At 39.4% G+C, this 71,391-nt stretch overlaps 4 protein-coding genes across 5 annotated transcripts in view; 2 read left to right on the top strand and 2 right to left on the bottom strand.

Moving 5' to 3' along the window:
- The window catches only part of CPA2 (carboxypeptidase A2), a 34,360-nt gene extending 26,292 nt beyond the window's left edge, over positions 1 to 8,068 (bottom strand). Inside the window, exon 1 of one of the 2 annotated variants that reach the window (XR_003567124.1) lies at positions 5,004 to 5,153. Coding sequence is in view for 1 of the 2 variants with exons in the window: in XM_027840164.1 (XP_027695965.1) it covers positions 7,998 to 8,059 (62 nt within the window). In the remaining variant the exon portion in view is untranslated. Of the gene's footprint in view, positions 1 to 5,003; positions 5,154 to 7,997 lie in introns of those variants that run through there. The other variant, XM_027840164.1, reaches the window with a different exon arrangement.
- A 7,057-nt stretch (positions 8,069 to 15,125) lies between these two features.
- On the bottom strand, positions 15,126 to 19,678 carry SSMEM1 (serine rich single-pass membrane protein 1). Its single transcript, XM_027840177.1, has 4 exons — positions 19,499 to 19,678; positions 18,001 to 18,048; positions 16,339 to 16,402; positions 15,126 to 15,739 (listed from the first exon to the last, which is right to left on the bottom strand). Exons 1-4 carry the CDS (start codon positions 19,676 to 19,678, stop codon positions 15,249 to 15,251), a joined length of 783 nt encoding a protein of 260 aa, XP_027695978.1. The 3' UTR covers positions 15,126 to 15,248.
- Positions 19,679 to 21,660: 1,982 nt separating this feature from the next.
- TMEM209 (transmembrane protein 209) lies at positions 21,661 to 51,812 on the top strand. The gene is made up of 16 exons (XM_027840167.1): positions 21,661 to 21,715; positions 29,686 to 29,822; positions 29,926 to 29,984; positions 30,317 to 30,448; positions 31,991 to 32,223; positions 33,331 to 33,535; positions 34,309 to 34,484; positions 35,666 to 35,737; positions 37,457 to 37,553; positions 39,539 to 39,664; positions 41,101 to 41,198; positions 41,584 to 41,698; positions 41,794 to 41,891; positions 42,481 to 42,554; positions 47,799 to 47,894; positions 49,360 to 51,812. Exons 2-15 carry the CDS (start codon positions 29,686 to 29,688, stop codon positions 47,851 to 47,853), a joined length of 1,677 nt encoding a protein of 558 aa, XP_027695968.1. The 5' UTR covers positions 21,661 to 21,715; the 3' UTR covers positions 47,854 to 47,894; positions 49,360 to 51,812.
- Positions 51,813 to 53,724: 1,912 nt separating this feature from the next.
- On the top strand, positions 53,725 to 68,672 carry LOC114026453. The gene is made up of 8 exons (XM_027840152.1): positions 53,725 to 53,841; positions 60,245 to 60,372; positions 63,971 to 64,203; positions 65,194 to 65,255; positions 65,929 to 66,066; positions 66,473 to 66,646; positions 68,330 to 68,468; positions 68,641 to 68,672. Exons 1-7 carry the CDS (start codon positions 53,743 to 53,745, stop codon positions 68,399 to 68,401), a joined length of 906 nt encoding a protein of 301 aa, XP_027695953.1. The 5' UTR covers positions 53,725 to 53,742; the 3' UTR covers positions 68,402 to 68,468; positions 68,641 to 68,672.
- The last annotated feature ends 2,719 nt before the right edge of the window (positions 68,673 to 71,391 follow it).

Below are 71,391 nucleotides of genomic sequence, written 5' to 3'. Positions count from 1 at the left end.
CACATTGAGTGATGACTGACTTTGATAGACTTAACCCCTCTCAGCAATACAAGGATCTAAGACATCTCCAAAAGCCTCATGATGGAAAATGCTATCCACATCCAAAGAAAGAACTATGGAGTTTGAATGCAGATCAAAGCATACTATTCGCTATTTTCTTCTTCTGTTGTGTTTTGTTTCCTCTTTCTGGTGGTTCCTCCTATTAGTTCTAACTCACTCTTACAACATCACTAATGTGAAAATATGTTTAACAGGAATGTGTATGTATAGCCTATATTAAATTGCGTGCCTTCTTGAGGAGCGAGGTAGGGAGGGAGGGGGAGAAAAATTTAAAACTCAAAAGCTTATGGAAGTGATTATTGATAAATTAAAATAAATCAATAAAAAAAGAAAAAAAGAACTGTGAAACAAATAAACAAGCAAAGACAAAAGACTAATTAAAAGGGTCAAGGTACTTGGTATGATCCATGGTCTGAAATCAGAAGACAGATTGTAAAACAGATCGTGCTAGACTTGTCTCAACTGCACAATGTCTTGTTTTCACAATTTTATCTTTTTTGTAATTCAGTATTGACTTTGATTTTTTTTATATTAACAAATTGGTTGCCTGAGTGTACACAGTTGGCTATTGACAGATACTTTTTACATCAGAAATAAGTTGTTTCTTGCCTATTAAAATACAAATTCAAAAAAAAAGATGGTATTATCTTCAGGCAGGCTGCCCCCATGAAACAGCATCATGCCACTTGGGCAAGGAACGGGAAGCCTAAGGTAGAGCTGTAGCCACAGAGGTATGTGATTCGGAAGAATGCTGAGTTTATCCCTCTAGTTCAGAGTGGTGCAGTGTACCTTTTAGCTATGTGACTTGTAGGTAACTCACTCTTTCTCTCTTGAGCCTAATTTTCTCATCTATTAAATGATGGTAATAAAACATATATTATCTGCTGGCCGTTAGGAAGAAAAGCCCTTTGTAAACTTTAAAGGGTTAGATAAACGTTCACTTGTTAATAATTAATTCTTATTGACTTTGTTAGGGCCAGCAGCAAATATTACACTTGCAGCTTGTTTGTTCTCAATACCAGCCTACCTGCGTTCACTTTCCTACCTAGAATGTTGACTGACTAGAAAGTCTTTAAAATCCAGTGAAAAATGCACCTCCTCCAAAAAGCCTTTATTTTGACAGATGAAAAAACTGAGTTTCAGAAAGGTGGTATAGTGACTTGCCCAAGGTCACATAGATAGCTTAGTAGTGGAGTCAGGATTTAAACACAGTTCCTCCAGCTCCAAAAGAATTATATTGAGCTCTCTCCACTTCTTTATCTGATCCCTCTTGAGACCAAGCTAATAATGATTGATGATGACAACATTTATATGTTACTTGCTTTGTGCCAGGCACTATGCTAAACACTTTACAATTATTATTTCATTTGAGTTTCACAACAACCCTGGGAGATAGGTACTATAATTATCCCCATTTTACAGCTGGGGAAACTGAGGCAAACAGTGGTTAAGTGACTTGTCCAGGGTCACACAACTAGTAAATGTCTGAGGTCTGATTTGAACTCAGGGCTTCCTGTCTCCAGTCCCTGTGTTCTATCCACTGCACCATCTAGCTGCCACCTAGCACCTTAGGGTGATTTATCAGTAAAACCTCATGACTGTGAAATAGAGAAAACTAATCCAACCCATCTAGATAAGGATCATATCCAGCACCTGACATCATTAGCCCCCTATGTGCTAGTCAAATGAATTCATCAGCCAAAATCCCTGCATTGTTCATTCTCCCTAGCCCGTGTCTGGTGCCATCTTCCCCATCCCTTTACAATTCTCTGTTGGCTTTTATAGGGCTTCACAAATGTTAAGCTTTTTCATGTGTTGTGCGTATCCCCAACTCTAAGTCCTGGGAAGATGAGCAAAGTAACCCTCAGGCCTTTTTCTTTAAAAAAAAAATATATATATATATATATATTTATATTTTTAATGTTTTATTGATGACTTTTTAGGGAAAAAAAGTCATTTTCCAATTGAACCCTGCAACCATTGAGTCCTCTTTCATAGGAAAGAAAAACAGTTAAACAACACCAGCTGACACGGGATTGCATCTGACAGCGTCTGCCATGTTCTACACAGGTGATCCCTCATCTCTCGCCTGAGAGAAGCATTCTGGGCCTTTTCTACCCATCCCCGCACCAGCCACTGTAAATCTTAATATCCAGTGGGTTAGGATACTGTCATTCATATTATGTGATCATTGTTGTTGAGCCTGGAGGTAGTGAGGGGAATTTGTAACATTTGTTACATCCTTTCATTCTCCAAAGCACTTGCAGTTGTCTATCATTTCATTTTATTCTCAAGACATTTTTGTGAATTTTGTTGTTCAGTCATTTTTCGGTTGTGTCCAACTCTTTGTGACCCCATTTGGGGTTTTCTTGGTAAAGATACTGGAGCGTTCTGCCGTTTTCTTCTCCAGCTCATTTTACAGCAGAGGAAACTGAGGCAAACGGGGTGAAGTGACTTGCCCACAGTCACACAGATAGGAAGTGTCTGAGGTCAGATCTGAACCCAGTAAGACGAGTCTTCTTGACTCCAGGCCCAGTGCTCTATCCATTGTGCCACCTAGCTGCCCCTATCTCATGAGACAGGTATAGTTAATAAAGGAAGTGTGAGAACACTGTTTCCTGAAAGGAGGGAGGGAGGGTTTGAAAATAAAGAAAAAAGCATAGGAAGGGGAGGTGAGAGTGTAGTCATTAAATACGCTTCCTAATTTTACCTAGAGTGGGTTCCCGTTTTTATAGTCACAAGGAGGTAAGAATTTTTATTTTCACTAAATTCAATAATTTAATTCAACACACACATATTTGGAAACAACTATATTCAAGGTACTGGCTAGGTATTATAATAGGTATTGTTAGAGATACAAAGATACAGAGAGGTCCCAATTTGTGTGAATAATAAATACTGTGCAGGCAGTTAACTAGACTACCTGAAGTTCAAATCTAGCCTCAGAAACTCATTAGCTGTGCGACCCTAGGCAAATCACTTAACCTCTGTCTGCCTCAGTTTCCTGAACTGTAAAATGGGGATAATAATAACACCTACCTCCCAGGGTTGTTGTGAGGATCAAATAAGATGTTTGTAAAAGCACATAGCACAGTGCCTGGCATATAGTAAGTGCTTAATAAATGCTTGTCGCCTTCATCCTTCTTCCGCTCTTCAAATGATCTCATGGATTCTAATTCCCACCAAGTTAATAATTACGTAAAATACATAGCATGAGTTCCAATAATGCAACCACTTTATTGTTGTGGAAAGTTAGGTAAATCATTTCCCCTTTCTGAGGATCAGTTTCCTACAAGTAAAAGGATTAGGTTAAATAACTGGTTAGATAACCTTCACAGAGGAGGATTTGGGCTTTAAAGGATAGGTAGGATTTTAATAGTCAAGGATTATGGAGAGGAGGGACACTTCTAAGCACATAGGCACAGGAAAAGGTAGGAGGAGGGTGAGATATGATAAGAAATAATCTTAGATTTGAAAATAAACAAACAAACAACATCTCCTAAGTATAAATACAAGGTGAAGGAGATGTGGCTAAGAGCGGTTTTTCTGAAAAGAGCTGGGGTTTTCAGTGAACCACAAGCCCAATAGAAGTCATCAATGTGAGATAGTAGCCCAGAAAGTTGATGCAATCTTACTACACTACATTAAGCCTAGTGTCAAGGACTAGAAAGATGACTCCATCTTCCTTGAACCAAGTCTGGAATATTGGGTTTAATTCAAGGTGCCACATTTTAGAAAAGACAATGGTAGGCTGAAGAGTAAACCAAGGAGGTCAACCAGAATGGTCAGGGACTTCCAGGATAGCATAAAGGAACTAAGGATGCATAACTGGAAGATAGGGGGACATAAGAGCTGTCTTCAAGTATTTGAAAGACATTTATGGGGGCAGCTAGGAGGCGCAGTGGATAGAGCACCAGCCCTGAAGTCAGGAGGACCTGAGTTCAAATCTGCCCTCAGACCAAACACTTGACACTTACTAGCTGTGTGACCTTGGGCAAGTCACTTAACCCCAATTGCTTAAAAAAAAAAAAAGAAAGATATTTATGTTAAAGAAATATCAATATTTGTTCTGCTCTACCCCAGAAGGTACCAAAAGTTGGAAGTTTCAAAGAGGCAAATTTAGGATTGATTTGGGGAAAAACTTCCTAATAACGAGAATGACCCAGAAGTGGAAGGCTATCTTGTGAAGCAGTTTAGTCTCTGTCACTTGGACTCTTCAGACAAATGTTGTATGAAACTTGTAGGGTATGTTATAGAAGGAATTCTTACTCTGGTCATGATTTGTCTAGACCAAGGGTGGGGAGCCTCGAGGCCACAGGTTCCCCACCCTTGGTCTAAATGGCCTCTAATTCTATGATTCAGATTCTGATCCACTAGGAAAAGTTGTATGGGAGATGGGAGACAGAGGAGGTTGTAAGGAGAGAGGGGAAGCTTCATTATTTTATATGTTTAGTTTCCCTTTCTTATTTCTTTTATATTTTTGCCTCCTTTTTTCTACCACCCCACTCATTATTCTAATGTCTGGACCACCCCACTTTTATTTTCAGAGAAATACAGGTATTTGGTGATTTCAGATAGCACTTAACCTTTCCATGAAAGTAGGGATAGGGGCAAGATTTGTGATTCACTGGAATAAGGAACTCTAAGGTGAGAGAATTCCCCCTACCAATGCTGGTCTCTGTAACTTGGAATCTAGAGAGCTGCCTGGAACAGTTAAGTGACATGTGCTGGGTCCTACAGTCAGCATGTGCCAGAGACAGAAGTGGGACCAAGGTACTGCCAGAACCAAGGTCAGATCTATCTACTAAGCTGTGATGTCTCTCACTGATAATATAGTTTATAGAAAGGTGCTGATATTTACGGCCACACTACAAAAAGGCGGGCTGAGCCCCTGTGAATCTCAGGTAACAAAAGTATAAAAAATAATTGAAAATAGAACTTACCCAACGAATGTTTCCTGGCAGAATATATACCCAATTAGAACACCAAAGAACAGGATAGACTTCATGGTCAAAGATTTTTCCAAGGTCCAACAGCCAACACCCACCACCAGATCTTTATTTATAGGGACTGTGGCTAGAACTTTGGTCCTCTCAGGACATGAGTAAATTCCCACATGGCAGAATTCCCACCAGTTTCAAGAACTCTCAAGGGAACAGTTAGACACACCTGCCATATATTTTTTTTTAACCAATCAATATATTTTCCATTCAAAAGATAAGATAAAAATAGCTATTAAGATTTTTTTTTTTTTTTAGAGATTAGATCTTTTAAAAATCTCTTTGGGAAAGAAAATATAGTTGCCAGAGTCTATCAAGGATACAAAACCTATTTATAGTTGGTTTATAAAAGTAACAACTAGGCTTTGCCCAGTGATAGGGAATAGATTTAAAATCCTAGAAATTGAAGTCCTTTCTAGGCCCACAACAAAAAGACCAGTAGCTGTTCAAAGACATAATCTACTATACTCCATTCAGCTTATTTGTTTACTTTATTTTTTTAAATAAAGTGCATCCAGAAGCACCATAGGATCATCTTACAGATGAGGAAACTGAGGCCCAGAAGGGTAGATTAACATACCCAAGGTCACATAGATTGGAAGTTATTTAGTTCATATCTGGTGGGATTCCACATTGAGGTTTTCCATTCATTTCTCTTTTCTAAAGCAGTCTCAATAGAACACTCGTTAACATCCTTTTCAGTGGGTGTCTCTAAACTTTGGTGTCAAACTCAAACAGAAACAGAGGCCACCAACCCATACAGTAGGATCCCTGCCACCACATATTAACTTGGAAAACCCCATATTAACATTAGTTTTTATTTTATTGTATTTTTATTTTGTTCAGTATTTTCCAATTACATTTTAATCTGGCTCAGGACACACTGGGGAGTATTGTGGCTCGAATGCAGCCAATGGACATATATTTGACACCTCTGCTGTAAATAATACTTCCACCTGGCCCCCAGCTTAAAATTCCTGGCATACTAGAACTCTGTTTTTCATTAAACAGTGAAAGAATGCTCTTAGTGGTTTGGGAAATCATGTTTTATAGGACTTTATTTACACAAAAATGGGGGTGGGGGGAGAAACTGAATCTGTGATTTCATTGGCATAGGGAATTCTCAGTGAGGAAACTCCCTCCACCAATGAAGGGCAACACTTTCTCTAACTTATGTCTAATGGGGCATTGAGATGGTGAAAGGTTAATGTATAAGATTTTCCCTATCCACGCCCAAGCCAAAGGAAAAGGGAACTTCCCTAATGTATTGTTCTGGGATTTGTTTCAACCCAGACCCACCTTGGGGAATTATTCCTTAGGAACAGGTCTTGAGGTAAACATCCAGGGACTTGAACAGTTTTTGGGTATTGACCAGAGACATTTTTGACATAACAAAGATTGTTCTTGAGGTCGGAGAGTTTCGGCCAAAACTCTCAGGTCCTTAGGATCAATCACCTGCTCCTTGGCTCCCTGCCTTCTTTGTGTAAGGATAATAAAAAGGGTCTCTCTTGAGAAAGGGCTTTAGGAAGTCTCCCCTTGGAGAGGATGCTCTGCTGTAGGGACTTTCCCAACCAAGACCCTGGGGGCTGTGATACAGGACTCCCCCAGCCAGATGTTCAGGAGTTGGTGTTTGCATTTCTTCCTCTTTATCTCTCTATCCTTCCGTTAATAGTCTTTGCTTCTAACATTGCATAATCACATGTAATCACCTTTATGTGCATGTATGTTTATGATTATTATCATTACTAAATCATTTACAAGCTAGGAAAAGTGTGAACGTGTCTTTGTGGGTACAGATCCGAACCTGGGAAACAAATTATAAGTGCTGCACACCTCACTGTTACAGATGGTAAATTGCTTGGGTCCTCCAGGAAGTATGTATCAGGGGTGGGACTTGAGTTCAAATCCTCCTATGCCGAGGCTGACTCTATCCACTAGGCAACATTGCCTCTCATACAAATCTTTTATGTAACCAGTCCTAACAAACGTGCCTTTAAATGTGAAATTATAAGAATTGTGACTGGACTTATCATTTTATTAGTATGGGGAATTCCTAGATGAGGAAACTCTCTGTATCAATGCCAAGGTATACCTTTTCTGCAATTTATGGTCTTAAAAGAGTTGCCTAGAGTACTGAGATAAAGTGATTTGCCCAGGATCACACAGTCAAGTATACATCAGAAGTGGGTAATCTTGGTTTCTAGGCCAGCTCTCTTTCTACTACTCAGTGCTGCCTTTACAACAACTAATAGCAAGAAAAATATCACCTCTCTGTCTAGCTAATTCTTTGTCTGCAGACATGATCATTTTTCTTCTGTTTCTCAAGTACTTATTTGATGAAGAAAGAATGATATAATGGTTCCTATTTAAGAAATTGCCTATTTACATATATAACCTATATCAAATTGCTTACTGTCTTAGGAAGGAGGGACAGAGAAAATTTGGAACTCAAAGTCTATTTTAAAAAATGAATGTTAAAAATTGTCTTTACGTGTAAATGGAAAAAAAATACTATTTAAAAGAAAAAGTTCTTATTTACCTAGCTTTATCTTTTTTGAAGAGGGGGCAGTAAATGTGAGTAAATGAGCAGTAGCCTAGAAACTAGGAATGTTGGCCTTCACTGGATCAATCAATCAATTACAAGTTTTATTTAGAGCCCATTGGATGAACATCATATGAAGCACTGTGAAGGATTTTTAAGTGAGGGAAAGTCTCTTCGGGCTCCAGACCTCAGTTTCCAATTGCTGAGGGGACCTCTCCACTTGAATGTCTTACTAGCACCCAAAGCTCAACATTCCGGCTATTACTGTCTGTATGATCCCAGACTAGTCATTTTCCCCTCTCTACACCTTAGTTTTCCCATCTTTAAAATGAATTGAACTAGATAATCACTAAGGTCCTTTTCAGTTCTAAAGCCCATGTCCAAAACTGACTCACCCTGTTTTCCTCCAAACCTCTTCCTCCTCCGGCTTCCTTACTTCTGTTGCTGGTTTCATCATTCTCCCAGTTGTCCGTGCTCAGTTATCTTTGGCTCCTTCCTCCTCCTCCCCTCCTCCACAACCAGTCAGTTGCCAAGTATTATAATTTATGCCTCGGCAATGTCTCTCCCATTTTTCTGTAACTTTCCATTACCATTGCTACTACTCTAGCCTAGGCTCTCATTCCTTCTTGCCTCAACTACTGAAATAGGTCCCTAACTTGTCTTCCCACCTAGGGTCTTTTGCCCAATGAATTGGATAATATGTGTAAAGAAATTTGCAAACCTTAAAGCGCAATATGAATGCTAGCTGTCATAGTTATTACTATTGTTATTATACTAATACAGTCTACTTAAATATGCCAGATTCATCTTCCCAATATCAATCTCAGTTCATTTCATTCCTCTCCTCAGAAACTTTTCATTGATTGGCTTCCCATTGCTGTGGTAGTCTAGGAAAAAAACCCTCTAGTATCCCAATGAGCCTCCACTCCTCCTCTCTCTACTCACACAGCCTCTACCCTTTTCCTCTCCTTTTTCAAGGCCTCATCACCTCTCACCTAGTCTATTAAGATAAACCCGTAATTTCTCTTCCTGACTTCAGTATCTTCTCTTTCTAATCCACTCTTACACAACACAACTGCAAAACTTACATTCCTAAAATACAGGTCTAATTGTCTCTTCTCTACTCAATAATCTTCAGTGGATCCCTAGGATAAAATACCAAATCCTCAGTCATTTAAAGCTTTTCACCATCTGACTCCTACCTTTCTAGTCATTTCATATTATTTGTTTTTACTCAACTTTCTGCTCCAGTTAAACTGGCACATACAAAACATATTCTCAGGTAGGTGGTACATTGGATAGAGTGCCAGGCCTGGAGTCAGGAAGACTTGAGTTCAAATCCAGCGTTAGACAACTGTGTGAACCTGGGCAAGTCACGTAACATCTATTTGCCTCAGTTTCCTCATCTGTAAAATAAGGTTATTAATAGCACCTAACTCCTAGGGTTGCTGTGAGGATCAAATGAGATACTAATTGCAAAGTGCTTAGCACAGTACCTGGCATATAGTAAGCGCTATATAAACGTTAGGTATTATGGCTATTAATATTTATTTACATGAATAGAGCACTGGCCCTGGAGTCAGGAGGACCTGAGCTCAAATCCAGGCTCAGACACATAACACTTATTAGCTGTGTGACCCTGGGCAAGTCACTTAACCCCATTGCCTAACCAAAAATAAAAAAAATATTTATTCACCCTTTGGCCTTTGCACAAGTGACCCCATTTCTGCAATATGCTCCCTTGTCACCTCTGTCTTATAAAATCTCCAGCTTCCTTCACAGCACAGCTCAAATGCTACCTCCTAAATGCAGCCTTCCCTGATCCCCTGAATTGTTTGCTCTTTTTCCCACTTGTGATTTGAATTGAATTACTTGCATACAGGTTTTATACCTCTCAGTAGAGGGCAACTCTTTGAAGACAAGGCCTATTTGTCTCTGTCTTCACTGTCCCAGCACCCAGGATGGTGCCTTACATTAGTAACTGCTTAATAAATTGTTGAATTGAATCAAATGGACATTCTCCTTCCTCTTACCTGATAGCCCCACTCCTCCTTTTCTGGAATTCTTTCATATCCAGCTAGAAATTTCCATGTCTCTTTGCAACTGGGTAACTGACAGCTCCCTGCCTGTGACCGTAGAAGTGGTAGCCACAAAGATATGTGTGCCAGGCTAGACTCCAACTCTCCCTATAAAATGCCTACCTTCCCCTCTTACATATCCATGAGCAGCAGCATAGGTGTGCCCACATGCAACTACGTGGAGTGGTGAGAGTTTGGAATAGGCCATGTTCTGGGTTCAGTGAGAGCTGCTTGCTGAGTCTTCACTCTTCTTCCTCCACTTGCCATACCCTGGGTGAGAAGATCATGTCACCCAAAGCCGAAATGCTTCCCTCCCTCACTGGTTAGATCACCTTCTGGTGCCTAAGATTCAGTTGTACCCTTGCCCCATCTCACTCCTCATTCCTTACTCACCCCAGGACTCTCAGGTAAGCTCCTTTCTTTTAATTAAAATATCTCAAATAAAGGCCTGTTGATTGCTGAATGAATAAAACCTAAGACACATGTAGAAAAACCTCACTAGGACTTCATTAACTGAAAATGTGATCATTTTAGCTGGTGTACTTTTTTATGGGAAAAAAAAATCTCAAACTACTGTTAGAAATTAAGACAAAGATCTCCACACCACCCAATTCCTTTCAGTCTTACTAAATTAATCTCCCAGGTTGATTTACATAGAGCACATGGAACATGAAGTTGAAAGGCTTTGACTGAAATTCCCTCATCCTAAGTCAAAGGATTGACTGAATTCGTGAAATGGCAGCTCAGATTCATGGCAAAGGGTGAGTACATAGCAACAGGAATAGCCCAGAAGTAGACATGACCAATTAATAGTCCAGAGCTCAAGAACATTACCAGACCAGCAGATGGCATCAACAGCAGCTCTACTGGGCAAGTAAGTAGGAACAAAGGTGGCAAAGAGGTGTTCCAGTAGGATCTGGCTGTGTATATTCAATCCTGGACACATGCGTATCCTCTTCAAGTGAGTTACCTGACTACATGTGTTCCACATGTGTGTGTGTGTGTGTGTGTGTCTGTATGAGCAAAGCAAATGTTTTCTCTGGGCATGTGTGTTTCACTAAGTATGCTTCCTCTCCCATCATTATGTGGTAAAGTTATATGTATATGGAAAAAATATCCTTGTCATTTATTCTGCTATCCTATTTAATTAAATGACTTTTACTTTAAACTAATATGTCCTCTGATTAATCTGGTAAAATCTGGGTTCATGAGCTGGTTTTGAGTGGATAATGATCCAAAATATTCCTTGAACCTGGAGTAGTTTTCAAAAGGGACTCAGGCTACAAGTGTAAATGTAGGAGTAACATTTTCCTGTTTAAAAGAAATAATTGCTTTCAAGAAATTTAGAAAAATCCATTTACATACAAAATTGATTAATTAATTGGTTAATTAACTAACCAAGAGTAATTACTGGGCCTTCTTTTTTTCCTCCTAATTAGCAAAAAGTATCCTCTTGACTTCATGACCACAAGAGGCCCGACCGAGTTGGGCAGCTGTAATGGTGTTGAGACATGGAGGTTGTGACCCTGAAGAACTAGAGAACAGGGAAGGGCACCTTACCTTCTCCATAATAGGACTGGAAGAGTCATTGAACTGAGATCACTCTGAGTATGGTGCTATATTCTCACTTTTAATAGCAAGAAGGACTTTGGAGTCTTTAACAATAAAATCCAAAATAGCATTCCATTTTAAAACAATTATATTTGCCTTTGGAAAGCATGCATAGTAAATGATTTTTCATTGAAAATGAAAATTATATTTTGTTTGTGTTAATAAAATATTTTTTGTTCAGATCACCCAATTAATGTCAAGGTGAGGAGGTCCAGAATCATACTAAGGAGAAGAGTGGAAGAAAGCTTTCTATTTAAAGTTTGCTATAGCAAATTCTCTACATATGAATAATCAAGAGTTTACTAAGTAAAATATTTTAAAAACAAGGATTCCCAAAGATTAAAATATCAAATAAAAATGAATTTTCTTCCTTAAATGCCAGTTATAAAATATAAACATCTACAAAAGGGAGGTTTTGCATTAGATGATATCTAAAATCCTCATATCTGAGTCTATGATTCTATTCCAAGTAGCTGAATAATGTCATCAACAAACTATTTCAAAAAATCGCTATAACTACTGGCTATTTCCAATAGATAATATTCGGAACACCAGATTTGGACCTTAAAAACAATTCATTTTTATGATATTTGGAATGTTTGTGCACAGTTCAATTCTTTCTACCTAAATTCCGCAGGCACCCATATTTTACATTCATGAATCTATTCTACAAATATTTATTTTCATGAAGGATACTGCTGTCTCCCAATGCTTCCATAATAAACCACCCTAATTTTATTCTTTTATTCCAACACTACCCAATTTATCCCTACTAGTTTATGAGTATAAATCTATCTGTATAACCCCATTCTAGATCCTTGCTGCCATGATATACCAGCCTCCAAGATATTCTCTCTCCTTACTCAATGAGTACAGTACCAGGCTCACAGTTTTCCCATCTATCTTAACTCCTGCTCTTATATGTGGAGAATTCAATATGCGTGATGATATACCCTTGAAAACACTGGCCTCAAATCCCATGACCTACATTTTCACTCCACTTTAGCCACCCACAGTAGTAGTCAATACCAGAAATCTCACCATCCCCCATAACTATGGCATGTCTATGATAGCAAATTGTGAAATTCTTCCTGATTGAAACAATCTGAACAAACTAAATGACCTCTATGTGTAAGGCACTGTGCATAGCATAATTTGTTATTCATCTAATTCTCTCTCTATCTCATTCCTTCTATATCATCTTTATCCTTATCAAGAACTTCAGGATCTCCATTCCTTTCTGTTCTCCAAATCTTGCCCCAGTCTCACTTTCTTCTCTTCACAGACCTGGCCCTAAAGTTGTTTATACAGTATCCTTCCACCTTTTTGCCCTTTTCTTTTGCATTTCACGCTATGCTAATCTTCAACCCCGGTTTACCTGCACTATCTACTTTTTCCATTCCTCTCAAACTAGTGAACACCACTAGCTGAAGTTATATAATCTTACAAAGTTGTCCTACAAATTCATGTTTTCTACTCCAAATTCCACTGGGATCTCACTACTATTCAGTAATTCTTGTATTCTCTCCTCTTATTGAATCCCCATTGAACTCCTCAAAATAGCTGTTCCACATTTTTTCCTTTCTCCTGAAGTTCCTTATATCTCCCTAAGCAGGTGACTTTCTTTCCTACTTTACTGAGACATTCAATGCCATCTATTAAAAGCCCCCCATTTCTCCTATTCCATTTCACAGAACTCAAGACATCTTCATCTATAGCCTTTCGTCATTTCCTCCGGTTTCCTGCCTGTTTCTTTGTTAAAGTTCAACCCTTTCACCTGTGCCCTGATCTTATTCTCTCTCATAAGCTTCAGGATCTTGCCCCAGAAATTATTCAGCTTCAAATTCTTTTTCTCCTGCTTTTTACTTGCTGTCTAACAAGCATACTTAGGTCTCTTCCATTCCTAAACAACCTGGCCCTGCCAATTGCTCAAACTTTCATTCTATTAATATATCACTGCCACACTTCCAAAAAGATCAGTCTACACTAGTTATCTCCACTTTCACACCACCACTCACTTCTCAATCCCTTACAACAAGGTTTCTAATACCTCTCTACTGAAACTGCTCTCTCCAAGTTTATCATATCTTCAATGTTAAATCCACGGGCTTTTCCTCAGTACTTATCTCCTCCTTGCCCTCTCTAAATGTTTACACTGTGAACCACTCCCTCTTCCCAGATTCCTTCTCTTCCTTAGGCTTCCATGACACTACCTTCTTCTGGTTCTCTTTATATAATAACTTTCTTTGTCATCTTTCTCCTTTATCATCTGTCTTCTAACACTGAGCAGTCTGGAGTCAGGAAGACCTGAGTCCAAATCCAACTTTAGACACTAAGTAGCTGGATCACCTTGGGGCAAGTCACTTAACCTCTCTCTGCCTCAGTTTTCTCAACTGTAAAATGGAGATCATAATAGCACCTACCTCCCCTGTTGTGAGGATTAAACAAGATATTTGTAAAGTACTTAGCACAGTGCCAGGCACGTAGTAGGTGCTTAATAACTGCCCATTCCCTTGTTCTTTCCTAAGCAGATTTATCTTTTAAGGCTGTGTATGGGAACATATACTTTCTCCCTTGGCGAGCTCATGAGCAACCATGGGTTCAATTAGTATTTCTACACAGATTCCTCTCAGAACTAGATATCCAAGCCTTATCTTATTCTTGAATTCAATTCTATGATGCCAGCCACTTACTAGATAGCTCTGCCTTGATGTCCTGTTGGCACCTCAAGCTTCTTCCATTTCTGTAGAGAGAACTACTATCCTCCTTTTCATTCAGGTTCATAATCTTACTGTCACCCTTTACTCTTCCTTCTCTCCCTCCTTCTTCCTCCACCCCCACATTCAATCAGTTACCAAAACTTGTTGATTCTCCTTTAACAATCCCTAACACCCACTCTCAATCTCTATACCTTAGGGCACCAAGTTAAGTCAGGTCCTCCTCACTTTTCACCTAGACTATTTTAATAGCCTCCTAATTGGTTTCCCTGCACTTAATCCAGCCTTTATTTAGCAGCCAAAACAATCTTCCCAAAGGCCAATCTGACCAAGAACTCCCCTCAAAATAGAAAAAAAAACGAGGACAAAACATTTCTCAAACTGACATTAAAGGTTCTCCCCAGTGTGGCTCCAACTACCTTTCCAGCTTATCTCACATAGCTCCCTGCCTTTATGAGCTCTATATTCCAGCCAAACTAGACTACTAGCAGTTCCCAGAACCTGACATTTCATCTCTTAACTCCATGCATTTCCACAGGCAACAACCCCAGGAAAAGAATGCATTCCCTCCTCATCACTCTCAAAAACTTCTTCTTACTTCAAGGTTTAGCTAAACTATGGGACCTTCCCAAATCCTCCCAGTTGTTAATGCTCTCCCCATCCTCAAATTACTTTGTGTTTGTCTCTGTTTTCCCAATTCCTAGCACAATGAATGCCCTGCAGACACAAATTACTTAACACATGCTTGTTGAACTGATGGATAAATTATCTGTTTTAAAGGAGCCTTATTTATTTTAGAGGAATAAATAAATTTAGGACCACAATATTTATTTATGCTGATTTCAGTAAAAAGCATAGGATCACAGGTTTAGACCCGGAGAGGACATTATAGACCGTCCAGTCCAACCACATCATTTTAAGATAACTTGCCCAGAGTAACACAGCTAGTAAGCATCTGAGTCAAAGCTCGAGAATCAGTAAGATTCCAAATCCAGCACAGTATGCTACCCTTCATCACGATACACAGTAGATATAAATATTTAGTCATACTCTCATGATACTAAAATGAAATTTACTAGTATTTTTACATAAAAATAATTATCTAAAACATACCAAGTACACTTGTCATTAGCAGAGAGACTTTATTGTAAAGCCTCACTACCTTGACCCTCGGGTGATATTTCATACTTGTTTTAATCTCTTATTCATTTGGCTTCAATAATTAAGAAGTGGATAAAGCTCAAATTCTACTGAATTTTGTGTTAATTTCTATTAGAGAACTCTCCTCCAGAACATCTCCATCCACTGGGGGAGGTGCAGGAGGATGAAGGAAGTGGCGAGTCAGCCACTCGCTGGTTCTCATAGCTTTGCAGTGTAGGCAAGGCCTCTCCCTGATTTTGTAGCATCCAAGGTTCCTCTGCCTTTGAGCTATCTTTCTTCTTCTAAGGCTGGCTGGTGTTGGGTGGTGTTCAGTCTCACTCTCCTTCCAAGAGGAGGCTCCTGAATTAGAGTCCACACTGTCCTTGTCAGTGGTATCGCTATCCTGAAGGCCTTGATTCCTCTGGCTCAGCTGAGAATGAAGTCTGGCTCTTCTCCTTTCTAGGTAGGCATTAACAAGGGCCACTTCTGAGTCAGTTACAGGTGAAAGTTGCATATGCTTTGGTTTCTTCTTAAAGATCTTTCTAAAAGATTCCCAGATGCTGCTTTTGCCATGTCGCTTACAGTAGACATCTTTGATAAGAATAACCAGATAAAAACAACAAATTAGGTGCACTGCAGCTCAACACGACATTATTATGGCAATCTGGAGCAGGAATCCCAAAGATACTAAGTAGTGCTACATTTTTAACAACTTTCAGACCACACATCACTGCCATATACAACAAAGCCCCACTACCCCCCTTCACCCCATGTGGGTCAGACATGTCTCACTCTGGAACAGCAGAAGGAAACAGATGGGAATCTTGGAGACCCACTTTGGAAAGGCAATGCTGATCATGATTTAAGGTCCAAGGCAGAGGTCCCAGGACCTTTTCCAAAGAAGTATCAAGTATCAAGGTTTTATATTCTTGAAAATGAGTGATTGGGTAATGGGAGTGGGAGCTGGAGTGGGACAAACACTGACAAACAGCAAAAGCCTTGATAGGAGGAATAGGGAAGGGGTAAAGGAGGAGATGGGAGACACTATTTCCAGTTCCCTGCAAAACTCAACTTGGCTCAGCAGGGGAGATGAAGGGTAGGGATGGGGACAGGGAAGCTGGAAACCTTCAGCATAAATTTATATTGTCAAAATATTTTTTTTACCAGATGCTAAATATACACTGGCTCACCTTTACATCCTAAATTGTTTGTCCCACTGTCTGTTGATAGTGATGCATCCTTTCTCTCAGACATCTGTGTCAGGAAATATAGACTAGTCACAAAGATTCTCTAAATTAGAAGATCTTCATTATTATTCATTTGTTAAGAAACATTGTTGCCTTGGGGCATTAGGTGAGTCTAATTTAAAATTTTAATTTACCAAGTATTTATTGAGTTCTGCTCTGTGATCCCGCTTAATCACCATTAGTTTGAAGGACAGACTTTTAAGTAATACTATGTAAATATGAGTTGTTGTTTTAAATAGTACCATCTCTTAAATTGGCCCTGGACAGGGTAGAAAATTATTTTCAGGTATAATAATAGTTCAAAGTATAGTCATCAAATCAAATGACATGATATAGATATGTAGATATATATAAATGTATAATATAACTTCGCAAATCTTAAAGCTGTCTATAAATGCTAGCTATTAGTATTATTATTAATGAAAAATTCTTATTTATGTTAGAATAAGAAACATGGGACCAAAAATACTTACTCGTGTTCTCTTTAGTAAAAATCATAGGATCATAGGTTTAGAAGTGGAAGGGACATTAGAAACCAACTAGTCCAGATCCCTAATTTTACAGATGAAGAAATAGGTTCAGAGAGAGAGGTTAAGTGACTGCCCAGAATCACAAAGCTAGGAAGCATCTGTGGCACAACCTGAACCCAGATCTTACTGATTCCAAATACACTGACAGCATAGTACCCTAAGCGATTTTCTAACCAAGGGGGCAAAATGGACTGAACCTCTGCAGGAAACATTTTTTAATGGCTAGTCTAATTTGGGACATAAAAATAAATTTAAGACTTTTACCCTAAACCTCTAACTTCCTCAAATTCCCCCCAAAAACATTCAGAAGTAACATCTCTCTCCAACAATGTGGCCACATAATTTCATCTTTAGCTGTATTTGTGTTTGAGTTGTTTATTTGGTTGTTGTTACTCAGTTGTTTCAGACTCTTCATGACTTCTATCCTTGGGGTTTTCTTGGCACGATACTGGAGTGGTTTGCCATTTCCTGTTCCAGTGGCAAAAGAGGTTAGGTGACTTGCTTAGTCACACAGCTAGGAAGTTTTTGAGGCTGAATTGGAACTCAGGTCTTCTTGACTCCAGGCCCAGGACTCTATCTATCTACTATACTACCAAGCTGCCTCGTGTGTGTGTGTGTGTGTGTGTGTGTGTGTGTGTGTGTGTGTACACACACGAGTGTGTATATCACAAAATATTTAATTTTAATGACAAATGGATAACTATATTTAGAAAAGTAGAAAATGAAGAGAAAAAAATACATTTCATGATAAGGATAATTAATCACTACTGTTTTCCTAACATATTTATAACCATATTACCTATAAATAAGTTTCTTAACGTCAGAAAAAATGAGGAATTTTCATGATGTTGCAGAATGAGAAACGCAGCTCCTAAGATCATTAGGGTTTAGTACTTAAATAAGTAGAACTCCACATTTCAGAATTGTTTTGAAGCAAATATGACTAAAACAGGCAAAACTGGGTCTCCCAGGGTTGCCCTTGACATTAACTACCTGTATGACACCTCAGGAACACTGCTTAGTTAGTGTCAGAGCCTCAGCTTTTAATCTTCCTGAGAATGGAGAGAAAGCTTACCTGCCTAAAGAAAGGAAGGATAGACGATCTTTCGAAGTCCCTTTCCAGCTGTAGGATCTAAGATTCTACGTAGATGGTACAGACAAGAGATTATTGTTTTTTTTAAATCTCTAAAACTAAGGATGTTTAGCCTGAATCAGAGGATGATTGGGTAAAATGAGGTAGAGACACAAACAATAGCTTTTTTCAAATATTTGAAAAGTCATTGGAAGAGGGATTAAATTTGTCTTATTTGGTCACAGAGGCCAAGAAGAAAGAACTTACATGGAAGACTTAGGTATGAGGTTGGAAAAAAAAAGTTCCTAACAGCTATACAGAAGTGAAATGGGCTGCATTAGCAAGTAGTCCTGGAGGTCTTCAAGGAAAAGCTGAATGATCACATCACTTGTTGGATAACAATATAGTGGAGATTCTTAACCAGAAGGCCTCTGGGATCTCTTGCAACTCGAGATTCTGTGAAAATTTTTGGTGATATGCAAGAGAGTAGCACCTTTATTGTTAGGCTGGTCATACATTCAATGTTTAGTGTACGTAATGAAAGCTATCCCTACTCTAATTTTATTGACTGCTGTCAAAGAATCTGCCTTAAAGAAGACTCAGATAAATTTACTAGAGAGAGGCATCTCTGACTATAACCCGTTTTGGCCTCTAATACAGCACTCAGAATAAAGACTGCCAACCAGTCAATATTCTGATAATTACTAAATGATAGTAATAATAATTACTAAAAAAAGTAATGATAATAGTAATAATAATAACTGATATTTGTATTACTATTACTACTAAGTTAACATGTATTTCATATGCACCATCAGTACATACACCAGTGGTTTGATTAGCCATCTATTTTGCATTAAAAATCAGGACCTGCAGCTATATTTAGTTATAAAAGCACTGCCATCCATAGTAATGCTAGTAATAATAATAGGTGACACATACACATATATTATGTATCAGCTAAGTGGCATAGTAGAGTACTGAGCCAGAAGTCATGAAGACCTGAGTTCAAATCCTATTTTAGACACTAGCTATGTGGCCTTGGGCAAGTCACTTAACTTCTGTCTGTTCTCAAATTCCTAAATTGTAAAATGGAGAATATGATGGCACCTACCTCCCAGAGTGTTGTGAGGAACAAATGAGATATTTGTAAAGTGCTTAGCACACAGTTCCTGACACATAATAGGAACTACGTAAATGCTACTCATTAACATTGTTATTATTGCTTTAAAGTTTCACAAAGAGGAATACGCTATAATGGTAGTCCTGCATCTTAGTTTGGGCTCTTATTTTACTTAAAAAAAAAACAAACACCTTTCTATGGAGTTTAAATTCCATAGTACATATTCTGTTAATAACAAATATCTTACCTCCCACAACTAGAATTATGAGGATATTTGGGTCATTAGAAGTTGGGAAGATTTTAGCCAAAAAAAAAAAATAACTTCACAGAAATACATGGCTTAGTAAATGTATTAGTAAGAATGGAAGAATATCCTACCCAGAGAGCAGCCCTATAGAGGATCATCAGGAACAACATAATGATAAAGTACCAAAGCAGAAAGTTCCCTACTGCCCCACAAGAGTCATCCTTCCGGCATTCATATTCCGGTTTTGGAATGAAATTCAAAGGCTTGCTGGGAGGATCCATCTCCCGGAAAAGGGAATAAGGCAGTCCCATGAAGCTACCTTCTTAGAAAATATCAAAACATGTTTTATGTGATTGAGGATGACTGGGAGAATACTTCAGTCCATGATGTTTAACAACTTCCTTGGCAACCTATTATGACATGTTTCAGCTACTGTGACAAGAATTAAAAAGCTACTACAATGGATTCCTTAAAGTTTTTAAGAATATTTTAAGTACCTTACTTCAGCTAAAAGTAATGGGTAGTATTTTTTCTCATCTCAATTTTTGGGCATGTTTTAAAATGCACAAACACCATACCTACCAGTAAATATTTCTTGATTCTTTAAAAAACAATTCTTCCTTGAGGCATTAATTTTCTCTCCTTTTATTAAAATATGTGGTTAGACTACATGTAAGTTTAAGATTTTTGGTGGTTCCTATATAAATGTCCAATGATTAATAGAAAATGAGGCAGTCAGTTATGAATTGGATAAAATTTACTGGGGCCACTTTTTCTTCATAATTTAGGAAGGATAAAGAAAACTTGGTTTCTAGTATTAACTAGTATTGTCAGATGTTTGTATCTGACACTGTGCTCCCAAACTTTTTCAAGACATTTCTCCACTTCAATTCACATCTAAAACTACAGGAAAATTCACTTCAATCAAAGAAATCTGCAAAATGACAGAAGTGTCACTGTTTATAAAGCACTTTGGAGTTTTGAAACATACAACTATGTTTGTAAACTATCAATGTGTATTCCCTCTGTTTTTGTCACACAGGAAAAAAAATTTCATTTTCAAAATAAAATGATCTTGGAAGCAAAATTTGGGATTAATTTTGATCACAGAGACATATACTATGACAGTGGTATCTTTTGTAAATATATACCACCTGGTTATTCAGGGAAGCGATTATCTATGTTTTCCCATCTACTTAAGTCTTTCTCCTTTCTTTTTAACTTGGCTTTGAGCCACTTCTCCCTTCAATGTACAGTTCTTAGAAAGCAAAGAGGCCAACCCAATAATGTTTATATTTATGTGATAAATCACATAAATATGTAATGAATTTGCATAAGTTATCTATGCTACAATTTACACATGTTCCTCAAGAATAAACTTCCTGTTAGCCACATTTCAGAAAGAGGTCTTATTTAGGGGCAATGCACCGTTTACAAAGCGTTCTCACAGTTATGGTGAGGTAGGGCAGATAATATTCTCCTTTCATAGCAGACAGCTCTACTAACAGCGGGAAGACGTGGGTTCGAGCCCTACCAGGCTGTGTAACTTTGAACAAGTTACTTAGCCTCTTCGAGCCTTACATCCTAAATTGCATTAACTGTTGCCAATCTACATTGGAGGGTTTTCTCACAAGGAGTGAAAACTGGGGCACCCGCCCCACCCCAACCCCACCCCCCCCAAAATAAAAAACATTGGAACGGAGACTCTGACAGGTCGAGGGAGCTCTGGCGACTCTCTACAGTGGGAGGGCGACTTCTTGTCATTCGCTGGCGAAACCCTGACTATTTTTAACTAGGCAGGCCACAAGGCCTCCGATATTCAGCGAAAGCTGCGCAAACTGAGGAAGCATCAACGAGGCCCGAAGCTGGACCGGTCCAGAAGGTAACTGGAGCGGCCGGAGAAGGTCAACCAGGCCGCAAGGCCCCGGAGCCCCGGAGCCTGCGTATCTGTTTCTATTTGAATTTAACCCAGCTGGTTGTACTCATCATCTTGGGTTTGCTTTCAGCTTTTTAAGCAGGCCCAGTCACAAACACCGAACCGCGAGCCTCCCCTCTAACGAGCTCCGCCCGCTCCGCCCTTCCCGACCCCCCCCTTCAGTAACTTCCCGAGGCCACTATGCGCAGGCGCCAACCTACAGCACACAGGCGCGCGAGCGCTCCCATTTCCAAGGCAACGCTCCCTCCTCTCGCAAGAAGATATTTCCGCCCGGCCCTACCTTGCTCCCGCGATCCAGTTTTCACGTTTTGATTGGCCTCGAGCCCCGGGGCTGGGCATCCGCGAGCTCACGTGACTGTGCGCAGGCGCGGTGAGAGTGGTGCCGAACCGCGGCTGCGGCAAGTTGAGCACGGTGCGTTTTGTGTGTGTGTGTGTGTGTGTGTGTGTGTGTGTGTGTGTGTGTGTGTGTGGACGTACGTGTGGACGTACGTGTGGACGTGTGTGTCTGTGCACGTTTATTTTTCCTCTCGGGGGAGTGGCCGGAGCTTCCGCTGCCCGCCGGACTTCGGGGAGGCTCGGCCCCGCGGAGGGGGCGGCAGCAGCGGCGGCGGGGAGCGCGAGGCGAGGCTGGCCTGAGGCGCCCTTGGCCCGAGGCCGTGGGGAGCCGCGTGCGGGCTGTGCCGAAGCTAGGGCGGCGGGTCCCAGGGGTGACTGAGGGGGGTCCCGGCGTGCAGAGCAGATTTGGGGAGGGGGCGGGGTGCACATAGGGGCGAGTCACTCCCTCGTGGTTTGAGTAGCCCCTGCTTTGTGGCGTGGGCGGCTGAGACCGACGGCCCAGTATGGGGAGGGAGCCGGGGGTTCAAGGGTTTAGATGTCCTACATGAAGGCCTAACTATCACGGGACCATAGGGCTAGAGCCAGAAGGGGCTTTGGAGGCCACCGAGGCCAACCCCCACCCTCCCCGTTTTACAAATGAAGAAACGGAGTCCCAGAGAGGTTAAGTGACTTACCCAGGGTCATGCAGCTATTAAGTATCGGAGGCAGGGTTTGACCTTGCGTCTTCCTGACTCCCAGGTTCAGCGTTCTACGGCACCTGTGGGGCGCTGTAGTGCGTCACCACGAGTATTATTAACCCAAAGTGAGCGATTATTAACGCCCCCTGTCCCTCCACTCTTCCAGTGCTTGGGGAAGTGGAAAGGGTGAGGAGTTGGAACCCTAGTTCCAGTCTGGCTTATGACAATATCGTCTCACTTCTCAGAGCTTAAATTCTGTTTGTCCATAAAATCAGGATAACAATCTGTAGTACTTACTTAAAAGGGATGCTGGAGGCATCAGATGCAGTGCTGTATATATATGAAATGTAAGAAGTCAATTGCTATCGTCTTTCCCCCCACCACCACCATTTTTTTGTGTGTCCCTTACCAGACACTGCTTGTTTTGAGTACAGGAACACAGGTATACAACAATAAGGGACATTTATTAGGATCTTCCTATTACGTAAAAGACCGTACTAGACCATTCGGTATATGACTTAAGACTTGGTGGTCCTTGTATACATTTATTAAGCTACTGTGTTCCAGGCCTGGTGCTAGATTCTGGGAATACAAAGAAAAGTGGAAACAGGACTTACCCTTAAAGAGTTTACATTCTGTTGAAGAGAAAAAACTGATACACGAGTAAATAAAAATATTTGTAAAGTAATTTCATAATGGACAGTAGTGGAGGAGGAAATGTTCAGGATAGGCCTCAGTCGACAAGGATTTGCCCTCTGTACTTGGCATTGTGCCTAAGCACTGCGGATAGATGAAGAGCAAAAAAAGATTGAAGCTAGCTGCAAGGTACTCACATTTTAATGGAGGAGACAACAGAAATAATTAAGTACATATAATATGATATACAGAATAGATCTAGGAAAATCATCTCATGGGGAAGGCACCGAGGAAGACATGTTGCAGAAGGCAGGATTTGAACAGAGTCTTGAAGGAAGCTAGAGAATCAGAGATATAGAGGTGCTGGGATAAAGCACTACAGGCATGAGGGACGGTAATGCAAAGATGTTGAGTGGAGATGGAGCCTTGTGTTAGAACTGTTAGAGAAGCAGCAAGTAGGGTGGTGTAGCTGAATCATACAATGTGTGGAGGAGAGTAAAGGTACAAGAAGACTGGAAAGGTAGAAAAGGGCCTGGTTGCCAAGAGCTTTAAATGCCACATAGTACACTATATTTAATCCTGAAGGTAAACAGGGAGCCACTTGAAGTTTATCTAGTAGAGTGGTGGTCAGACTTACAGTTTATAGGAAAACCACTTTGGCTACTGAGTGGAGGAGGCATTAGAATAAGGAGAGACTTGAGACAAAAGCAATTAAAAGGCTGTTGCAACTGGTCAGGGCAAAGTGATAAACACTGAATAGCTGTGTATGGAGAAAAGGGAACTTTTTAAGAGATGTTGTGAACATAAAATTGACAAGGATTAACAACAATTTGGACATGTGGGGATAGTGTTAGGTAGAATTCAAAGATGATACACTGAGGTTTTGAACCAGGCTGACTGGGAGGATAGTAGTACCCTTTGATAGCAGTAAAAAGTTGGGGAGAGGGGAAAGATAATGAGTTCTATTTTTGGACATATTGAATTTAATGTACTTATGGGACATCCAGTTATTGATGTCCAAAGAACTCTTGGTGATATGGGACTGGAGCTTAGGAGAAAGATTAGGACTGGATATATAGATCTGGAAATTAACTCTCTAGAGCTAGATCATATTTAACCCATGGCAGCTGATGGTGTTATCAAATGAAAGTGTAGAGATGGAGAAGAGAAGAGGATCCAGGACAGAGCCTTGGGGATCACCCATAGCATGGCTCAGATGACGAGCCAGTAAAGAAGATTCAAAAGGACAGTAGCAACAATGCCATGGAAACCTAAAGAGGAGAAAGTATCTAAGAGAAGGTGGCTTAGAGGGGGATTAAAAGATTTGGAATAGTTGCTATAATGAGTGGGATAGCAGATCTACTAGGGATGTGTAAAAGGATGTGGGTCCATTTGAGATTATGTAACATAAATTTGTAGTAGACCCAATTAGCAGTTACATGATTTTCTTCAGCTTCATTCAGCACCACATGAAAAAAGAAAAAAGGACCTGACTGATGGTGGGAATAATTGGAGATTGGGAGCAATAAGAGAAGGGGGAAAGGGATTTGAGATTAAAGGATCATGTAGAAGTAAACTATTTCACCAGTCAGTCAAGATAGGGAAGAGAGGCTAGGGAGGGAAAGGTGAGGGAGGATATGGTGAGATTGAAGCACAGGGTCAGGACTCGGTGAGGCCTAGTGAAAGATGAAATGATAGAACATGGAGTTAGAATAGTTGTAGTTAATGACAAGGCCAAAGGTAAGACCAACTCAGTGTGTATTTGAGGCGAAGTAGGTCATAGAATGAATAACTCATTCAGTCCAATGCTGCCAAAGTAGTTTTCCTTAAGTATAAATCTGATCATGTGACTACTTGATCAACTGTATTCTCTTCCTGTTGTTTCTGAAATAAAATATGAACTTTGTTTAGTTTTTAAAGCCTATGTAACCTGGCCCCAACCTACTTTTCCAACTTTGTTGGACATTACTAACCCTAACTCTGGTTACCAGTGATCTCTTCTGATCATCTTTTCTCAGTTCTCATTCTTCTCAACTTATCAGCTGCATTTGACACTATTAACCACCCTCCCCTCCTGTTTACACTTTGCTCTTGGGTTTTCATGATGCTGTTCTACCCTGGTTTACTCTGTTTGACTGCTGCTTCTCAGTATCTTTTATTAGGTCTTCATCCACATCATGGCCCCCTAACTACAGGTGTTTCCCAAGGTTCTGTCCTAGGCCTTGTTCTCATTTCCTGTACTCTTTTAGTACTCATCAGCTCCCATAGGTGGTTTTTTTTTATTTTTTAAATATCCGTGTGAGTCTTCTTTAAGGAAGACACAGTGAGAGATTACACAACCAGTTCCAACAATATGTTGTTGCTCAAAAGTATTCTTTAGAATTCATCTCGTAGAACTATTTTCAGTTCCAAATTTTCTCCCTCCTTCCAGCCCCTCCCCCTAGAAGGCAGTTGATATAATCAGCCCATTCATTATACATTTGGCTATATCCCATAGGTTTTACTATCATCTATATGCAGATGGCTCCCAGAATGATAATCCAACTCCATTGTCTTCCCCCAGGCTCCATTGTCAGGTCACCAGCTGTCTGTTGGGTATTCAAACTGGATGTGCTAGAGACGTCTTAAACTCAGCTTATCTAAAATTGAACTTATTGTCTTTTCCCATAACGCTCTCTTCTTCCAAATTTCCCCACAGTTCTGTTAAAAACACCTCTATCCTTCCAGTGTCTTAAGGTTCCTAATCTCAGTATTATCCTGGACTCTTCACTCTCCCTCTCCTCACATATCCAGTCTCTTGCCAAATTTTGTCGTTTCTGCTTTCTCAGCATCTCTTCCATCTGACTTCAATCACACAGATCCTGCCTTTGTTCACATCACCTTTTACCTACATTATTGCAATAGCCTCTTAATGGTTCTTCCTGTCTCATGTCTCAAACCACTTAAGTCCATCCTCTAAACTGCTGCTGCCAAAATAATTTTCCTTAAGCACAAATCTGACCATGTGACTTTCCTACTGAACCAACTCCAGTGGCTTCCTGTTTGTTGCCTACTGTAGAATAAAATATAAACTTTTTCTTTTTTAAAGCCCAGCACAGCCTGACGCTACCTACCTTTTCTAACTCCTTTGGATATTATGCCCCTTCCTGAATTCTTTGATTGGCCAAACTGGCCTCTGAGTTCCTCTCTCGTGACAGTTCCATATGTTGTATCTTTGACTTTGCCCTGGCCATCCCCATCTGCCTTGCCTAGAATGCATTCCATATTTACCTCACCTCTTAAAATCCCTCTTTTCTCTAAGGTGCAACTCAAGCACCATCTTCTGCATGATATCTTTCCTGAGCCCCCAACTGTTTACTAGTGTCCCTCCCAAAACTACTTTGTATTTAATTCTTTTGTATATATATGTGTGGATATATTTATTGACTTTTTGTGTAAGGTCATTGCAAGTAGGGTTTTTTCACTCTTTGTATCTCTAGCACATGCCTGGCATATAGCAGGCACTATTATGCTTATTGATTGATTGATAGAAATTGAATAGTGTGAAAAACTTGAAAGTTAAGGTATTTAAAAGGACTGTCAGTATTTTGAAGTTGGCCAGTAGAAAGGCAGGAGTTGACTGTGAGGCATGCACTGAACTCACTGAGAAAGAAAAGTGAGTAAGTGTGGGTGAGGTGTCAGTATGACCACCAGTATCTGGAAATATGTAAGACATGAACCTCAAAGAAGGAGATGTTCTTCAGTAATGGTGGTAGTAAAAGAAACTGTAAATGACAATGGTATATAAAAAGTATTCCAATTCTCCCACCACAACTAGTGAATGGGGGTAGAGAGTATGAATAAAAATGCAGCAGTACTGGAAATGATAACTAGGGTTACAGTGTTGTCAGGAGAGAGATTGGTGTTGGCCTAGTTGATTTGAAGGGAGACATTGGTTGGGAGTTAGGGAGAGCGGGGTTTGTATATCAGCAGCTGAAAGTCACTGGGATGGACTTCATATAGGAGGTGGTACTTGGAATGTCCTCAAAGAACATTTAGGATTGTAAGAAGGGGGTATGAGGAGGGTGTATTAGTGTTCTCACGTTTGAACTGTTTGTTTTCATTGTTAATAATAGTGCAATTATATTCCATCACACACCTTGATCATCTGTTTCCCAACCTGTAGGCAACCACTTTGATTTTCAGGTGTTTACTACCACAGCAAATGCTGTTAATCTGAGATCTTTAAACAATCTTTTAGCTCCTTGGGGAAGATCTCTGGAGTGGCATCTCTGAATCAAAGCAAATGAACATTTTAATCATTTTCTTCCACAACTCATAATGTTTGAATTATTCATAGTTTTATCAACAGTGTATTAGTGTCTCTTCCCACAGCCCCTGCAAGGTAAACCGTTTCTGTCTTGTGTGATCTTCACCGATTTTCTGGCAAACGGTATGAGGTGAAGCTCCAAAGTCATATGAACTTAAATTCCTCTTATTACTAGTTATTTGGAACAGTTTTTCATATTGTCATTAATAGTTTATATTTCTTTTAAGGGTTATTTGTTCTTATCCTTTGACTGCTTATCTGTTGGAGTGTGACTCTTTTTATTTATTAATTTTCTCTATCATACTCAGATATCAAAATCTTTATTAGAGATATTTAGTGGTGTTTTTTTTTTCCCTATTCTACACTTTTAAATTTCATGTATTTGAAATGTTCCATTTTTTCTTTTGTTCTTTCCTCTTATCTATTCCTCGCATGGTTAAAAATTTTGCTAGCCATTGTTGGTAGAATTTTGGAGTTGGAGGAAAACTTAGCCTTAATCTATTCCAGCCCTCACACACTGGACAAGTGGTCATTTAGCCTCTGCTCAAAGACCCCCCAAGGAAGGGGGAACTTACCACTTCTCAGAGCAGCCCATTTCATTTTTGGACAGTTTTAACTGTTGGGAAGTTTTTCCTGAAATCAAGCCTTGTCTCTTTTCAGCTTCCACCATTGCTCCTTAGTCTTCCCTTTGGGGCTCAGTTTTTAAGTCTTTTTCCATATGACAGCCCTTCAGATACTTAAAAATAGCCGTCATATACATACACCCCCTGAGTCTTCATTTCTCCAAGATAAACATAACCAGTTTTCTTAATCAATGCTACTTTGATGGAGACCCAAGGCCCTTCACCATCCAGCATCCTGATTGCTATTCTCTGGATACTCTACAGCTTAGCAATAGCATTTTTAAACCCTGGTGACCAGAACTGAGCATAGTGCTTTGGATAACATCTGACAAGGGCAGAGTATGGTGGGACTATTACATCTCTATGCCTAGAAGCTTATGCCCCTTAGAACAAGATCATATTCTGTTTCTTGGCTGCTTTATCACACTTCTATTGAGCTTTCAGTTCCTGAAACCCTCTGATTTTTTTCTTCTTTTTTTTATTAATTTATTTTGATTTATCAACAATCACTTCCATAAGCTTTTGAGTTTTAAATTTTTCTCCCCCTTCATTCCCAAATTGACTTGCAATCTGATATAGGCTTCACATAAACATTCCTATTAAACATATTTTCACATTAGTCATGTTGTAAGGAAGAATTAGAACCAATAGGAGGAACCTCAAGAAAGAGGGAACAAAACAAAACAGAAGAAAAAGAATGGCAAATAGTATGTTTCGATCTGCATCCAAACTCCATAGTTCTTTCTTTAGATATGGATAGCATTTTCCATCATGAGACTTTTGGAGATGTCCTTGCATTGCTGAGAAGGGTTAAATATGTCAAAGTTAGTCATTGTACAACATAGCTGTTACTGTGTACAATGTTCTCCTCATTCTGCTTACTTCACTCAGCATCAGTTCATACAAGTATTTCCAGGTTTTTCTGAAGTCTTGCTTGCTCGTCATTTCTTACAGCACAATAATATTCCATTACATTCATATACCACAACTTGTTCAGCTATTCCCCAATTGATGGGCATCCCCTCAATTTCCAGTTCTTAGCCACCACAAAAAGAACTGCTATAAATATTTTTGTACATGTGGGAGCTTTTGCCATTTTTATGATTTCTTTGGGATACAGCCCTAGAGGTGTTGTTGCTGGGTCAAAAGGTATGCACATTTTTATAGCCATTTGGGCACAGTTCCAAATTGCCTTCCATAATGGTTGGATCATTTCACAACTCCACCAACAATGCATTAGTGTTCCAATTTTCCCACATCTTCTCCAACATTTATCATTTACTTGTTTTATCACGTTGGCCAATCTGATAGGCCGCAGAGTTGTTTTGATTTGCATTTCTCTAATCAATAGTGATTTAGAGCATTTTTTCATATGACTATAGATGGCTTTAATTTCTTCATCTGAGAACTGCCTGTTCATATCCTTTGACCATTTATCAATTGAGGAATGACTTGTATTCTTATAAATTTAACTTAGTTCTCTATATATTTTAGAAATGAGGCCCTTACCAGAGACACTAGTTGTAAAAAATTTTTCCCAGTTTTCTACTTCCCTCCTAATCTTGGTTGCATTGGCTTTGTTTGTGCAGAAACTTTTCAATTTAATGTAATCAAAATTATCCATTTTGCATTTTATAATGTTCTCTATCTCACAGGGGGTACTCACAGGAGACTTCCTGCTACATTGACATTGAACCATTAACAACTTCTCTTTGAGTATAACCATGTAGCTCTGAATCCAAAACAACTCCTTTCTAAAATGTTTTAGCAATGACTCTTCCTTAATTTTCTATCCAAATAGATGCAGAGAGAACAGAGTCCCTCTGCTTCCCTCATCGATAGAACCATCAAGATGAGAAAAGAGACAGAAGATAGGAAAGTGGTTTTAGCCTGGGGACTCCTAAATGTTTCTGTGGCTGGCATGATATATACTGAAATGTAAGTCCATTAACTAGAATAAGAGCAAAATTTGTTAAATGTGTGAAAATATTTTCTAACAGTACTATTGGAGATATTTTAAAATAATTTTAATTTTTTTCAGGACTGGGAAATTATTAAGTTCATACTATAATATTACATACTGGCCCCTCTGGTATATTGGTAAGCTTTTCCTGTGTTGTGATATAACTTGTATTAACTACTGCATAAAAATTATGTAAAAATGCAGTTCAGATTTTATTTTTTTTTTTAATGCTTTTTGAATGGGATGTTCAGACAATTTAAATTCATTTTAGTCTTTCTGGATAATGAATGGTATATGCTGTACTGTTGTGTATATTATTGAATAGACAATTAGGCTGAGAGCAATAAAGGAATGTGAAATTAAACTGTAATTTCTTTTTATAAGTTAGAGTTTTGTTTTTTATTAAGATTGGTAGGAATGATGATAGGGTGGCTGTTTTGTGTTTTAATTACCTGGTGTTTCATTCCAGAGCTTGTACTTGCATCTCTCTTCAGCCTGAATGCTTTATTTGATTTCTGGAGGTATTTCAAATATACTGTAGCACCTACGAATCTGGTCATCAGTCCTGGACAGCAAACACTTTTAGGATTGAAAACAACTGGTAAGTGTTTTGTATCTCTTGATAAAATTAGCAACAAATATCTCTTAATTTCAGAAGTTTGCTTTTCAAAGCTTGGTATTGATGGAAGAACCATCAAGACTATGTAATTTGTAGGATCCCTGTCTTAAGTAAGTCTGTATCTAAATATAGAAGACAAATTATTGTCTTTCCTAATTTATCTTTTTGGAAAGGAATTTAATTAGATTGTGAATGTGCTAAGTTTGAGGTGCCTGTGAGACATGAAGGTGGAGATAAGGGCTGAGTGTATTGATTTTTCAGTCACTTTTTTGGGGTGATGATGCTGTTCTTGATATTTTCTCCCAGTTGTTTAGTTATATTCTACCACTTTCAGATATCCTTTCAATATGATCTCTTAATATTTTCAAATTTGTATTGCCTGCAGCATGGATTTCTTCTGATTTACTTGGTCTAATCCATCTGCTCTTCCTGACTTCATCTTCTCAAGTGCCATTTCCACTTCATCGTAGCACATCAGGCACTGATGTTCTGATACATGTTCCTAGTGTGGTTCATTGATGATGAGAGTGATGCTGACCAACATGTTCCATTTTCCATGTATTTGGTGTCCTTTCATTGTAACTGTTTTTGGGAGGCTCTAGCTTAAGTCTAATATCAGGCTTTTTGTATATTTGTGAACATTTTGCTGTTTGGTTGGGCAGAACTGCTCATGATTTGCCATTCTCCTGCTCTGCAGTGCTTTGCAAATGAATTATACTCAAAACTAGTATTGCCTTTGTCTGCCATGTCTTTCCCTTTGGTCAGGAGAATCCGTGATTGCTAAGACAGTTTAAAAAAAAATTTAGTCTTTCATATACTTAAACAGCACTCTTATTCTTAGTCTGAAGACCTGGGTTCAAATCCTAGCTATAGCCATGTGACCTGGGGTAAGTCACTTAACTTTTCTGAGACTGTTTCTTTAACTGTAAACTAGGGGTGACAATACTTGCATTTATCTATTTCACAGGATTGTTGTGAGGAAGGACTTTGTTAACAGTAAATTGCAATAGAAATGTATGCTATTTTATTGGGGGTTTTTTCCAACCATTTAAACTTTTCTTCCTAGAAACTAATTTCCTTTCTCTTGAATCATTTTATTGACACCTCTCTAGGTCCTTTAGGTTCTATTCTTCAAACTTCTTTACAATTATAACACTGACTTGATTAGAATTTTTAAATATTCTAATTGTTGTAATTCTTAAGCTCCTGGACTTAGGTCTCAGTATAATGAAGTTTTTGTTCTCTTTTTTTTTTTTTAAATATTTTTAGGCAATTGGAATTAAGTGACTTGCCTAGGGTCACACAGTTAGTGTCAAGTGTTTGGTCTGAGGCCGGATTTGAACTCAGATCCTCCTGACTTCAGGGCCAGTGCTTTATCCACTGCGCCACCCAGCTGCCCCGAAGTTTTTGTTCTTTTTTAAAATAACAGTGCCTTTCCTGACTTTGACTCCTTAGCAGTAGAAAATTAGCATAATAAATACCAAAGGCTGCTAACCTCTATTTTGCATTTTCTTTTCATTCCAGTTGTACAAACCACTCCTCCACGTGAACTGGTGGCAAACAATATCCCTCCCTCTACACCTTCTCCTCCAATACAGGGTCAAAGTGTGTTGAGTTATAGCCCATCTCGATCCCCCAGTACAAGCCCCAAGTTTACTATGACAGGATATAGCCCTCAACTTCCAGGTCTGTCATCAGGCAGCAGTGGTTCTTACAGCCCTGGAGTGACTTACTCACCTAGCAGTAGTTATAGTAAGGTAAGCCTTTTCTTTTGATTACTCAAGGAGAAACCATCTCTAAGGTTAAATGAACAATGCTGGTATTTTGCTACAATGTCTTGATTAAAACAAATAAAAAATTGTCTCTTTAATGACAATGACTCTGGCCCCTGCTTTCTTTACACTTTCCCGTTTTCCAGCTTCCTTCTGCAAAGCTTTTGGGTATCCTTACAGAATTCTAAGAGTCTTATCTTTCATGGCTTCTCATTTTATCTGAGCATCTTTCCAATTAAAAACACGTTAGGACTCTTCACCAGGGGTTGAAGCTTATACTCCAAATACCAGAATAATGAGAGTTGTTTTGGCATCCATGGTCTTTCTCCTAGTCATTTATCATTTTGGTCTGATAGGACCAGGATAAAGAGATATGGAAATTAGAAGACATTTGGTTGCCTGAAGCACACTGTTGGGGATCATTGTATCAGGTGACTTAGCCACGAGAGTAATCATTTTCTTGTTGCAATCTGTGTTGCTCATTATTAGAGTAGCAGTACCTAGAAGTAAAATTTACCCAATGTTGTTGTTTTTTAAATAGATTTTTTCATTTAATTAACTTTTTTTAAAAACAAATTATATGTATTAAATCTGAATTTGGAAGAAAATAAGAGAATTTTGTGAAAATGACAGTTTTTTTTTTTGAAGTAGCACTTAGAAACTTAGGTTTAGTGGGTCTTATGCATATTTGGTATAGGGCCTCATTAACTTATTTTGATGTACCCTCTGTATAGTATTGCTCATGATTTCTGCTTTGAATACTAGAAAATTCTAGTTAGACTTTGCTTTCCATTTTCGTGAAAGAAATTGTAACTTACCATAGCTTAGAGTAAAATTGAAAGCAATAATCTCTCAGTTTATCTGTTGACCTCTATTTGCTGTCCCTTCTTGTCTTTCCCTTCTGTCTCAGACCACCTCGCATCATTGTGAGGAAGGTTTACAAAACTTTAAGCACTAGAGAAATAAAAGTTTGTAATACACATCATCCAGATGAAAGAGGCTTTATTTTCAAACTAGACTAACAAATAAGGTGGGAAAAAGTCTTTTTACCTTAAATTGCAGCTTTTAAAGTAAATCTCTTATTCTAAATAGGTGTCTGGTTATAGTCCTTCCCCTGGTTCTTCTCCATATCCTACAACCATTGGTCCCGCAGAGAGCTGTGGCTTGCGATCTCGGTACCGGGCTTCACCAACTGTATATAACTCTCCAACTGGCAAAGAAGACTACATGACAGATCTCAGAACCCTGGACAGTTTTCTCCGAGGGGAAGAAGAGAAGCAACATAGGGTTCAGCTGGGTAAAAAAAAGTGATTTCATTCAGTCATAATAAAATTGGATCGTGGTATTTGTTTTTTCCATATGCAGGGTGGTCAGAAGAATATGCCATTTCCTCTGAGAGGCATTGTGGTACAGTGGAAGGCTGAGAGTAAGCAATAGCAGTTTATTGCCTCAGATTTGCTATTAACTAGCTGTGGAACTTTGGGCAAGTCATTTAACCAGTCTGGGTCTCAAGTTTCCTCATTTATAAAATGAGAAGGTTGCACTGGATTTTTCGAAGGACTCTTTGAACTCTTAAACTTTATGATTATATGAGCTGAAATAACTCACTTTTGATTGGCATATAACCCCCCAGTTCATTTCACTATGCACAAAGTTCTATGCTAGGGATACAGAGGTAAAAAAATGATAGAGCCCCAGCCTTTAAGGATATTACAATCTCCTGGAGGAGATAAAACACACACAAAAAGTATGTCATGAGGTAAATATGTTGGCAAAAGAATGTTTGGTAGTAAGTCAATGACCCCTAGTCTCAGCAGTTGTTTTTATTTGGGGGGGTAGGGGGAACTATACAAACTCAGTGAGGACTGGGTTCCATGTTTTTGAACATAAGACCTAGCACAGGCCTGCCAAAGCAGACCACCCGAAGTCCTTTGGCAGGCCGCAAGCAGCCCATGGGTGGTATGTTGTGTAGCCAGGGCCTAGCATAATGTTACATAGTGGACACTCATCTTTTGACTTATTGTGACAATAATTACAATAAACTGATGCTTACTAAATTGGTAATTATAGGGAGTACAGATTCTACTTCACCTTCTAGCAGTCCTACTTTCTGGAACTATAGTCGTTCTGTGGGTGATTATGCACAGATGCTAAAGAAATTTCAATACCAGCTGGCTTGCAGGTCCCAGGCCCCAAGTGCTAACAAGGATGAAACTGACCTTGGTTCTAAACAGGCTGCAGAAGAGGTAAATGAAAAAATGGTGACTTTATGATTTGCTAATCCTCAGAAGTTCTACTAATTGTCATTTGTTCTTTAAAAAACATTCAATCTCAACTTTTAAGTTAAGGCAATGTGGATAGAGTACTGGAATTAGAGTTGGGAAAGCTTGGGTTCATTTTCCCCAAAAAATGTACTAGTTGTGTTACCAAGAGCAAATCATTTAATCTCTGTCTGCCTCAACTTTCTCATCTGTAAAGTAGGAATGACAATACCTATAATATCTATTTTGAGGCTAAAATGAGATAACCTATGTAAAGTGCTTTGCAGACTTGAAAGCCCTACTTAAATGTCGGTTATGAATAAACTGTAACAGGAATCACTAAGTGTCTGGCACACTTGGTAAAAAAAAAAAATGGAAAATCTCGGGGGCAGCTAGATGTTGCAGTGAATAGAGCATCAGCCCTGGATTCAGGAGGACCTGAGTTCAAATGTGGCCTCAGACCAAACACTTGACATTTACTAGCTGTGTGACCCTGGGCAAGTCACTGAACCCCATTGCCTAGGCCTCCCCCCAAAAAATGGAAAATCTGCTATTTTTTGTCTGCCAGCTAGCATTTATTAAGTGCATACTATATGCTAGGCACTATTTCAAGCTTTGGGGATACAAAGAAAGATAAGAAACAGTCCCTGAAGGTGCTCATAGTATAATGGACTGATATTCTTTGTGGGTCTTATACTGAATTAGGTTGTTCTTTTTCATTGTGTTATGTCAGGTAACAGAAACTACTATCCTATAGAAAGTGTTTTCTGCCGTCATCATCAACAAATGCTTGGTGCCTTATTACACTTGACTGACGTGCTGGAGTCTGTTCACTTAGTTACTTTGTTTTACTTAGATTTAGTTAATTTTTTTCTTTCATACTTTGTGTGTGTGTGTGTGTGTGTGTACGTGTACACACACATTTGTTTTTGTACTTTTAACTTGATCGTTTAAAAAGTTAAATAGAGTTGAATAGCAACTCATAAGTACTTAGAAAAGTCATAGTAATTGAGTAGTAAGTGGTGATGTTTGTATATACCAGTTAAAATTTTCCTCAGGATTGATAAGGTACTTTTATCATTGTGGAAATGAGAATTGCTATGGTCTCTGGTAAACCTTTTCTACATTGATTGTCATTTTCAAAAGCATGTACTGTTTTTGAGTAGGTGTGGGCAAGAGTGACTATGAATCGACAACTTCTTGATCATATGGATTCGTGGACTGCCAAGTTTAGAAATGTAAGTTCTGTCATTGATCTAATGCGAAGTGTAGTTAACATGTCACTGTTGTGATTAAGGACAGCTAGATGGTACAGTAGATAACTGCCAAGTCTGAAGTCAGGAAGACTCCTCTTCCTGAATTTAAATCTGACCTGAGACATTTAATAGTTGTGTGACCTTGGGCAAGTCACTTAAATCTGTTAGCCTCAGTTCCTCATCTGTAAAATGAGCTGGAAGAGGAAATGTCAAAACACTCCAGTACTTTTGTCAAGGAAACCCAAGATAGAGTCATGAAGAGTCAGACATCACTGAGACGACTGAACAGCAATAATTGTGGAATTCTGGGGTACTACCTCACACCTGTCTGATTGGCTAACATGACAGAAAAGGAAAATGACAAATGCTAAAGGGTATGTGGGAAAATAGGGACAGTAAAGCACTGTTGGTGGAGTTGTGAACTGGTCCAGCCATTTTGGAGAACAATTTGGAACTGTCCCCAAAGAGCTATAAAACTGTGGATACCCTTTGACCCAGCAATACCATTACTAGGTCTGTATCCCAAAGAGATCAGAGAAAAGGAAAGAAGACCTGTGATGCAATAATATATTTTTAACAGCTCATTTTGTGTTGGCAAAGAATTGGGAATTGGCTGAACAAATTGTGGTACATGATTGTGATGAGATACTATTGTGCTTTAAGAAATGAAAAGCAGAATGCTTTCAGAAAAGCCTGGGAAGACTTATATGAACTGATAGAAAATGAAATGAGCAGAACCAGGAGAATATTGTAAATAGTAATAGCAATATTATAACAGTGATCACCTGTGAAAGATTTAGCTATTCTGATCAATACAGTGATCCAAGACAGTTCCAAAAGTCTCATGGTGAAAAATGCTATCCGCCTCCAGAAAGAAAACTGATGAACTCTGAATGTGAAGTATAAATTTTTTCACTTTCCTTGTTTTTTCTTGCTTTTTTTTTCTTTTTTTGGCAATATGGCTAATATGGAAAAATGTTTTGTATAACTTCACATGTATAATTGATAGCATATTGCTTGCCTTCTCAGTGGATAGGGCAGAGGGGCTGGAGGGAAGGAGAGAATGTAGAACTCAAAATTTTAAAAAAATGTTAAAAATTAATAACAAATTTTAAAATATATTTGTGGGTTACCTAAGGAAAATTGTAGTTTGAATGTCATGTGCACAAAATAATTAACAAACACTTATGAAGTGTCTGTATTTCAAGGCACTCTGCTAGGCACTGAGGAGATAAAGGGGGAAAAGCAATCTGCCCTGAAAAAAAATTTGTATTTTACCGGACCTATGCAACATATGCACAAGTATAATACAAGGTAAATTGTGGAAAGGAGGGAGCACTACTAATAAGGGGGATCAAGGAAGACTTGACAGAGAAGTGGCATCTAAGCTGAGTTCATCAAATTAAGAATGAAAATGGAAAACTCTGAGTGGAATCTGCAGTTGGAATTTGTTGGCAAACAGGAATAATTTAGAATTTAGGTCTTTACTTGGGTATTCTGTCTCAGATGCTAAAAGTGACTTAAAGTTTATTGTTGCTCTGGAAAGTAGAATTTTGAAGCCCTTAGTTCTAAAATCAAAAAGTATTACCTTATCAGAGCAATAAATCTGCTATCTACAACATTTGAGAACGGTGTGCTCTGATTAACCGTGGTTTAGTTCTGTATCATGTTGCTTTATTTTAATTTTTTTCTTTTTAATAGTGGATCAATGAGACAATATTAGTGCCACTTGTTCAGGAAATTGATTCTGTCAGTACACAAATGAGAAGAATGGGCTGCCCAGAGCTACAGATAGGAGGTATGGATAAAAGTATACATGAGCATTTCCATTTTCTTGAGTGCTTCCTATTAGAAGAAATTCTGTACTGAGGGTAGATTATTTAGCCAGTTTCATTTGACTGTTCTGCACTGACACCTGAAGTTGGGAAAAAAAAAAACATATTAATGCCCAAATGTTTCTAATTGAGCAAACAGCCAAATTAATAGAACAAATTGAAAACCTCCAGGAGTTTTCTTTTCATTATATTTTTTATTATCCTTTCACTATTGCAATAATAATAAACTCTTAGGCAGACTATGTATTGATCATTCTTGCATGACAGATTTTCAACCGTAAAACTGAGTCTGTTGGAGCTCCGAATTCCAGTGAGGCAGATTAACTGTTAAAATTATGCTAAAATATGCCATTCTTCGTTAGACCAAAAGTATAATGAATGTATTACCTTGGTAATTTCTAAATCACCTATTTTAAGACTCTCACCTGTTTAAAAAAAATTGGCAGAGGTACTTCAGGTGGCTATGTCCCTATGATACATTTACTCTTCATTATCATGTACTGTGCAAAAGACAGTAGAACTAAGGTCCTACTTAACTGCTCTTTCTTGGCATGGAGGTAACCAGCCACTGGTTCTCCAAGGCCATGCCAGCAGAGTGGAAGCTTAGTCAAGAACCAAAGTAGAAAGCATTCTAGACAGCACCTGGGGATAGATTCTGTTGTCTGTGATCCAGCCTAAAATCAGAGGCTCATTGCCACCTTGGCCACAGGATGATCAATTTTTTGTGTAAAGCAATTCTCAAAGACAGCTGCCAAGTTATAGATGGATTGCAGTCTTCTTCAGGAGAGGGAGTACCTACTCAGATGAAATAGATGAAATTGCAGATCCTTGTAAAAAGATTTAATAATAAAGAATTTTGAAATGATTCACATCTCTGTGAGTAAGTGCTCTTAGGAATATTAAGATCATTTGGATTATACAGTAGTTCTTTCTTATCATTAGGGTGTTTTTTAGCCATTTTCTTCTCTCTGGACTATAAACAGAAATGTTCCAAAATGTCAAATGTATTCCCAGGAATCATTTCTTGACTCTGCAATATACTTTTGCAACTATGCTTGCCCTTTCTGTCTTTTAGTAATATGTTAATGGCTTCATGAGTAGCATAGTACCCTTTCTTGATTGAAAGGATTTTTTTTAATCTACAAAATAATCATCTATTAGTACAACAGGCAATTTTCAGTACAACTTTTTAAATATTATCCAATAAAGGACTAATTATAAAAATGTATCTTTATATTTAGGTGTGTGTCATACAGATTTTATTGGTACATAAACGCTTAAAATATCTCTCTGGCTAATTGCTTATAGATTTAGTTTTTAGATGATAGTCTGTGAGTGAAGGAGAAATTTGTCAATATTTCTTCTAAGGTAATAAGTCAGTAGGCAGGCACTTATCCTTGCTGTCAAGATAAACCATAACCCCATTCTGTAAGAATTTAAAAGTACAGGGGGGCAGCTAGGTGGCACAGTGGATAGAGCACTGACTCTAGATTCAGAAGGATCTGAGTTAAAATCCAGCCTCAGACACATAACACTTACTCGCTGTGTGACCCTGGGTAAGTCACTTAACCCGTTGCCTTGCCCAAAAAAAACAACAAACAAAAGAATTTAAAAGTACTAATTCTTCTTTACATCATGACTGATGTGAAAATATGTTTAATATGAATGTATATGTAGAGCCTATATCAGATTGCAAGCCATCTTGGGGAGGGAAAGAGGGGGAGAACATTTAGAACTCAGAATCTTATGGAAGTGAATGTTGAAAACTAAAAATAAATAAATATAAAAAAAATAAAGGGAAAGGTAATATTAATTTAAAAGAATTTAAAAGTAGACTAATATTTGAGGACACTTCTTTAAAGGTGTTAAGTAGACTTGCATGTGTAATGATCTGTGGTATATGATTTTTGTTGTAATGGGATTTCCTCTCCTCCCTTTATTTTTGCAGAAGCTAGTATTACTAGCTTGAAACAAGCTGCCCTGGTCAAAGCCCCACTCATTCCAACTTTGAATACTATAGTGCAATATCTAGACCTTACACCAAACCAGGAATACTTATTTGAAAGGATCAAAGGTGAGCTATTATTTTTAAGGTTTAAAAAAAAAAACCGTTGAGAATTAACTATTTCATTACCTTAAGGGGGCCTTGAAGGATAAGGAGGGAAAATTCATTTTATTTATGAAAAATAGTAAGTCATATGTATAAATATATATTTTTCTTCACTGAAGTCCTAGTCTAATTCATCATTATGACACAGAAGTGACCCTGGGTTCTCAAAAACTTCAGGTATGATGTCTTGTGACAGACTTTATATATCTATCATCCAAAGACTAGCCTAGCTAAGTTTAGACACATTCATTACTAGAAGGTTGACTAGAAGTGATGAATTTTTTTAGTCATTGCAACTCACAGAAACTATCTTTTGAGGTATGTCGGGGGCTGTTGTCCTCAATCAGTGGAAGGGAATCTATCTACAAGCACAAAATCATGGCTATTGTTTATATGTATGCATATCCATGTTTGGTCATCCACCAGCCTCTTAGGCATATGTTCACATGGATATGGAAGCTCTCTATTGGAGAATATTGACGACCTGTCTATTACTTAAAACCTTTTAGACTAGGGCACCAAAAAAATGAGAACTTGGTCACAGCTAATATCTGTCAAAAGGAGGACTTCTCTTCATTTATACCCTGTTACCTCTCTTGAAGAGTAGGTATGGGTATGAGTATGAGGGTGGGTGTGTGTTGTGACCAAACTTTAAGTGAGAAGACTATATCAGAGTAGATCAGCACCTGCTCTGTAGCGTTGTTGTCTGGAAGCAAGACTGAAAGAAACCCAAGTCTGCCTCCATCTGAGGCTAGTTCTCTCTCCATTACATCATACTGCTTCTTGTTGTGTGTCTCTGTGTTTGAAAGCTTATTAGTCACTTAGAAAAATAAGCGTCCTGTGTATGAGATGTAGGCACTTTGAATATTTAGACATCATTTCTCTTTTCTTCAGAATACTAAAGGTGGACTCTCTCCTTGTTGTCTTTCCAGAAGAATAGAACCCACTGAATGCTATTTCTCCTAATTCATTTGTATTTCTTAGAATAACTTAGTCAATCTTTAATGTTAATGTATTTCTTTCGTGGATCTTTTTTTGCTCTACCTTCTTAACAGGAGAGAAATAGGATTTAGTAATAAGTGACCTACCTTGAAAGTCATTAGCTCCTCAGACAGAGTCATAAAGAATTTCCTTATTCTTCCCTACATGGTGAGGTTGTGAAGGAAAATAAGTAATATGAGTAGTATTTTTAAAAATTGTTTTTGTAAAATGTTTTCATTGCTTAAATAACCTTTAGGGTTAGATTTGTTTTGTGTTGGTTTTTTTTTTCCTTAAAAGAAAAAATCGTTTCTAGAGGTCATTGATGTATTTCATTAAGGTTCTCAGCTGAATCTTTTTTCATTCTTTCGTATCATCCTTATGATTTTAAATAACCTGATATCAACTCTTTCCAATCATAGAACTCTCCCAGGGTGGTTGCATGAGCTCATTCCGATGGAATAGAGGTGGGGACTTCAAAGCACGAAAATGGGATACAGACCTGCCCACTGATTCTGCTGTGAGTCAATATGATTGCTTTTAAATATTTTTGAAGAAATTTATCTATGCCCAGAGACTGTTTTATGTTAGAATAAGAATTTTAAAAGTTTATGTTAAAGCAACAGCTAGAAATTATGTATATGTGTTCTTAATTTTGGTTCTATCTATCTGTGTGGGTTTGGCTAAGTTCTAACCAATTATCAGAAATGTTTATATTTATTATCATTAAATGTATTAAGTAAGTATTAATCATTTATAATGCATTTCCATGCTTTCTTTGGGAGATCTAAGTTCTAGAGGAAAGTTTGTCCTGAGTTTCTTTTCACTGTAGTTACTTTCTGAATTAATGACGAATCTGTTTTTGTTGATTGCCATTTTTCTGTGCTGATGTTTTTTGTTTACAGATCATTATGCATGTATTTTGCACTTACCTTGACTCTCGACTACCTCCACATCCTAAGTATCCTGATGGAAAAACATTTACTTCTCAGCACTTTGTTCAGACACCAAATAAACCAGGTAGAGAATTTTCTTAAAGTAGGTATTGGGATTTTTTGGTGGAGTATCTTTACATTCTAAGCTTAGCTTTCTCTTTTCAAACTGATACTCTGCAGACATTACAAATGAAAACGTTTTTTGCATCTACCAGAGCAACATTAATCCTCCCCATTATGAGCTAATTTACCAGCGTCACGTCTACAGTCTTCCAAAGGTACTTTTATATTTTGTATTTATCATATTCACATTTTTGTAAATGATGAACTCCTTTGACTTTGAAAAAATATTCACTCATTTATGAAACTGAGAAATGCTTTCCTTACAGAAAAATGCATTACTGCAAATTAACACCAAAATAATCACCTGTATCAGTAACTAATGATGATTTTTTTCCACTGTCATGTTTACTAAGATCTTTTACATGTAGCTGTATTCCTAATTTATGATCTCTACCAAATTCCAGTAAAATACGTACAGTGACGTCAAAGGCTGACAAAAATGCCGAAGTAGATAAGGAATATTTGTAATTAGCACATTATTTGAATGCTAAAATCCTTTGACAGTGTTTGAAGTTTTTTGGTTTTTTTATGTAGACTAATTACATTTTTTCCTCCCCCACCTCTGCATAGCCATTTGCTTATCGGATTTTTTTCCTATAAGGTACAAGGGAGTAAATCTCATTCTATACCTGAATTAAACAAGAATTTTTTAATCATTAGGGTCTGACATAATGAAGATTTACTATATTTACCTATCAGATTGAATTTTCATATTTTTTTCTTAATTTTTTTTCCTAAATTCAGGATAGAAATAACATGTTCCATACGTTATTGATGTTCTTATACATCATAAAGACCAAAGAGTCAGGAATGCTTGGGTAGGTATAAAATGCTATTTCAAGTACAAACACTTCTTTTTTAAATGACTTCCCATATCTTGCTTTTCCTGTTTTGCTTTTATAATTGTTATATAATCATTGTTAGCCCAGAGCCCTATTTCTAGTCATAGGGGTTAGTGCCAATTCTGTTAAATTGTTCTTAGCGTCTTTATTGAAATGAAACTTAGTCAGTTGAAATGTATTAAGTTCTTTATTATCATCACTGTTTAATGTTAGTGTAGCTCACGTTCAAGTCCAGCGCACCAAGATAACAGAATAGCAGGAACAAATATGGTCCAGCTTTTCTAACACAGCCACTCCACGAAGATCTAGGAAATATACCAGACCAATCCAAAAAGGGAAGTTCGAGAGAAAAAAACCCCACAGCAAGTCATTTTCCCAGCCCAGGTTAGCATATAGAGAGGTCTGTGGACACTGGGGATGGGATCTAGCCAGGAGTAGATCACATGCACGAACTTAGAAAGGACCAAATCTGTGTACCAGGGCAAAAAGAGATCCTAGTTGAACCCTGACCTTGTGCAAAGTGAAGGAACGGGTGCCAGCTAGAGTCTCTGTTGCTATATCACATATTTGGGTCTGACTGAGGAGGGGCCTGAACTGAGGGATGGCAGTCCAGGATGAGCAGTGGTCACAAGCTATAGGCTGTGTACTGAGCTAGGAACAAGTTCAGAAGCAAACAGTAGTTGTGTGACTCAGATTTTAGGAGCTGAGCAGGGGTCTCAGTTGTAGACTTCAGCCCAGTCTGAAGCCTGCGGCAGAGCAACCAGGGCAGGTATCTAAGATCAAAGGGAAGCCTGTATTTATGTCATTCAGAAGCCACAGTGCCTGAGAGTATCTGATTCCAGCACTAGTCTGTTGGACCTTCCAACCAAGGATAAGCCAATAGGACCCAAACCCAGATCAGGATCTTGTAGAGCTCAGACACAGAGGACAGTGATCAGACTTTGTCCTGGATTATACCTTTTGGGAGCATTGAAAACTTATCAGTCCCCAGCCTGAGATGTCCCTGAGATCCTGGAATAATACAGCGCTCAATATCACAAAAAAATATGAGAAGGAACCAAGAGGACAAAAAACTCACTGCTTGAAGGGCTCCAGACATATGCAGAATCTGACCCTAACATAAAGTCAAAAAACAGAAAGTAGCAAGAATGAGCAAACCAAAAATAAGTAAATAAGAATCACACCATAAAGAGCTGTTATGGTGACAGAGACAACTAAAGACACAATCCCAGAAAAAGAAAATTACTCCAAAACATCTGTAAGAAAGATCTCAAAGGAAAACACAACTTGGACACAAGTTCGGCTAGAATTTTTGAAAGAGATAAAGCAGAGCTTTTTGTTTTGTGTTTTTATTTTTAAAAGCAAAATGAGAGCTATGGAAGAATGGTTGGGAAAGAGAATTACAGCTTGGAATAAGAGGTACAAACCTCACCCAAGAAAAAACTTCAGAACTTAGAAATTGGCCAAATAGAAACCAATGACTCCATGAAACAAGAAATATTGAAACAGGGTGTAAATCTCATTCTATATCTGAATTAAACAAAAAAAGAATTAAAAAATAGAAGAAAATATGAGGTATCTGATACCAAAAACAACTAACCTAGAGAAGAAAGAGACATAATTTAAGAATCACTGAACTATCAGCAAGCTGTGGCAAAAAGAGCCTAAACATTACATTTCATGAAATCATAGAAGAAAATTACCCAGATTTCTTAAAACTAGTGGGTGAAGTTGGAATAAAATCCACTGATCACCTCTTAGAAGAAGCACAAATGAAAACTCCCAAGTGTGCTGTAGTCAAAATCTAGAGCTTCTTAGTTAAAGGAAAAAAAAATACTGCAAGCAGGCAATATTTTTTGGAGAATTCAAGTATAGAGGAGCCACAGTATCACACGGATTGAGCAGCCAGAATTATAAAAGAGCACAGAGCTTGGATTATGATAGTTCAGAAGGCAAAAAGATAACAGGGTTACAACCAAGAATAATTTACCCAGCAAAACTGAATATAATCCTACAGGGGGGAAATGGACCTTTAATAAGATTTCTAAGCATTCCTGATGAAAATCAGACAGAGCTGAGTAGAAAGTTAGAAATACAAACACAGGAATCAAGAGAAGAATTTTAAGAAGTAAACAGTCGTAAGGCACTAAACAAGGATAAATGTTTACATTTTAATGTATGGAGATGAGATACATATATATGTATATAGATACACATTTGTATATACATGTATGTTATATATATAAAATACATATCTCCCCTCAGAATTCTGTCATTATCAGGGGTTCAGAGAGGAAGTTTAATTAGAGGGCCTAGGTGTGGTTCTGTTCTGATACTCTTAAAAATGGAAAGGCAAAGGAAGAGAAATACTAAAGAGGGAAAGGGAGAGGAAGGATAGAGAAATTATCTGATATAATTGGGATCCACACACGTTTATACAAGCAAAGAGGACATAGGGGATGGGGGTGCATGAAACCGGCTATTCTTGAACCTCTCATCTGAACTGGTCAAAGGAGGAAAGAGTATAAATATACTTAATTGGGTGTTGAAATACATTTCATCAACAAGGAAAGGGGGGAATAAAAGGAAGGGTAGAAAAAGGGAGAGATTAGTAGTAAGCAAAACAAACAAAAAGGGGAGGGCAATGAAGAGAAGGAAGAGTTTAAGAAAATAGAATGGAGGAAAATACACAATTAACAATCATAACTGAATGTGAATGGGATGCACTCACCTATGAAATGAAAGATGATAATTGACTGGAAAGCAGAATTCAGTGATGTTGCATACAGTAAACATACTTGAAATAGAAAGGTGTATACAGTTAAAATAAGGGGCTAAAACAATCTTTTATGCTTCAGCTGAAGTGAAAAGGACAGGGGTAACAATCATCCCAAAGCAAGAGCAAAAATGGACAACTAAAAGAAAGAAATAGGGAAACTCCATTTTACTGAAAGTTGTCATAGACAATGTCAATATTAAATATAAGCATCAAATGCAATAGCATTTAAATTCTTAAAAGGAAACTCAAATGAGTTACATGGAGAAATAATAAAACTGATACTGGGGGACATCAGTTTACTCCTGTCAGACTGAGGTGAATCTAACCCAAAAAATCTTAATCTTAAAGGATAGGTCAAAGAACAAATAATAGAAACAATTTTATTGATAGTGACAGTATATAGGACAATATACGAAAATTTTCTAGGATGCATCTAAATCAATCAGTCCTTGGGGAAAAATTTTTATTTCTAAACACTTTAATCAATAAAAGAGAAATAATAGATTAAAGAATTGGGTGTGCAACTAGGAAAAAAGTTTTTTTAAGCTTCAAAGTAGAAATCCGGAAAATCAAAGAAGAATTTATCAGAATTGAAAGCCAAAAAGCTGTTGAATTAACAGATAAAATGTGTTTAAAAACTTACTCTTGAAACAAAACAAACAGCAAAATAAGGTATTAGCTAACTTAGTTTTTAAAAAAGAAAACAAAATCAATATCAAAAATGAAAAAGGTGAATTTAAACCAATAAGGAAGAAAGAAATGATTAGGAATTATTTTACCTAATTTTGTGACAAAACTAAAATCTAAATGAAATAGATGAATATTTATAAAAATATAAAATGCCCAGACTAACATAACAAGAAATATAGGACTTAGATAACTGAATCCTAGGAAAATGAATTTCATAAGCCATAACTCGACTGCCAAAGTGGGGGGGGGGAACAACTGGGTATCAGATGGACTTAGAAGAAGCAAACTGGATCAGCCATTTAAAGAATAATTCATTCTAATGCTACTAAAATGTTTGGGAGGGGAAAAAAAAACAGAAAAAGGAGGGATCCTACTATATTCCTTTTGTGATACAAATATGGTCTTGACTATTACTGCCTTTGATTTGGTTCCAAGTATCCAAATATTAAGAATAGATCTGTCATCAATTAGGTTGAAAGACTCAGAGGTGGTTTCCTAAAATCATAGTAAACAACAATTACCTCTTATGTAATAATCTAATTATCTTAGAGTACAGAATTAGACATGCATGTTTTGGACATTGCCAATGAGGTAATTTGATTTACTTGACTGCATATTTTTACAAGAAATTTACTTTTCTTTCATTTTTTTCCAATAAGATGAAGACTGGAAGGAAAATGGATTTCTATTCATTTTTTAAAGGGAGAGAGCAGATATATTTTAGTGAAAAAATTAACAACGCCCCTCACCCACAGCCCAAATGTGGTCTTGATACATAAACTAGGAATAATGAAAACAAAGGAAGAAAACTATAGACTTAATATCTCCAATAAACATTAATGCAAAAAAATATATAAGCAAGGAGACTATAGTGTCATATCGTCGAGATTATACATCATAACCAGGGTAGATTTATAGTAGGAATTCAGGGCTGGTTAAATATTAAGAAAATTATTAACCATATTAATAACAATACCAGTAAAAGCCAAGATTATTTCAATGGATGGAGAAAAATCTTTTGACAATTCAATAACCATTCCTGTTTTTTAAAAAAACTGCAAAGGAATAAATGGACCTTTCCTTAACATAGGTGATAGCTATCTAAAACCAAGAGCTAGCCTTATAATAAAAATAAACTGGAAGTATAAAACAAGGGTGTCTGTTATCACTATTACTATTCAATATTGTGCTAGGAATTCTAGTAATAGTTAATAAGACATGAAAAAGAAATTAAGAGAATAAGCATAGGCAAAGAGAAACAAAATTTTCTTTTGTTCCCAAAACATGATGATTTACTTAGAGAACCCTAGAGAGTCATCTGAAAAACTAATTGAAACAATTAACATCTTTAGCAGGGTTGTAGGATATAAAATAAACTCATAGAAATCATCAGCATTTCTATATATTATCAACAAAGTCCAGCAAGAAGAGAGAAAATTAGGGTTACAAAACACTTTACACAAATAAAGACATCTAAATAATTGGAGAAATATTAATTGCTTAAGGATAGGCTAAGCTAATAAGATAAAAATGATAATACTGCTAAATTTATTGTGTCCTCCCAAAAGTTATTTTACATGGCTAGGAAGAAAAGACAAAATTCATCTGAAGGAACAATCCAGCTCTGTTCATCTTTACAATAATAGTTCACATTTATGTAGTACTTTTGATTATCAAAATTATTATTATGGTTATTTTTTTAAAAACTTAAATATGGTCTAGATCCATCAAAACTCTTTTTTTCTTTACAGGAGGGTTAATCTCGGCCTTTCAGGAGTGAATATTTTGTGGATTTTTGGAAAATAACTCGCTTAGTCTCTTGCTTTTGATCTCCTTTATTTTAACTGGTAATTAATGAAAAAAATCGGGAAGAGGACCTAACAGTAGCAGATCTCAAACTATACTACAAGCAGTAATCTTTAAAATAATTTGGTATTTCTTAAACAATAGGTTGATCAGTGGCACATATTTTCTGTGGCATAAGCTACAGAAGAAGCAAATGAGCACAGTAACCTAATGTTTGATAAATCCAGTGATCCTGACTACTGGGGCAAGAACTCAATATTCGATAAACATTGTTGGGAAAACCAAAGGCAGTTTGGCAGAAACTTGGCATAGACTTAACACCTCACACCACAAATAAGTTAAACTCCAAAATGAACACATGACTTTAGATGTAAAGTGACATCAAAAATAATTTATAAGAGCAAGGAAAAAATTACCTTTCAGATCATTGAGCGAAGGGTGAGTTCATGATTGAACAAGAGATAGAGAGGACCACAGAAGGTAAAATGGATGGTTTTGATGACATAAAGGTTTTTGCACAGACAAAATAAATGCAGCTAAAATTAGAAGAGAAGCAAGTAGTCATTCAATAATCAGTAAACATTTATTAAAGTACCTATAACGTGCCAGGTACTTTACTAAGCACTGAAGATCTTATAGACTCCTTGCCTTCAAAGGAGCTCCAATGTAATGAGAGAAGACAACACATAAAATGAAACTGACTGTCTGGGCTGTGGGGGCGAGGGGTGGGTGGACGTTTGAGGGCGGTAGATGGTGGTGGTGAGGAGTTACCCAAATTGGGATTGGGGGGGTGGGAAGAGATCTGAGCCAGATTTCTTCCTGAAACTTACACCTTTCAGAGTTTCTAGAGATAATGAAATCTAGGAAATTGGCAAGGTGGAAAATAATGAGGTGAATTCCCTGGTGCCCTCACAGGTAAATGGGGAATGTGGTTTTTTTTTGTTGTTGTTTTGTTTTGTTTTTGTTTGGTTTTTTGGTTTTTTTTTTTTGGCTAGGCAGTGACTCACCCAGGGTCACACAGCTAGTAAATGTCTGAGGCCAGATTTGAACTCGGGTCCTCCTGACTCCAGGGCCGGTGCTCTATCCACTGTGCCACCTGGCAGCCCCAGGAATGTGTTTTTCAACAGGTTTCTGATACAGGTCTCATTTCTAAAATGTATAGGGAACTATTCAGATTTATAAGAATAAGAGCCATTCCCAATGATAAATGGTCAAAAGATATGAACCGGCTGTTTTCAGAGGCAGAAATCTATGCTGTCAGTAGCCACTTGAGATAATGCTCTAAATCACTAATAATTAGAGAAATGTAAATTAAAATAATTCAGGTTCCACCTTATACCCATCAGATTGGTATTTCTAAATATTAAGTGGAGCAATCCATCATTGTTCATCTTTATGATAATAGCTCACATTTCAGGTAGTACAGTCATCAAAATTAGTATGGTTACAGAAAGAGACAAATATATTCTGGATAAAAGTCCATTGAAACTTTTTTTTCTTTTACAGGAGGGTTGATCTTGGTCTCAGGAGTGAATATTTTGTGAATTTTTGGAGACTAGCTCATTTATCTTTGATTTTGAGCTCCTTTAATTTGACTGGATCAAATAAAAATGTCATCCTTTTTGAAAAAGATTCTAAGACTCCTGTTGCTGCACAGTCTGAAATAGGATACATAAAACACTCCTAACAAAATGAAAGCTGGAGTAGTAAGAAGCTGTTGTCATTGTTAACTCTGACATCTTCTGTTACAAAAAAGTCATCAACTTTGGTTTACATACATTTCAGGGTTTTGTAATTAAAATATTGCCCTCTAGAGTTCCTTTGAAGAAAGCGTGTCATCCTTTTAATAAACTAGGGTTTTGGGGTGACCCTCAGAAACAAATCCAATCCATAGGATTGCAAAACCACATACCTAAGATAGTTTCAAAACTATCACAATGATAGTTTTCAGTCTCAAATATTTTGGCATAGGTTCATATCTTAAAGACAGTAAATTGTGAACTCAGTTGGTAATTTGTCCTCAAATTTCCCCTGTCTTATGAATCACACAAAACATAAAAGCTTAATTATTGGTTAAAACTAATTTACCAGAGATGGTAAAAAGATTTTACGGTATTAGTTCCAAAGAATCTGAATTCAAGTTAAACCTGAAATTTTGACAGAATTTCATTCAGCTCTTTGATCAATGTTCTCAGGGGTATTGGGGATTAGTGAGTAACAAAGAACTTTATAACATTTGGTTTTGATGTGCCATTCACAGTATTGTATTATTTGAACATTTCTGTCTTTTAAAGTTAAAATGTCAGCCTACCTGTTTTAAACTCTCCAGAAAAAAATTATTAATGCCAAGAGAAAGTATATTTTTTGTATTTTCTTGCTTCTTTCAAAGAAGGGAAAGGGGATAGATTGTAAATAATTGAGTGTGATAGTGAATGTGTAGCTAGAAAGGAAACTAAGGATTACTAGGAGTTTGAGTTTATTAAAAAATGGGTTTATTAAAAATGTCATACCAAACTTTTTTTCCCCCCCAAAACATTACTACATCAGGAAAATGCTGCAGACATGCCTGGATTTCTCTAAGGCTTTTGATAGTCTGTCATGATACACATGTGGATAAGGTGGAAGAATATGGATGCCAATCTAGTTAGATGGATCCATAGCTCTCTGACCATATCCAAAGAGTTACCTGATTATCAGTTGTCCTCCTAGAGGAAGAATTCTAGCAACATACTACAAGACTGCCTTTCACTCTCTTCTTATCAGTGAATTCAATAAAGACATAAATAGTATGTTTACAAGATAGAGTTGGTAGGCTAGCTAATATATTGGCTAATAGATTCATCCAATCTTACTTGGTAAAATTATGGGCTAGATAAAGCTCGATATGAATTATAGTGAGAATGACAGCTTAAAAAAGCTAATGTAATTTTAGGGTGCATTTTCACTTGTATGTAGTACTCTAAAGTTCACAGAGCACTTTGTTTATAGCAGCCCTGTGAGGTACGTTAATGCAACTGTTCACCCAATTTTATGGAAAAGGTACCAGAAAGGTTAGGTAATTTGACCATAGTCAAAGTGCTCAGTGGGGTCAGAGCCTACATTTGCCCTCTAACTCCAAGTCCAGTGCTGCTTCTGTACCATATTTCCTTTCTAGTAGCCGGTAGTGTCCAAAAAAAGGGACAATGATTGTTCCACTTTTACTCAGCATTGATCAGATTAAACCTGATGTGTTTGGTTTTGGGCACTACAAACAAACTTATTTTTACTATCAATACAGAAACTGTTTGTTTTAGGTTAAGCACATTGGCTGTGATGTCTTGGGGGGGGAAATGTGAACAGAAGTTGTTACAAACGTTAAAATTTGACAGATTTCAGTGGGTGGTGATTGAAAATATCATTGCAGAACAGTTGATGGGAAAATATATAATTTGTTGTAAAATGTTTAAAACCAGAAAACTGATGATCAAGCATTTCCTCTTCCTTTATGCCTTCTACCCAGGATTTTCAAAAAATTAGATCCATGATAAATTTTGTTTATATTGATGGTACCATTCTGTCTTTGGCAAGAGTTTACAATAAAAATAAAATGTAAAAAACTGGCTAGATGATATATTTGGAAAACAACAAAATGTTTTCTGTGGGTATTAAGACTATTGTTTTTTGTATTATTGAACTATAATTTGACTTTGGTTTTAACACGGTTTTATTTCATTTCCATTCTAAGGGTAACCAAATTTGGTCCTATACCTAACTCAGGAATCTGTTAACGTTTTAGTATTAGTACTGTCGCTTAAGAGCACTGGTAAAAACTGTTCTGAGTCTGAACTTCAAGAGGAATGCCCATGTAGTAATGGTTTGAGTGCCTTGTTTTAAGTGAAAGAGTTTGGATTACATTTGTATATTGTCTTTTCTCTTAATTTCTAAAAATTAAAAACAATGTCTTTTATGTGTCACTTGAATTTTGGTTATGGAATCAGTCCACTTCTCTACTTATGTTCATTCTGTTAGTCTTTCCTTCCTGCCCCCACCCCCCATCGATTATAGGGTTTCTGTATGAATCAAGTTTTTTCTATAACAGCTATATTCATGGACCTAAATTTTAGTTTCATCTGACTTGTAAATTCTGTGTTGCTTGGCTGAATGGTTATTCAACAATCCTAATGGTAGAGGTTTCATTCGTGACTTTATCACAACTGCTATACCATCTGCAAAAGCCCAGTCTCCCTGCCCCCCATCCAGTGTGCACTGTCAAGATATATAAAGCACGGCTTGCATCAAATCTCCATATCTTCAAAAATGTAGAACCATGGAACTTTATGGAACTAATCCCTAGACAGGATTAGTTCAACACCTAAACTGAGTTGAAAGGCAGTACCTGCATTTTACAGTTGGCAATAGCCAAGAGGGGTCACATGACTAAGGTAATACAGCAAATTCCATGGTGGATATCTAGGCTTAGTACCTAGGTATCTTCGTTACAGGCCATTGTTCTTTTTCCTTGAAAGTGAAAGAATGGAAAGGCGTTTTTTTAAACACTCCATACCAAGATTAAAAGCAAACCCTTTAGCCTTTTATTCAGAACCTTCTACAAGACCTCAACCTACCTTTCTAATCTTAATGCCTCCTTATACTACACAAATCCTCTGTTCAGCCCAAACAACTTGAATGTGTAATTTTGTTTTCTGGCCTCTGTACTAGTCCCTGTCTGTAATGCCTCCCCACATTCTATACCTATTCCCAAAGACCTATTTAAAATCCAGTGTACTCTGGGAATACTGACCACTCCAGCTGGAATTGATCTTCCTGCTACAATACTTACACTCTATTTTCCTGTGTAGATTATGTCGTTTCCCCAACTAGGGTGTAAGTTCCTTTAAGGAAAGGATTTATTTTATGTAACTCATTGTAGTTCAGTGCTTTGCACAGGGTAAGTCTTTATTTATTGGTTGATTAATAAATGTGAATATTAAGTGCCTACTACCAAGGACCTAAATACGAAGACTAGTTTTTTTTTTCTTCTTATGGTTAGGCTATGGGGTTAAGTGATTTGCCCAGGGTCACACAGCTAGTAAGTGTTACATGTCTGAGGCCGGATTTGAAGTGAATTCAGGGCTGGTGCTCTATCCACTGTGCTACTTAGCTGCCCCCGAAGACTAGTATTTTTTAATTACATTCACTGACCTTAAACCTTCTGCCCTTCAATTAGATAGATTCCTGTAGCAACAGTCCATGCTCTAAGTGGACAGACAAAACCTAACCATGTTATATTAGCATATAATTAATTGTTAAATTGTAATGTAAACAAACACCAAAGTTGTGAAAATGAAGGAATAAGTGAGGGAGTGGGATTGAGCAAGAATGTTACCACTGTACCCCAAGCTGTTGCATCCTGAGATCAGTCCACTTGTTTCAGTAGTCTTAGAAAACACAGAATTTTATAGCTGGAAGGTAGTTTAGAGATCGAATCCAATCATTTTACAGATAAGGAAACAGACCCAGGATGTGAAGTGCCTTGCTCAAGATCACACACCTAGTTAATGGCAAACCTGGGACCAGAACCTAGATCTGACTGCCAGTACTAACCATATGTAAGTTACTAAGCCTTGTCCACTACACGCTGACCTATCTTCAGTCATCTGGAAGGCACGCGAGGCAGTGGAAGGAACTTGTCTGGGATAGGTACGTGGGAAGAATGAAGCCACGAAATCCTTCGTCTTTGCTTCCAGAGCTTCGTGGATGATCGTCACGGAGGCAGGCACACCTGCAGTCACCCCGGGAGAGCGCAGGTGTGGCCACAGAGTCTTTAAATGGCCACTGGTGCCACGTAGTTCCCACCCACACAGAGAAACCTTCGCGTGGGTGCTTTCCTAGTCCTAGCTTCCACAGGCCATGGAGCTGAGTGCAGAGGACGAGCTACCTGAGGGAGTGGGTCAGAAGGACAGCAGCGGCGCGATGGGCTTCCTCGCGGCTGCATCCAAGAACACCCAGGTAAGTGGAGGACTCCAGGGCTCCACTGCTGGGAAGAACATGTGGAGGCCGTGCTAGGACTCGAGCCTTCAAAGTCTTCTGTTTTCAGAGAGGGTTTGGGCAATTGCCGCTGCCCGGCACTCGTAATTGGCACCTGCGGCTTGGCCGCATTTATACTTTCTTGGGATGATTTTTGGAGCTTGAGAAACCCAGACTTCCTTCGCTGCACGCAGCAAACCCAGTTTCTTGTCTGCCTGTGGAGTGGTCCTTCGGTGGCTTCTGGCTAATCTTACGACGAAGGTTGGATTGCCCGGGTTGTTATTTGTCACCAAGGTGATGTCTCTCCTTTTTAGCATGCTGTCCAGATTTGCAGTAACTTAACATCATGTTCTTTTTTATAATAACTGATCAGTAGGTAATACTTTAGGGCATCTGGGTGGTGCAGAGGATAGAGCACCAGGCCTGGAGTCAGAAAGACTCACCTTACTGAGTTCAAATCTGGTCTCGGACACTTCCTAGTCGTGTGACCCTTAAAAAGTCACTTAACCCTGTTTGCCTCAGTTTGCTCAACTGTAAAATGGGGATAATGAGCATCTACCTTGCAGGATTGTTGTGAAGATCAAATGAGATCTTTGTAAGTTCTTATCACAGTACTTGGCACACAGTAGGCATTATATAAATGTTTATTAGTTCCCTCCCATGAAAGTGATATAAATAAAATGCTTATAGGATGCATAGGAGGGAGAGACCATACCTGGCTGAGGTGATCTGGGAAAGAGCTGACATTTGAGTTGAATCTTTAAGAATAAATAGACTTTTGATAGATTCAGATATGGACAGGAAGATGGGCATCCCCTCAATTTCCAATTCTTTGCCACAACAAAAAGAGCTGCTATATTTTTGTGTAAATAGGTCCTTTTCTCTTTTTCTTTAATCTCTTTGAGATACAGACCTAGCAGTGGTATTGCTGGCTCAAAGGGTATGCACAGTTTTATAGCCCTTTGGGCATAGTTCTAAAATGCTCTCCAGAATGGTTAGACCAGTTCACAACTCTACCAACAGTGCATTAATGTCTCAATTTTCCTGCATCCCCTCCAACATTTATCATTTTCCTTTTCTGTCATATTAGCAAATCTGATATGTATGAGGTAGTTGTTTTAATTTGTATTTCTCTAATCAATAGTGATTTCAAGCATTTTTTCATATGACTATGGATAGCTTTGATTTCTTCTTCTGAAAACTGCCTGTTCATATCCTTTGTTCATTTATCAATTGTTCATTTACAATGACTTGTATTCTTATAAATTTGACTCAGTTCTCTCTATATATTTGAAAAATGAGGTCCTTATTATGAGAGATACTTGTAAAAAAAAATTTCCCCCAGTTTTCTGCTTTCCTTTTAATCTTGGTTGCATTGGGGTTTTTTGTGCAAAAACTTTCAAATTTAATATAATCAAAATTACCCATTTTACATCTCATAATGCTCCTATCTCTTGTTTCTTCATGCATTCTTCCCTTATCCATAGATCTGACTGGCAAACTATTCTATGCTTCCTCATTTGCTTATGGTATCACCCTTTATGTCTAAGTCACGTACACATTTTGACCTTATCTTGGTATATGGTGTAAAATGTTGGTCTATACCTAGTTTCTGCCATACTGTTTTCCAGTTTTCCCAGCAGTTTTTGTCAAATAGTGAGTTCTTGTCCCAAAAGCTTGGGTCTTTGAGTTTATCAAACACTAGATTACTATGGTCATTTACTACTTTGTATCATGTCCCTAATCTATTCCACTGATTTACCATTGTTTCTTAACCCAGTATCAGACAGTGATGATTATCACCTTATTATATGGCTTCAGATCTGGTACAGCTAGACTACCTTCCTTCACACTTTTTTTCATTAATCCCCTTGATATTCTTTTTTTTTTTTTTTTTTTTTAAAGGCAATTGGGGTTAAGTGACTTGTCCAGGGTCACATAGCTAGTAAGTGTCAAGTTTTTGGTTTGAGGCTGTATTTGAACTCGGGTCCTCCTGACTTCAGGGCCCGTGCTCTATCCACCTCACCACCTAGCTGCCCCTCCCCTTGATATTCTTGACCATTTGTTCTCCCAGATGAATTAGCTCTATAAAATATTTTTTGGTAATTTAATTGGTATAACACTGAATAAGTAAATTAATTTAGGTAGGATTGTCGTTTTTATTATATGGGCTTGGCCTACCTGTGAGCAATTGGTATTTTTTCAGTTATTTAGATCTGACTTTATTTGTATGAAAAGTGTTTTGTAATTGTGTCCATAGAGTTCCTGGGTTTGTCTTGGCAGGTAGACTCTCAAGTATTTTATATTGTCTACAGTTGTTTTAAATGGAATTTCTCTTTCTATCTCTTGCTGCTGGGTTTTGTTGGTAATATATAGAAATGTTGACAATTTATGTGGGTTTATTTTATATCCTGCAACTTTGCTAAAGTTGTTAATTATTTCAAGGAGTCCATTCTCTAGCATTTTTTTGGGGGGGGGGGTGAGGCAATTGGGGTTAAGTGACTTGCCCGAGGTCACACAGCTAGCACGTGTCAAGTGTTTGGTCTGAGACCGGATTTGAACTCAGGTCCTCCTGACTTCAGGGCTGGCGCTCTATCCACTGCACCACCTAGCTGCCCCTCTAGGGTTCTCTAAGTATACCATCATATCATCTGCAAAGAGTGATAGTTTTGTTTTGATGGTACTTTTTGGAGCAAGAAGAAGGATCAGGGTTCTAACTTTCTGCCCATTTTCCAGGGCACAGTCTGCTCTTCCCAAAGATAATGAGTGATGAGTGGAAAATCTCAGTTTTGCAATGTGACCACAGAGAGTAGTATAACTCTCAGACTCTTCCTGATCCTTGGAGCTCTTGCAAGCTCACTTAATTGCCTTCTCTTCCCTTTTTCATTAATTAATGGGGCTGGGCACCTAGGGAAAATACACAGATGAATAAAGCACAGTTACTGACTTCAAGGAGATTATAATCTAATACTCTGCATTCATCAAGGCTGTGGGGTGGCAGTAATACAAACTCAGAATTTTAATTACTTAGTTTTCCATTTAATTGAACAATTCAATTCATCGACTCTATTATGCACCTTCCATGTGTTGGATACCGTAATAGACACAAGTTTAGATAATTCATAGTCCCTGACCTTGTGGAGTCTACGACCTCATATAGAGATAGGTAGGACACACACAAAAATATTGTGTTTTATCTTATACTATGGTATAAGAGCTCATGAGGGAAATCTAAATAATGTAAGAGGATGGGAAGACCATTTCCTTTGTGTATTGTCTGTAGCTATGAGAGTTGCGACAATTGTTAGCTCTCTTGGCTTTCTAATAACTCCTGTAACTCCTTACCAGAATCCTCCAGTTCTTAAAGTTTGGGGCAATACCAATGGGTTCTTCTACTTCCCCTAACTGATCAGGGAGGGTTTTGCTTGGAGGACACCAGAGGGCTGCATGGTACCTTGGTTGTATACATTACTGCAAGAGGTCTCATTCCCTTGTTTCTACCCAGTCCCTCAGGTTGGGTATAGAGTCACAGCACAGTAAACTCTACAAGATCATAAGGAGAGATAAGAATCCAAGAAGCTTCCAGCGCTATTGCTGATCTTTTCCCTCACTTCTTCTCAAGCCTACTTACTTGGTGTGATCTGAGATTGCTCCACCACCATTCAACATTCTCTGGATTGCAGACCTCTTGATAGTGTTTGGGCAATACAGACAGAGGTAACACATCCCAGTGCCCACCAGCATAACTAAATAGCGTCCTGAAATCCTGGATCCCACCATGTACACATAGAACAGTAGTACTTAATCTGGGGTATATAAATAGATTTCAGGGGTCCACTTAGTTGGATAGGAAAAAACTTAGGTGAGCTCCTCTAATGCAGTGAAAGAAATAGAGCATTTCCTTCAATTATGATTTTTAAAAATTAATCTGAGAGGGGGCAGCTAGGTGGCGCAGTGGATAGAGCACCGACCTTGGAGTCAGGAGGACCTGAATTCAAATCCAGTCTCAGACAAGACACTTGACACTTACTAGCTGGGCAAGTCACTTATCCCCAATTGCCTCACCAAAAAAAAAAAATTTTAATCTGAGAAGGGGCTTCACCAGTGTGCCAAAGAGATCCACATCACAAAAAAAGTTCTAAGAACCCCTAATCTAGAACCTGGAAGAGAGAAGCAGAGGCCTATGCAGGCAATTCAAGACCCATGGCAAGAGAATAAATGTTTGCCTTCTTCCTCCCTACCCCTAAGCTGACCTCATACAAAGAACCATAGAACATACAGAATGTTATTGACAGAAGGGACCTGAGATCACCCAGCCCAAACCTCACATTCTACAGATGAAGAGATAGGCCCAGAAAGGGTAAGTGGCCTCCTCAAGGCAACAGCTGGTTAGTGGCAGAGTTGGGACGACAGCCCCGGCCTCCTGACTCCCAGTCCAGTGCCCAGAACTGAGCTCTGAGGGAGTGATGCATGAAGGTAATTTTTTTTCCTGATTAAACTTGATTTAGGAAAAATGGAATATTTGGTTAAAAAAATTAATAGGTATTACCTTAATAAAACAAAATTAATGGATATTCTCCCAACAGTAGAGCCAGAAGTGCATTCCAACATGGTTTATTCTGCCAGACTCTACGTATTTGTGGGAGTGCTTCTACTCAGGGTGGTAAACTGAGGAAAGCAAGGAAGATAAGTTGAAGAAAGTCATGAACATGGGGGGGGAAGAGGAAAAATTATAATATCTTATTTATTGTAATTAACTTACCTTGAGATGTTTGCTTAAAAAAATCCCCAAACTTCCTGTTACTTATTGGTTTCAGTTTATTTCTCCATCTTGTCATTGGGCTGTTTATAAACAGTCATACTGACAATGACATCATTCTTTTTTCCCCACCTAGTGTGGTGCAAATCAGTTGTGAAATAGCTTAATGACAGCAGAAGTGGGGTGTGGGATGGAGGAGGAAAAAAAAAAAAGAATCAAGGGATTTGAAGAGCTAAAAACAGGCTCATCTTATCACGTGTTGCTGACATTTTTGACATTGCTGCGATGGAAAGGAGGCTGGATTTGGAACTGGGGGGACCTGTATTCAAATCCTGCTTCTTCTACTTATTACCTGTAGAACCTTGGGTTAGCCACTTAACTTTCTGCACAGGACCTTAGTTTCCTTATCTGTAAAATGAGGAAGTTGGTCTAAATGGGCTCTGAAGTCCGAGGTCTGTGGTCTGATGAACTTGGGTACAATGGGTGGAAACCAGGGAGACAGATTCCAGTTCAGTATTCCTTTTTTTTTTTCTTTTTTTCTTTTTGGTGAGGCAATCAGGGTTAAGTGACTGGCCCAGGGTCATATAGCTAGTAAGTATCAAGTGTCTGAGGTCGAATTTGAACTTGGGTCCTCCTGACTCCAAGGCCGGAACTCTATCCACTGTGCTACCTAGTTGCCCCAGTTCAGTATTCCTAATGGAGGTCCTAAGTAGAATGGGCCAAGTTGCTTGTGTTTTCCTCCTAATTGGGAGGCTATCTGGACATGTTATACAGGAAATTCTTAGGTATGCACTAGATTAATAATAATGTAAGACTTGCAAAGCATTTTATAAATATTGTCTCAGTTTTATTTTCAGAACAGTCCTGGAAAGGTAGAAGCGATTATTATGCCCATTTTATAGATGAGGAAACTAAGGCAGACAGAAGTATAACAGTGGCTTGCCCACAGCCACACTGCTTATAAATGTCTGAAGCTGTATTTGAACTTGGATCTTCCTGACTTCAGGTCTAGTGCTCTCTCCACTGCACAACCTAGATGACTGTAGATAACATTAGATGGGCTTTGAGGTCCCCTTCCACTGTGCAGTTCTGTGAATGGAATATAGAGTGAAGAGCATCAAGTACGCTCAGATTCTTCTTGGAGTGCCTGGTACATAGTAGGTGCTCAATATATGCTGCTTGTTTGAGTGTAAGAAGGAAAGAAAGTTAAGTTGGTCAACAAGCATTTAGGAGGAGAAAATGAAGCAATAACAATGTAATTACAATGTGCTGTAATAAGCCTTGCTATACAAAGACAAAAATGAAATGGTCTCTTGCCTTCATGGATCGTATGTGCTGATGAATGGGGAGAAGTCCTTGGGCCGGGCTCAGCAGTAGAATGGACAGCACAGAATTCCTACGATGACATCACAAGGCTGGGGAAGGGGAAGTCTAATGCCCAGCTCCACTCACTCTGCCTGAGGCTTAGAGCAAACCTGTTTGTACCCCTGCGCCTTGGCTTTTTAAGACCCCACGAGAGTGTGACGCTGGACTCGTTTGCACTGAAGAGTCCCTGCCTTGGAGGCTAGCCCGGGGATGCGGAGCCGCTGAGGCAAGTTCCTTTCATTCCCTCGTCGTCCTTCACAGAGCTGCTCACTCCCAGGTGTTGCCATCACCAGTTGGACCACAGCCTCGTGTGCGTCAACTGCCTGGTCAAAACTACCATCCTGGCGGAGAATGAGGTGGAGGCCAACAAGCCATCTAATAACTACAAGGTGAGTCTCTTCCGAGTTCTTAGAACTGGGAACAGGCAGCTGCCCCAACCCCTAATCCTCCAGTGTGGAGGCTCTTGGGGTTTCCCTCCAAAGTTCTGGTGGCTGGCAGCACAAAGGAGAACTTGTCGCCCCATACGCAGTGTCTAAAGTGTCTTATTATGGTTTCTGAAGGGTAAAATGGAGCTTGGCCTCCTGAAGGCAGTCCTCCTCTCCCAGGGACTCTGGTCAGAGCTATGTATCGATAGATATTCCGCAGGCTGCATGGAGTTCCAGGTGATTGATTCTTGCCATCGAGACGGAATAATGTCTATCCTAAGCAGGCAAAAATCACCTCATCGCCCTTCTCCCCAGATTACTCTCAAATGTCTAATCTGGTGAGTAGAAAACTCTGAGGCTAGGGATAACAGCAACAACATTTATACAGTGCTTTAAGGTCTGCACAGAGTTATTTTAGATGTGTTATCTCCTTTGATCCTCACAACTCTGGGAGGTAGGTCTTGTTATTACCCCTACTTTACAGATAAGGAAACTGAGGCACAGGGGGGTTACATGACTTGCACAGAACTATGCAGTAAGTGTCTGAGGATACATTCGAACTCGGATCTAAATTATTTCAGGTCCAGCTTTCTAAGCCCTGTACCATCTAGCTACTTCCCTATATATATTATATATATATATGCCCTACCCCATCTAATAATTCTTCCCCCACAAGCTTCACAAGGAGAAACCCTCACTCCCTCCTTGTGTTCTTTTGGATGGGTCTTGAATGAGTGACGGAAACTGTGCCTCAGTGAGCTCAGAAGGGAAGGCTGGGTCTTGATGGGGCTCTGCTGAGGAAGAAACAGCAATGTACAGAGATCTGGAGACGAAGCCTTCCCAAATTGGGGGGGGGGGGCAGTAGGGGAAGGGCTGCTACCCCTGCATTTGCACGGACTATCTCTCCACCCCCCATGCACTCAACTTCCTCTTAGAATCCATCCCTAGTTTCCTTCAAAATTCAACTCGAGAGCCACCTTTTACAAGAAGCCTTTCCTGATTGCCCCCCTTCCGTAGCCTCCCCCAATAGCCTTGTCTTTGTTTTGTTTTTATGTAATTGCAAAATTTTCTTCCATTATTTCTTCTTTCTCAGGGGCAGCTAGGTGGCGCAATGAATAGAGCACTGGCCCTAGATTCAGGAGGATCCGAGTTCAAATCTGGCCTCAGACACAACACTCACTAGCTGTGTGACCCTGGGCAAGTCACTTAACCCCAACTGCCTCACCAAAAAAAAAAATTAATAATAATGAGAATAAAAACATATTTCTTCTTTCTCAAGCTTCCCAAACTACCCCTTCCCCACATCCCAATTCTTTCACCTCAGGATCTTATCTTTACTAAGAGCTTTTTCATTTCCCCATCTCAAAATCCCATAATGTCACCCATCCCTCATTCTTTGATTTTTTTTTTATTCATCTCTGTTGAAGAGATGACCCTTCTCCTCAGCAAGGTCAACCCCTATACATGGTCCTTTGCTCCCATCCTCTCCTGTGTTTTTCAGCAGATTGCCCCAATGATCATTGCCTGTGTCACTCAGTCCTTCTGTCCCTCCCTTCCTTTCTCTTTCTCTCTTTCTCCATCTCTGTCTTCCTTTAATATTCACTCTCTCCTTATAGTGTCCAGCCTCAGAGACTAACTGTGTGGTCTTGGGCAAGTCACTTAACTTCTGTTTGTTTCAGTTTCCGCATTTGTAAAATGGCAATAATAATAGTACCCACCTCTTAGGATTGTTGTGAGGATCAAATGAAATAGTAACTGTAAAGTGCTTAGCACAGTGCCTGGCACATAGTAAGCGTTATGTAAATGTTTGCTATCATCATCATCATTATTACTATGTTGGTTTCTTTGCCACTGCCTATAAACTTGTCCCCTAGCTGTTAAAAAAAAAAAAAAAAAATCACCAGGCCCTATCATCCCTTCAAGTTATTTCTCTTATTTCTTTCCTCTTTTACCAGCTAAACTCCTAGAACAAAGCTGTTGACCTCTACTGTTCTTACTCTCTTCTCTACTCTTCAAAGTCTGACTTCCAACCCCAGTTACTGTCTCTGGACTTCCTAATGATCTCTTAATTGCTAGATCTGATGACCTTTTCTCAACTTTCATCCTTCCCAATCTCCACGCAGCCTTTGGCAGTGCAGACCTCAGCTCCTGGATACTTACTCTTTTCTGGGCTTTTGTGATGCTACCCTTTCTTGATTCTCCTACCTGGTCACTTCTTTGCGGGTTCATCATCAGTCTCCTGCTCTGTCACCACGGGTGTTCCCCCAGGACCCTGTCCTGGGCCCTCTTCTCTCTAAGCTCTCTTACTTGGTGACCTCACCAACTTCTATGGGGTTTCAGTCACGTCCAACTCTTCATGACTCTATCTGGAGATTCCTTGGCAAAGATATCGGACTAGTTTACCGTTTCCTTCTCCGGCTCATTTTACAGATGAGGAAACTAAGGCAAACAGGGTTAAGTGACTTGCCCAGGGTCACACAGCTAGCAAGTATCAGAGGCCGGATTTAAACTCTCAGGGAGATGAGTCTTCTGACCCCGGTCCTGGTGTTCTATGCACTATGGTGCCACCTGGCTGCCTGTTCCTAACATATGATGTGCCAAATCCTTGACTCTATGCTTTTGTACTGATTTGTCACCCGTGTCTGGAACATAATCCCTCTTTACTTCTTAAAAATCCCTTGTTCTCTTCAAAATGCAGCTCACATGCCACCACCTACGTGAAGTCTTTCCTGATTTCCAGTCCCCCTCACCCCTGCTCCAGCTGCCAGCACCTTCCCCTCCACGGTTGCCTTGTATTTGCTTCTGTATAGTTCTATGTGTACATAAGCTTCTGGGGGGCAGGAATTGTTTCATATTTTGTGTTTGCATCCCCAGGACCTAGCACAGTGCCTGACACATAGTAGGTGCTTGATAAATCTTTGGTGACTGATTATCTGGGACTGATGAATCTGAACAGGGACATTAGGGAGAGAACAGAACCTAAGGTTTATATGCATACATCCAACCTGTAAAACTCCCACCATCACCTAGGCAAAACCTTCACTGCCAGCCTTCCATTAATATGCCCACTTCCTAAGGCATCATGTTGTCTTTTTTGTTGTGACCCCTTTTCTAATTGGTGGTCCTCACTCAGTGTTCATTTTACTGATTTTACTTCTAGAAAAAAAAAGTTCCCATATCAAATTGCTCATCATCTTCGGGAAGGGAGAGATGAAGGAGGTAGGGCGAAAGTTTGGAGCTCAAAATTTTCAAATGAATGTTAATTTGTCTTTTCATGTAATTAGAAAAAATAAAACATTATTAAAATTAAAATTTTAAATTAGTAAATTATTTTATTTAATATTTAAGTAATTGATATTTAATAATTATTTAAATTAAAATATTACTAAAAAAACCAAACCAAATATGTACCCCCAGGAAACTGAATTTGTTATTATGAGCAAGAGCAGATTTCTAAGAAATCTCTTTACTTTAAAAAAGAAAAAAAGAAAGAAAATGTTAAAGGTGAATGAGATGGTCCCAAACCTAGTGTGGGTTTCATTTTTGTTTTGTTCTGACCCAGCCCTGGGACTTATACGTTGCCTACCCTTCCTAAGAAGAGATCAGGCAAATCTGGAGATGCATTATATGGGAAAGGGCTCTCTGTGCCAGCTCTTCTAGCCTTCTCCCATTTTTCTCCCTGGAAGTTTGGTTTCAAGAAGTGGAAGAGTCATGTGACTGCTCGGCCCTGGGAAGACAGACCGGAGATTGTGCGGGAGCTCTATGATGACCTGTATGCCGTCAGAAGCCCTCCTGGTAGGCTGCTGGGGTGGGGAACACAGCTTAGCTGATGGTCCCAACTCAGCCCTAAGAAGGAGCTTAGAGGGTCAGCAAGGGCAAGGCAGAGACTTACTAGCAGTGGGACCATGAAGGAAAGAGAGAATGTGGGCTCCAAAATGAGGGAAGCTGGCATGTATGGTGTGATGGAAACATGGACATGGCCTCATCCAGCGGTTTGTCCTCACGCTCCGCTGTGACCTGTGGGAATGTCTTCTATGTGTTGCTGTTTGGCTGGTGGCTTTCCCTGGTCTACCTCCTCATGTCTGTGCTGATGTTTCTCACCATCCTGGCAGCTCCTTACGATTCGTCTTCCCAAAGGCATGGGCCACCCTCAGATTCCGATTTGGTCATCTCTGCCATAATTTAGTGCAGTGGAGAAAGTGCTAGACTTGGTCAGGGGACCTGGGATCCAATCTGAATTCTCATACCTACTACCTGTGTGACCCTGGGGCCAGTCATTTCCCTCTCTGAACCTCTGTGTTCTCGCCTGCAAAATGGGGATGCTGATAACATTTGCCCCATCCTCCTACACAGGATTGTCGTGTGGCGTTTCATGAACTTGAAAGCCCCTCCATATGCTGGAGTTGCTATTTAGTTCCAGAATAAAACAACTAACAATGGGAGACCCTGGCCTACGATAGAATTCTCAGGGGCCATCCGTACTACTACCACTGCCTCTCTGGTGATTTTTTTTTTTGCTGGGCAGAATTGGGGAATCTGAGGGCTTTGTTATGCAGCTTTCTTCTGCCCCCACTTCAGCCCACTTTTTCCCTGTGACTCACAGAATCCCATATAACCTCAGAGGTCATCTGATCTAACCCATACCTGAACAAGAGTCCCTTCCACAATACCTGTGACAATGCCCAGCCTTAGCTCAAATACCTCCCTCTATCCATCTTCTGAAAAGGAAGGTCTTTCCAGAGCTCACTGGGCCCTTACCCTTCCCATTCTCTCTCTCGCCTACAGGGAAACTATGCTGGCACCTTGCTGGATATTTGCTCTGGCCATTTGATAAAGTGATCCAGAAGGTATAGATGGAGAAGGGTGGGGGTAGGGAGGCTGAGGTGGCCGTAGACAGACCCAGGCGATGTTGTGGGACGGAGGAGAGTGGGAGAGTGTGAGAGAGAAAAGCCCACCTTAGGAGTTGCCAAGGGTGTTTAGAAAATTAGTCTTTTGGGGCAGCTAGGGGGCGCAGTGGATAAAGCTCTGGCCCTGGAGTCAGGGGGACCTGAGTTCAAATGTGACCTCAGACCCTTGACACTTACTAGCTGTGTGACCCTGGGCAAGTCACTTAATCCCGACTGCCTCACCAAAAAGCAAAAAAAAAAAAAAGAAAAGAAAATTAGTCTTTGTAGGCAAGACACACCTACCTCTTTCCCCCAGTAAGGCTATGTGAGGCCTAGCTTGGGGTTTCTAGGAAGGGCTTCTGATTCCTTCTCCATTATTTCATGTTGAGGGGCTGGATCTGTACATGTGTGAAGTCTGTGAGGCCTCTGATGGCTCCTGTTCCTTGTGGGCACAAATATCTTCCCATACACATACACTGTTTCTTTCTAAATAGCTGGTCAATGGGTTGCCTGAAACCCTGACGTACTAGGTACCTCGGCCATACCCAAAAGTGCTCCTGGCCTCCTGATTTTTTAAGTAAATACTGTTTTTTGTTTTAGGTTCCTTCTCCGACTTCCCTTTTTCTTCTTCCAGAAGCCTTTCTCCCTTAGGTTGTGCAAGGATGCCAGTAACTGTGACTCTGAACTGGAGAGCAGCCCACTTCTCGGTCATCCTGATGGGCCACTCAGGGCTCATAAAGTGTCCTCCAGCCACCCAAAATGTAGTCACTGGGTAAGCCTGTCCTCTTGTGCTTCCCCTCCCCTTCTCTCTTCAACCCTGCCACTCGAGATACGGGCATCAGGGACTTGGAACTTTTCTATCCTCTTTCTGTGCCTTCCGTATCAACACGTTTTTTTGAGCTGTGTGGTTTTTTTCTTGATTTGGTTTCCTTCACTGCCTCCAATTGTCTCCGTTATGAACTGGGACCAGAATAAATATTTTCAATGGAATAAAAGGCAACTAACTATTATAGGTTGTTTTAAAAGGCAGTGACTTAGAATCTTTGCTTCTTCTCCATGAAGACCCAAGGATCTGTGAGGACAGGGTCCGACAAAGCTTCAGGATCCCCCATGTGAGTTGTTGGCATGGGATGGAACAGCGTGAGTGGGTCATTTCCTTCTTGGTCTTCTCTTGCTAGTTTCGAGTCAGCATGGACATCTGGCTTTTCCTGGGTTACCCTGTCTTGGTCATCATTCACAGCCTAATCTGCTGCTTCTCCTGGCTCCTGGTGTTCATTGCCAAGATGAATGCCAGGATGGTGGCCAGGATCCTACTGGCAGACCCAGAGCAGGTGCGCGTGCAGGCGATAAAGGTGAGGTGTCCTTGGATGGAGGGGAGAGGGCCACACCTTCCTGGGAGGGTATGACCTCTAATAGCTCTCTGGGACTTGGGACTGGAAGGCCAATGTCACTTGGGCAGATGTGGGTATAGGCAAATGAGCAACATTGGCTCAGACCACATCATTTAGTCCTTAAGGCAGTATGGTAAGAATGGAAGGGAAATCAATTAGGAATCAGAAAAATCTAGATTCAGATCACTTCATACATCTTACAGATGAGGAAACTGAGGTCCCAGAGAAGTTCAGTGTCTTTCCCAAGCTCACAAAGGCAGTAGGCAGCAGAGGCAATATTTGAACCCAGGACCTCAGCTTGATGCTGGGCTGAGTTCCACATGTAACTAGGATCTGAATTTGCATCTTGTTGAAGGCAGAGGAAAATCTGATTTTCAATTGTTATTAATTCTTTATTGGTCTTTCTCCACACCTCTCCAACTCCTGTGGTAGGGAGCCCAGGATGATGGTAGCTAGAGTTGGAAGGGGCTTGTAGGTCACATCTAGTCTACCCCAACCCCCATTTACAGTTGGGTAGAAGCCAATGGCTGGAGAGGTTAAAGTGGCTCGGCCAGAGTCCTGCAGCTCACTAGTGGCAGATGCGAGACTAGACCCCGGGCTCTCTGACTCGGAAGTGGAAGGGCAGACACATACCTGGAATCTCACTTTCCCCCAGAAGCCCACTCTTAGGATAAGAGGTACAAAAAAAGAAGATCCTATCAGAAGTCTCTGGGACTTAAGGCTCGAATAACTTAATGGATCTTACAGGCCATTTTGTTTTCATAGAATCATTGGAAGTTGAAAGTAATGCTCAAATCCCAAAGGACCCAGCCAGCCCAAGTCCAGCTCTGGCTCCTGCTGCCCGCTTCTATCATTCCCTCACAATGCTTGCCTTTTTTGGTCAAAAGGAAAATAACAGCCCTGCATCGACATTCCCTGCTTCTTTCTAGGACCATTTTGCTCTATGCAAAAGGAAGTATGGGGTGGGAGTAGGGGAGGAATATCCCATCATGGCATTCAATGAATCAGGGAAAGGTCTGAGACCAGATCCATACCCGACTCCATATGCTCCAAAGGGTTGTAGGAGGGACAGATTGGGTGGGATGTTGCGAAAAATAGGCCCAATTGTAAATAGCCCATCAGAAGAAAACCTGCCCTTCTGAATGTCTTCCGTTACCCCACTTTAGACAGAGGCACCTCTGGACACTGACACGCTTCTGTGCTGCTGTCGTGCAGCTAACTGCTATTACTACAAGTATACAGTGGATGGTGTTAACGTCTTTGCCATTAGTATCCTTTGCCACGTCAAAGAGAAGACTCATAAATGCCATTTCTCCATGGCAGCCCTGTGGCTGGAAATAGTGGGAAAGGATAAACTGAATCTGGGAAGAGGAAGAGAACAGTGGTGAATGAGGGAGACTTGTCTAGAAATAGAAAGGAGCAAGACTTTGGCAATGGAGGTCTCCTGTACGTGGTCCTGCCCTTCCAGGAGCAGAAGAAGCTTCTATGAGACTTAGTCCATGGTTGGGTGGTGTGGGGCACCAGTTATAACAGCCTGAGATGAGGGGAAAAGATTGAGGGAGGTGGGGAGGAGACTATCTAATGTTCACTACAAATGAAGGTCTATCCCATGCCATAATCAACAACAGTTTTTCAATTTTTCAGGAGTGCCCTGCCCTACAAAACCGTGAGGACAGGGTTGGAGTTGGTCCAAGCAAAGAGCCGTGCAAACCTTGACCACAGTAGTTGTCACTGATAGGCCGGCTCTAAGGCATCCTGGCTTCAGATGGAGCAGGCTGCCTTGGTAAGTGATGAATATTCCGCGGCCACAGGCCAGAGGGTCTTAGCTTTAGAGCTGGACAGGGGCCTTGGAGGGTATCTAGTCCCTGTTACTTAGTGGTTTCAGTTTATTTCTCCATCTTGTCATTGGGACTTGATAAACAGTCATACTGACAATGACATCATTCTTTTTTCAGATGAGGAAACTGAGGCCTACAGAGATCAAGCGATTTGTCCAAGGTCACACAGGGACCTTCAAGCGTGGGCCTTGAACCCAGGTTCTGTGACTCCAGAGTAGGTACTCTTCTCACTCTATGACAATACTCAAATAGAGGTTGAATGACTTGTCAGAGGTATTGTAGCAATTTATGCACTGGGCAAGGGTTGGACCAGTTGCCGTCTATGGTCCTTTCCAGCTTGGAGACTGTCTGATTCTTTGATGAATGCAAGTGACCCAAAAATGTCAAAGTTTCTTGCAGTGACCTTGGCACAGCTGTTTGCGAGGAAAGATGGTGTGGTGTGGTTCGGCTGTACCGAACTCCTCGGAGTGCCGCGTCGCGTCCCCGGCGAAGCGACGAGGGATGGTGGCTTCCAGTCCTATTTTTGTCTCGGTTCCCAGCGTTTCAGCTCAGAGCACTTTCGCTGTGGGTGCCGTGGTGAATGCCACATTTGGTCCCATTGTCGAGCTGACGTTTTACATCGCTGCGCTAATCAGGGCAGCCCAGGAAGGGAACAACTGCTATGAGGTGGTGAAGTCTGCTCTAACGCGCACCGTGCGTCCTACTTGCACTGGTGAGCCTTGCTTCTCTTCAGAACCAGGTGTGGAGGGCTCCAGCAGCCTGGGAAGGACATGGACCAGGTTTGGAATTCTCACTTGGCTTATGAAAAAGTTCCTGTCCCAATCCCTGAGCCCAGGAAAGATGAAGGATCCTGAGAGGTTAATTCTGGCTTCTCTGCTCTTCCATACATCACTTCCCTCTCCATGCCCTCCCTCCAAAACATGCTCATAGGCTTATATCTCTGGAGCTGGAAAAGCCCTAAGAAGTCATAGGATTCAACTCCCTCGTTTTTCAGATGAGGAAGCTGAGGCCCAGGGAGGCTAAGTGCCTACCCTAAGATCACACAGGCAGTAAGTAGGAAAGATAGGATTGAAAGCCTAATCCTCTAACCCCAGAGTCAGCCCTCTTTCCCTGTACCATGCAGCCTCTCCTTAAAACCAGTCTGCAAACATTAATTCATTCAAAAAATGTTTATTGAGCACCTACTATGTACAAAGCATTGCAGGGTGTACTAAGAAAATGAAGATGCCATTGCTCTTCTCACATAGATTACAGCATCTTTTGAACATGGAGAGTATTATAAGCTTCAAAACTTCCTAGTCCTTCCTATGGACCCTGAGGGTCCATCTCCTGATCCCCTATAGAGCTCTACCTTTGATAGGAGGGCAACAGGTACCCCTGTTTACTCTGCTTGTACTGTGTCCTATTCAGAGGATGTGCTCCTGAAAACTAGTGTTGTTTTTGTCATTCGGATCTGCCTGTAAGAGCCATAGAAGATTTTTATTTTAAAAATATGCCTCATTCCAACTCTGTGATCTAGGTGGGATGGCCTCCTACTTGGTCTACCTTCCCACTCTCTACCTCCAGCCCCTAAGGTCTAACTGGTCTCTTGTAGGTAATAGTTGTAACACAAGGGTGCTTCCTTTCTGATAGCTGATCAGTTCTATTCTCAATTTTTCTGGCGATGGAAGCAGGTAAGGGAGATGATCTACATGGGTCTTTTGCTTCAGGAGAGAAATCCATGTTAATGAAAAACTTGAGAGCCACTGCCCTGGAGAACTTGCATTTGAAAGCAGGGGTTCTGAACTCTGGTCTGTGAGCTTGTTTTTCTTGACTAATATTTTGCTAATTGTCTTGTTTCTATGTATTGTTTTATATATTTAAAAAAAAAACATGATTCTGAGAAGGGGTCCATAGGCATCCCCAGACTGGCAAATGGGTTCTATGACTTAAAAAAAGATGAATAATTTTAATTTAGAGCAGAAATTGTCTTACTTTGCTATTTATATTCCCAGCACTTTGCACAATAAATGCTTTATTCATCGATTTAAAGGAAAGTGGCCATGAGGCCTTTTGTAAGACCAAGGAATCCTGTTTTGATAATCATTTATATTAAAAAGCTCACCATCAATGTTCCCAGATATGGTGGGAAGAGGTCAAGCTATGACCTGATGATGCAATAGCTTTCTCTAATTTGGATAAATTCAGATTTTTGTCTGACACAGTTTTGTTTTGTTTTTTCCCCAAATTGGGCTTGCCTCTAGTGAAATGGCAGGTGCTGAAAGTTGCATTGGTTAACACAGCTGACTAAATCACAGCTGCATGACCAACTCTTTCCTTTGCAATCCTATCTCCTACATATATTCTGTGTCAAAGATCTCATCCATTCCCATGGAGTCAATCCTCAAAACCACAGTAAACATTTGTTAAGTGTGTACAAAGTATGGGGACAGGAATCATAGAAATTTAGGTAAGACATGGTCCCTGCCCACAGGACTTTGGAAATGATAAAGTACCAACAGTCCTTTGTCTTTCTCTAATGTACTTTATGTAATTTTGTACGTCACAGTTATGTGAGGTCCAAGGTGAGGAGCCTGGGAGGGAGAAGGTCGTCATCAGTCCATTTTCTGGGAGAGATGACATTTGAGTTGTATTTTAAAGCAGAGGTGTTAGACTCACAGTGGATACAAAACTCCCTCCTACAGGCCCAAACCAGATTAAAAATGCAATTGGGAATATTTAACAAAATAAATAAAAATGTAATATAACATAGCTAATGGTAATTTTCAGGTTTTTAAGTCAATATGTGGTCTGCAAAGATAACACCACTGCTTTTAAGTATGGGTAGGAATTACACAAATAAAGGGGAGGGCAGAAAGACTCCAAGCA

Source organism: Vombatus ursinus, unplaced genomic scaffold (genome assembly GCF_900497805.2).
Source record: "Vombatus ursinus unplaced genomic scaffold, bare-nosed wombat genome assembly UNPS02014839.1, whole genome shotgun sequence".
Taxonomy (NCBI): Eukaryota; Metazoa; Chordata; class Mammalia; order Diprotodontia; family Vombatidae; genus Vombatus; species Vombatus ursinus.
The sequence above is the reverse complement of the archived record's forward strand: the minus strand, read 5'-3'. Positions and strand labels throughout refer to the sequence as shown.

Excerpts from the sequence above, each read along its gene's own strand:
- SSMEM1 (XM_027840177.1), bottom strand. The coding sequence starts at position 19,678 with ATGGGACTGCCTTATTCCCTTTTCCGGGAGATGGATCCTCCCAGCAAG. Across the intron at positions 18,049-19,498 it reads TCTATAGGGCTGCTCTCTGG|CTGGAAAGGGACTTCGAAAG; the intron begins GTAGGATATTCT and ends TAGATCCTACAG. Across the intron at positions 15,740-16,338 it reads AAACAATTTAGGATGTAAAG|ATGTCTACTGTAAGCGACAT; the intron begins GTGAGCCAGTGT and ends TTCTTATCAAAG.
- TMEM209 (XM_027840167.1), top strand. The coding sequence starts at position 29,686 with ATGCAGAGAGAACAGAGTCCCTCTGCTTCCCTCATCGATAGAACCATC. Across the intron at positions 29,823-29,925 it reads GGCATGATATATACTGAAAT|GACTGGGAAATTATTAAGTT; the intron begins GTAAGTCCATTA and ends AATTTTTTTCAG. Across the intron at positions 35,738-37,456 it reads GGACTGCCAAGTTTAGAAAT|TGGATCAATGAGACAATATT; the intron begins GTAAGTTCTGTC and ends TCTTTTTAATAG.
- LOC114026453 (XM_027840152.1), top strand. The coding sequence starts at position 53,743 with ATGGAGCTGAGTGCAGAGGACGAGCTACCTGAGGGAGTGGGTCAGAAG. Across the intron at positions 53,842-60,244 it reads CTGCATCCAAGAACACCCAG|AGCTGCTCACTCCCAGGTGT; the intron begins GTAAGTGGAGGA and ends CGTCCTTCACAG. Across the intron at positions 65,256-65,928 it reads TTGATAAAGTGATCCAGAAG|AAGCCTTTCTCCCTTAGGTT; the intron begins GTATAGATGGAG and ends TTCTTCTTCCAG.